The 72,089-nt window shown below is 40.6% G+C and overlaps 1 protein-coding gene and 2 long non-coding RNA genes across 4 annotated transcripts; all 3 read left to right on the top strand.

Annotated features, from left to right (window-relative positions):
• Positions 1-13,860: 13,860 nt before the first annotated feature.
• LOC120716087 lies at positions 13,861-22,964 on the top strand. Of its 2 annotated transcripts, none has more exons than XM_040003438.1 (6): positions 13,861-13,980; positions 14,193-14,228; positions 14,337-14,624; positions 15,620-15,940; positions 21,697-21,828; positions 21,921-22,964. In XM_040003438.1, the coding sequence occupies exons 1-6, from the start codon at positions 13,905-13,907 to the stop codon at positions 22,793-22,795; spliced, it is 1,728 nt and encodes a 575-aa protein (XP_039859372.1). In that variant the 5' UTR covers positions 13,861-13,904; the 3' UTR covers positions 22,796-22,964. The 2 variants fall into 2 exon arrangements, with proteins under 2 accessions (XP_039859372.1, XP_039859371.1); XM_040003437.1 differs by having other exon boundaries at positions 13,866-13,980; positions 14,337-14,645.
• A 21,861-nt stretch (positions 22,965-44,825) lies between these two features.
• Positions 44,826-45,800, top strand: LOC120716091. Its single transcript, XR_005691802.1, has 4 exons — positions 44,826-44,965; positions 45,095-45,328; positions 45,415-45,521; positions 45,613-45,800. It is a non-coding gene; the product is annotated as an uncharacterized LOC120716091 (long non-coding RNA).
• Positions 45,801-45,879: 79 nt separating this feature from the next.
• On the top strand, positions 45,880-63,644 carry LOC120716090. Its single transcript, XR_005691801.1, has 8 exons — positions 45,880-46,499; positions 47,003-47,326; positions 47,424-47,489; positions 47,796-47,880; positions 55,697-55,802; positions 63,016-63,121; positions 63,274-63,329; positions 63,574-63,644. It is a non-coding gene; the product is annotated as an uncharacterized LOC120716090 (long non-coding RNA).
• Positions 63,645-72,089: the final 8,445 nt, after the last annotated feature.

Raw genomic sequence — 72,089 nt, 5'->3', positions numbered from 1 at the left:
TAATGACACTATAACGTACTTTACCCCAATACTAAGTATTGGACCCACGCAAACACGAGAACGTGCAACTCTACACAGACATGCCAAGATGGTGAAGATGAATTTGGGACCTTCTTGCTGTGAAGCACTAATGCTGACCACAGCACTACTGTGCTTTTCTAAATAATAAGATCTAATTTAAAATTACTGTATTTAAATGCATTAGATTTATTAGATTGCAGCTTTTTATTTTCTTCTTTAACTGAACAAATCCTTCCACCACATTTCATTTGGTTAGCTAGCTAACACCTAAGTCACACCGGCCTTTTCTACTACCTGTGTGTGTGGGATAATGTCAGAGGCTCTTCATAATGTGTATAACTGTAAAGAATAATGCACAACCACGTGTCGAACATAAGGAGCAGATTTTGGCTTGGTTTTGTTTGGCTTTGTCATTATTTAAAGTTTCTGAAGTAAGTGCTTCAAAAAAAAATGGGAATAATATGTTACAGACATACAACCAACACTTGAATCATCAAAATTTTTATAATTTAAGGTGTTTTTTTTCATTAGAAAGTCTCAATCTGAAGAAAAATTAGTAATATTATGCACTTTTTAAAATGGATTATGAGTGAATCATGGAGTTTATGAATGAAAATTTAGTAATATTACACTTTTCAGCCATGCTGATCCCAAAACACTGCAGCTATGTCTCAAATAGCAGTTTAAAAACCGTTTCCTTGTTTTTGCACCTCTTCAGTCTTTCTGCATTTAGTTTCTCTCCTATGTGCCACTTATCTTTCTTCCTTCCTGTCCTTCTGTCCTTCCATCGCTTCTTCTCCTACCATGCTCATCTCTCTCTACCTCTTCTTAATGATTCTTTGTGAGGGACAGTAGCCTTTTAGCAGTGAGAGGAGTTAATGGCTTTGCTGATGGCTGCTGCTAATGTCTTTGGGCTAATGGCCTTGGCCACCGCTGATGATAACCATGAACTAATAGCATGAATGACAGATAGCCTACTGCTTTCAGACTCATGCTCGGTATAAAAAGATAGATAGTCTCAGAGGAACAACTAGGAAGTTAGTACCCCTGAATATAGCAATAATACCCAAAGGAGCTATCTTTTTTGTGATTAGATAGAAAGAAGAAGGTGATATAACTGGGTAAAATGTAGAGCCATGTGCAAGATGCAGTGGGGTATCACAAAAGCATGCACAGTGCATGCTTTTGTGGTTTATATCTGAACATGATAATGCACAGGACACACACAGGAAAACATGGAAATTATATTTTTTACGTCCTACTTTGTGAAACATTATTATCCTCTGAGGAAGTCTGTTGCACTGGATTGCATTTTCTTAATTGGAGAAATTAGAAATGTTTAGATACTTCTACATGTGTGAAACTGTTAAAACATCATTAACTAAATGTGATTACTGTCTTACTGGTGTCAGGGAAATATCAAAAGGGCCGAAAATTCAACTTAAAGATTTCTGAGATAAACTAGAACATAGAGTACTCTCTAAAAGCCACGAGCAAGCCCTCATTTCTTTCTACTTTGCTTCCAAGGAGTCAGATGATGTTTAAAATTGTCTTTTCAGTCCTGTAAAACGAGGTGGAGGCTCTTTCATGGTTTAGGGCTGAGCTTTAACCAGAAGCTTTAACCAAAGAAATGTCAGATGTTCATCCACCATCCAATATTAACTCAAAAGCATCTGATTGGCAGTTCATTTATTTTTCAGCATAACAATAATCCCCAAACACACTGGTAGTGCAGTAAAATCATACCTGGATAGAAAAAAAATTAAGTAGAGCTCTATCGCTCATGTATTGGCCTCCTCAATATTATTGAAGCAGTGAGGGGTCATCTAAATGGGGAACTGAAAAAAAGGCAGCCACCATATAAAGAAGAGCTTTAAATGTCTTTTAAGCAGCCTGGAGAACCACTGAAGCCTATTTAGACAAATTACAAGGAAGCTTGTCTGAGAGAGTTGAAGCTGTTAATAAAACGATCCTCCCAAATATTGACTGTCAAGCTTGTTAGAAAAATGAAAACTATATTCCTATATATTAACTATATTACACCGTTTGATCTTTGAATTGGTGGTCCTACCATACCACCAATGCAAAATGTTGGTTTTATTTCTTCCCTCCTATAATTTCAACAATTAATTCTAAGTGGTATTATTGCAAAGTCGAAGTATTTAGGAACCACAGCAACGCAGCCATAAAGTAGCTACAGATCCCAATTTTACTTTGAAAGTCAGATAAAACTGAGGTTATTTTACTTGGCCTTAAAATCTTAGAAATATGGTATCTAACCAGATTCTTACTCTGGATGGCATTACCTTGGCCTCCAGTAACACTGTGAGGAACCTTGGAGTCATTTTTGACCAGGATATGTCCTTCAATTCACATATTAAACAAATATGTAAGACTGCGTTCTTCCATTTGCGCAACATCTCTAAAATTAGAAATATCCTGTCTCAGAGTGACGCTGAAAAACTAGTTCATGCATTTATTACTTCCAGGCTTGACTACTGCAATTCATTATTATCAGGATGTCCAAAAAACTCGCTGAAAAGCCTTCAGCTAATCCAAAATGCTGCAGCAAGAGTCCTGACAGGGACTAGAAAGAGAGAGCATATTTCTCCTGTTTTGGCTTCCCTTCATTGACTTCCTGTTAAATCCAGAATTGAATTCAAAATCCTGCTCCTCACATACAAGGTTTTAAATAATCAGGCCCCATCTTATCTTAATGACCTTGTAGTACCATATCACACTATTAGAGCACTTCGCTCTCGCTCTGCAGGCCTACTTGTTGTTCCTAGAGTATTTAAAAGTAGAATGGGAGGCAGAGCCTTCAGTTTTCAGGCCCCTCTTCTGTGGAACCAGCTTCCAGTTTGGATTCAGGAGACAGACTCTATCTCTACTTTTAAGATTAGGCTTCAAACTTTCCTTTTTGCTAAAGCATATAGTTAGGGCTGGACCAGGTGACCCTGAATCCTCCCTTAGTTATGCTGCAATAGACGTAGGCTGCCAGGGATTCCCATGATGCATTGAGTTTTTCCTTTCCAGTCACCTTTCTCACTCACTATGTGTTAATAGACCTCTCTGCATTGAATCACAGTTGTTATTAATCTCTGGCTCTCTCTGGCCACCCCTCCCTGAGCCTGGTTCTGCCAGAGGTTTCTTCCTGTTAAAAGGGAGTTTTTCCTTCCCACTGTCGCCAAAGTGCTTGCTCATAGGAGGTCATATGACTGCTGGGTTTTTCTCTGTATGTATTGTTGTAGGATCTACCTTACATTTTAAAGTGCTTCGAGGTGTTGTTGTGATTTGGCCCTGTATAAATAAAATTGAATAGAATAGAATTGAAATTATTGCAGACCAGCATGTAAAGCGTACAACTGAACCACTGACCCTACAATTAATTAGCGACCTGGCTTACCATGGGCAAACTCCATCCTTTCATGTGTGTTGACTTTATTAAAACTTGTCTTAAACACAATTGTGAACTGCATAACATTAAAATATTTATTCAAGTAGGTCACAAATTAATGGCTCAGCTGACAGATCCAAAAGATATCAGGAGCAATATTTAAGCGGGTTTAGCATGTTCACACTTGAAGCCATTTTATAAACCTTTTATCATATATTTGACTTAATCAGTATCATATTTGTTGTTATGGATGGCTACTCTGTTCTGTACTGTGTCCCAAAATGGAGCCATGGCATTAGAAGATTGTTATTCTTTACAGAAATGACAGCTGACAGGACAGTCCTGTAAAGAATATCCAGGGAGATCTGCCTTCTAAATGTGTATCTTCTGCAAATTGTTCCAGAATCTTCGTTCACTTATGGAGAGACTGTTTAAAGAAATCTGTCCCATCTGCCCACGAGCCAGCAAGCCTAAATGCAGAGGATGATTTATGAAATGGATATGCCGAATGTCTGATGTGAGAAACCTCGCGCAGGGATGACTTTTTCATCTTAATCTCCATTTGGAAGGTCGTCTGGCATCACGGAAAAGAAGAGTTGGGGGTAGGGTGGAGCCATGAAGATCTAAGCGTCCCACAGAGGCAGGGCCACTTGATAGAGCCACACCATTACAGTGACATACAGTCATTAGCCAGCTCAGCTCTTTGCTGCCAGCCCAATATGTTCAGTAGCAGTTAGCATTCAACTTGCGTTAATTGGGTAATTCCCATTCAGCAGGGATAGCAACCTTATGAGCGATGTGTCACATCTATAGTCAACTAGTGTAGCAGCCATGCAATAATTTCTCCACTCACTCCCGCATTAAATGACACTCAGTCTTTGCCAAGATCATACCCCCTCTCTTCCATTTTCCACTCGGCTCTAAATCACACCTCACTGTCCCTATTACATACCTCAGCTGCTTTAAATCACTTTGGCCTGCACATTCCTTTTCTCCTCCATTTAATCAAACCCCACTTTTCTCTTGTGTATCAGAACATCTAACTTTTACACTGCTGCTTAAAATGGACTCTGTGTCTGACATTGACAACACTGTTAGAAAGGGTGATATTTACCTATATTTAGGTTTGGCTTCAGGAGTAGCGCAAGCATATGAAGAGTTTTAGAAGTTTTTTTTAAAGAAGCTAGCATAAATAAATACACATGCACTGTACCATAACTAAATGGGTTATTATACCTTAAACTGCCTTACACTATTGATAGTACATAAAACAACAGCAATTCAAATTGCTGCCTTACAATTCAGTTATGCAAAAATGGCTCCGTTTTTTCAGATGGAAAAAATTCAGAAAAGATCATCGGATGATGTAACTGGGACTGATATCTGTGGAAATAACTAAGGTGGAAGACATCTACCTTTTTTTAAGACTTATCTCTAGTGGGTAAGAAGGTCATTACAAGGAAATGGTTGAAAAGTGAGTCCCAAATATTAAACCAATGGATAGACATTGAACTAATGAGGAACTACGGAACAGAAAATGTTGACCTGTCAACTGAAGATTGAGGTCGGTATCTTGGATCAAAATTGGCAGATATGGACTTTATGTGAAGATAAGTAAATATTTAGTTTGTGTGTTTTTCTGTTCTTTTCTTTTTAAAAATTTGTATCTGTAAAAATTCTGTTTAAATAGCGAGTAAATTTAAAAAAAAAAATTCATCCCTAGATGTTGACTTGCACTGTTTTTAACACAATGATTTACATTATTTATTTGTGCACAGAATTGTATAATCTGAAGACTTTTTTAAAAAAGTACATTTGTAAAATATAAATAAATAAAAAAAATAACATTTTAACCAATCCAACTAATTGTGAAGATTGACCACATCTCTCCTTAGTTATGAAAGTGAATAATGACCAGAAAAATGTTTTTTGACTAATGATGTAACGATGGATTTGACCTTTGATCCTTTTGGATATCATTATGTAATCATGTTTTATTTGTCTGTATGACATTTTGTCATTGTAAGTATGTGAATTCTTGGTATTTCTGAGGTAATCCTGAACTATAGCAATCCTGAGGCATCACATGTGTACGGGATCAGAGTAAGCTTGAACTTCATCAAAATTCCCTTTGTTGAGTTACCTTAATTTATGAATGCCAAAATCTAATGAGTAAGTACGCTTTGCTTAGGTCTTTTAAGGCAACGAGTTTGCACAATTTTTTCATGTTTGAAAACCAGTCAGATTTTACAGAGTAGTTTGTCACTGAGTACAAGGAAATATTTGTATCAAAACTAAAGAAATTTGCTCCTGGTGTTCACGATATACTGTGTTTGTGACAAAATGAAAACATAAAGCAAAATGCAGAAATCTTTCTTAAAAAATCAATCATGAAGACACAGACAATCAAGCAGATAAAAAAAAAGGTAAGGTCAAAAATGTGCTGCAACAGTCGATAAATAATAGTTGGAAAGCACGAGCAGGAAAATGTCTGACTGTGGCTGGAGAAGAGAAGACTCCAAACCACCCAAGCAAAAATTGAGTCATTGCTGAAATGACCTATTAACTAACTCTAATAAAAAAAAACTGCTGTCACCGATTTATTTGAATGAGTCATGCAGCTACCTCAAGTCCAAAAATGTCATTCCTAATAAGCCTTATTGAGCTATGAATTTGTGTAAAACACCAGTTTTCCTGATGCTTCAAAATGTCTCGTTTGCCACTTTTGAGACAATCTGTCGGTTTGATTGTACATCTCCCAAACGGATCATCTATTCACCCAACTTCCCCAACCATATAGTCACAGCTCTGCGTTCTTAATGTTTTGGTTTTTCATCTAGACAGAAAGCCCATTTATGCAGTAAGTGTGTGTGTGTGTGTGTGTGTGCACGCGTGCACATGTGTGTGTAAAATGGTCCTTCTGCGTCCATTTTGGGAGGCAAAGTGCGTCAGAGCGTGAAGGCTAGCTGTCGCACCGAATTACATTCAGTGGTTGGGCAGAGCACTGTTGTGTGTGTGTGTGCGTGTGCATAAGAACACAGCTCCAGTGCTGTAAAACAAAATGAAGGAATCTCTGTCTTTTCCTGCTATGTCACCACTGCCTCTTAATCACCTCCAAAACATCGATGTTTATCAGGACCAGTACTGAGTTTATTATGCGTTTTGTAAATTCTTATCCCAATCATCACAATAAATGAATGTCTAACTAAAATCATGCCTAAACCCACAGCTAGCATGCTGAGGGTCTATCCCAAAGTGAAGAGTAGCCAAAAAATGCCATGCCTAAAGTTTGGCTATAGCTGCCAACGCTGATTTTCTAGAAGCAGATATGAAAAGAGGGTAAAGCTAGTGCTAGCACGTTTTTAGTTCATTCCTGAGTCAATGTGGTGAGGTGTATGTCTGCTCCTGAGACATCGTTTTCACATATTTAAGATATGAGGTGGTGATCTTTGACAAAAAACAGGTAAACAATTGTTTATCCTTTAGCCCATGTTAATGTTTGCATTTAATTTCAGTCAAAGCTAGTTATCAAACTGAATCCATAGGCTGTATGTGCATTGCATAGATGTAGCCATCATTGATGCTACATAAAAAATGACTAGAATTAGAAAGGTAAGCTTAAGCGAGACTACAGCTGCCTGTGTCAGTAGAGCTGTCAGTCAGTCAGCATAAACCAGTTAATAAACTCTAAATAGACCAAATTTTACTCTTCACACGTTTGTTGGATAGGAGCTGGATTCTACGTTGGCTCTTTTTTGCCCCCTAAGTCGGTGCTGAGAAAATTACTTATTTACCAACAGATCCATCTTTTGCAGACCTAAAACACGGAGATACTCAACCAGCACTGTGCACACATTCACACCTACAACAAATTTAGATTCAACCAATTAGTTTAACATACATGTCTTTGGACACTGGGATAAAGCTGGAGAGAGAAGCCAGGCAGACACAGAAGAGCGTGCATATTCTACATACAAAGGCCCCAGCCAACCACAGCATTTAACCCTAGGATTTTCTTGCTGTGCAATACATGTTAAAATAGTAATAACACACTCTAGGCCTTACAAGCCAGTATAGCCCTCTTTGCCAGAAATATATTTTTGTGGGCTTGATTTTCAATAAAGTTTGCTGAAATGTTTGATAGCCTTTCTATCCTAAGTTCCTTCAAGTGTAAGATGCCCAGGGGTTTTCTGCACATAGTTGCCTTTTTCGAAATATTTGATCATCTTTGGTAAGCTGTTTTGGTCCTGTGCAAATACTGTTCCTGATGCAGATCAAAACATGCGCTTTCTTTCTGATTGTAGACATGCACTTAGACACCAACAGATCAAAATCATCCACCCTTAAGCTGAATTTGCACATACTGACTGTCTTTCCAGATTTAGAAACACTAGAAGTTTGGTTCCACCTGTCAAAACCTAAGAAAGTCCAGATCAGCTAAATTTGTTTTTAATTTTATGAATTTAAAGGTGTTTGTATGTCATTACTTTTTCTTTGTCAGTGAGCAGCTGTTTTGTTTAATTTATTTAAATCAGCTGCAAAGATTGAAATTTAACATTTATTTTGCTTTGAGTGAATCACTCTCACCTGTATGCATTGTTTCCAAGCAGATCAGATGCTTCCTTAACTAAACAATTTTTTAAACTGAGCAACTATTACCTTGGGATGTACTGGCATTTTCACATCCCACTGCACACAAACATGTAGTGCCCTTAAAAAGTGCAGGCAGGGATAGTGACGGGAGGTGGTTGTAGAGAACCAGCACACTCCTTTTCTAATCACCTGATCGCTTCATCTGAGTGTTCACCAAACGCAAACCAAAACTTTATTTTGAAGCCTTGTTGTGGCCTATGTGCTGATTTTGTGGAAGAAATATTTATCATATTTGGACAAGAGAATGGCACACTATTACATCAGCTGATGTTAACAATCTTAGTTAGCAAGCTGTAGCCATAAACTATACAGTTGTATTTTCAGTTAGAGAAACATTTCATCACTCATTCAAGTGGCGTCTTCAGTTCATCAGTCTAAAGTAGCCTCTTGAGTGAAAACGCTACATCCAGATGAACAAAATCAACTTTTTGGGATTTGCTTCCTTACCTTGCCTTGAGCATGCATCAAGATATGCAGTGGTAGCTGCAGATCAGGAGGTAGAGCAGAGAAGGTTGATGCATTGAATTTGTGTAAATGTCAGATCGAAAGAACTTACGTGCTTGAATGGGTGTACATGGGTGAATAAAGCACTTTGAGTGCTCGAGTAGCAAAATGTTACATAAGAACCAGTCCATTTACAAATGAACACATATGTGTTATTTCGTTCTAAATAATGGAAAAATGAAATGTTGGAATTTGACTGACACACAAATGTCCTGGACATGTTATGTGTGAGTTCATTAAAATGCTTGTAAAAATTAAAAATGTTCCAAATATCAACAGCATGGAGGAGAGAGCAAGTTTCGTTTGAAGGTAAGGCTTAGCAGACAGCGACTCTCTATGGCTCTCTGTAAAACAAACTGTTTTTTAACCACACTGTTAAACCTTTCAGAAAAAGTGGGGAGTGAAACCCATTAGACTCACATTTTACCCTGGGAGTCTAATGGGTGTGAAGCACTTTTGGAAACACTCCTCAAATGGCTATTAGAGGAAGTATTAGGAAATTAATTTTCCATTCCTAGTGGTTGCTGATTGGTCAGTATTGAATAAAGGAGTCAAAGCACTTTTCTTTAAGCACATTTAAACCACATAGCCAAGAGCTACTGGACAGACTGCCCGATATGTTGTTGTTTAACATCTACAGTAACAAATCTTGAGTACCTGTCAAATAATACATGTCTGTCTGTCTCTCTCTCTCTCTCTCTCTCTCTCTCTCTCACACACACACACACACACACACACACACACACACACACACACACACACACACACACTTCAAGATGTAGTCGTAGTCCTTTTATAAACAAAATAAACAACAACAAAAAACCAGCTTGTGAAGGCATGTCCTCAATAAGATAGCTGCAGACTCAAAGATATATAGGCTACACGCCTACACACATGCTCCACACGCATCTCTGTGTCATATGTTCTCGGTGCTGAGCAAGATATGTGTTCAATACATGTGCCACTTCCTACTGCACTCCCATCCTTACGTCTCAAATCTCATATTCCTTCCTGTTTTTCACTTCTGCTGCTTACACATGAACCCTGGTAACCTTCACAGAATGAGCGAACTGAAAATCAGCTCATCTGTTTTTTCTTGAACGACGTCTTGGAGATTACTCTGTTGGTAAATTGGTACCTGTAGGAACAAAAATGAAAGTCTGCGAGGAGAAACTAAAAGTCATTTAATATAGACTGCAATTATTCTAACAATGGTTAAAGTATGAGCTTAAATGCTGAAATGTATATTTGGTGCAGAAACTAACAAATGATGACGCAGGAAACTCTCTGATGATTCTAAAAACTTAAGCTAACAGCAGTAAAATAAACAAGAACCAGGGTGAATAACAGATACTTCTATGAAATTTACATATATTTGCGTCACTTCTATGGAATTAGAGAAGTTAAAAGCTGAACACGTGCAATAGCACATGTGGCACTGTGAGCAGTGGAAGTTGAAAGCAGGTTGAAGCGGGGTTCAGAGGACGTTAGGTTGAGCTGAGACTACCACAGTGCAAGCTGCCACAGGGCTGCGGTGGCAGCATTCTCACACCAGCCACTTCCTCAACCTTCTCACGCTATGAGGCTCGCTGAGCTGTCAGCATGGCTATATGTGCATATGTCTGTGTCTTCACGAAAGCTTTAACTCAACAGCGTTGTGTAACTGTGGTTTCACAGCAGACTGATCAGTGAGCCTAATTTTCTGTTTTAGGAAGGCATTTGCATTTTCTTTCTTATACTGTTGGTTTTCTTCTCCTCTGGGTCTATTCATAGCTTAGTGCAAAGAAGAAATTAATTTTACTTGTCCTCAAAACAAAACTAAAACAAGATACCTGTACAAAAAATAGAAAACATACTGTATAACATCCAAACTGCATAAAGTATACAAAAAATGTTATGAAACACCTGAATTGTGATCACCCCCTTGTGGTGGCTAGTGGGTAATACACACTGTATGTATTAACAACTAACAAAGCCTTTCATGCGCATTAATTTTTCTTTTTTAATTGTAATATGGAGGTAAAAAGGTTTTAGCATACAAAGATAGCATATTCTCAAAACAGGTGATTAATGGTCACGTTCACATTTTGACCTCAATCCTATATTAATTTGCCATTAGCTTTTAATATAATACTGGTTCTTATGATGTGGGATAGAATCAACAAGTGGTGAGCTTTATTAGCTGACATAAATCCAAAAACAAATTCCAAAAGGTAACAAACAAACAAGAAACACAGTAGATGGCAAAAACTGGAGAGTATGGAGAACAACTCAGGAATCTGTTGATGTGCATTAGACAGCAAGAGACAAGTGAGGAATAAGGCACAGCTAAAAGAACCTAACACAGGTGAACACGATCAGAAAACCAGGATGTAAATCTAAGAACACAAGCAAACACAAACTATCAAAGTAAAACAGGAAATGGCCAAGAAAGAAAGAAAAAAATGACTGAAGATGATAAGAGAACAATTTAGGACAAGCCTGATTTTATTTACATTTTTGGCAAAGATAATTTTAGAGGCCTGAGGTAAATGTCGTGAGATAAATGTAAGTCTTGATAGTGATTTTGTTCCTGCCTTGGTTATAGTGTTTGAGAAACAATGCTTTTATTTTGTGGTGTAATTAAAAACAAAAAATATATAGTACATATCTTAATAGTCAGAAAAATATTATTAATTTTAAATATAGGTCAAAATGTTTTACATGTACAATAGTTGTGTAAATCACTCAAAATCTAACAGGCTCGTTTGTTTGGATGTGGAGGTAATTATTTTATTTAAGTGTATATGACACATCATTCAAGGTTGCTGCTTATTCCATAAATAACTACATAAGTACTTCTTTTTTGTCCACTGCAAAAAAGAAGGAAGTATGTAGCATTTCTGCACAGAACAGTTTCACTTTGTTTTTCTCTCGCTCTTGACTCATCTTGTATCTTGTGTGTCTCAGACATCTTCTTTCTTGTGTTATACTGTGAGATCAGATTAGAGGTCACAAGTCATCTCAGTGTTCAGAAAGACTTAAAAAAAACTTCTGGGGAACAAGTCTTTAAAGACTATTTTTGAACAGATTTATCCTTCCTTGGCTGTAGTCTTGTGTGAATTAGCATAAACTGACAAAACGACCGAGTGAGCTTTAACTATCATACTGTCAGACATGAAAGTTGTTTCAACAGAAAATGCACCTGTAATCTACTTAGACATATGTCTGTCATTCATCATACTGTAAAACTGCCAATATCTTTGTGAGAAAGCTACATGCACACTTGTAGTCAGAGGTTTAGATACACCTATGATGGACACAAGTTACTGTGAGTAATGATGGGCTCATTATATCTGTACTGCTCACTATTATTTCTATTGTGATGTAAGCCCTTGGATCGCCACCTTCCTTCTCTTCTACTTCCTAAGTAGCTTCCTTCTAATGATATTATATCACTAAGCTCTCAGGTACTTTCTGACCAGTGTGGAAGTTTGCTCTGCGTATCTATAATTCCCACACGTGTTGCATGTTTGGTCTATTTTATAAGATAAAATTCTGGGTATTTTTCTCTACTATCAAAGTAAAGCCAAGCAGAGATGTGATATTCTGGTGAGGGCACTGACCTTTATGTATTCTGCAAAGTACTGTGCTCATATGTTTCCCGGAGGTTTGGCTCTTACGCCAAGTTTAAAGTGCATGTTTTTGTGCATTAATGTCTCTTCAAACCACCAGATGGCAGAAGTGAGCAAACATGAACAGACGGAGATGGATTACTGCTGTTCAAGCTGCTCGCCACTAAGCAGGCCAGAAACAAAACCTCCATTTTTATTTTTAACATGTACCATGATCTTATTTGGAGAACGCTGAGAACACTGTGTGACACCGTCATGCACAATGAAACAAATGCCATGAAACAAATAATGAACAAGAGAACTGAAACTCAAACGCTGTGAAGAACAACAAAATTCTTCTAAAACAATGAGAGAGACTGATAAAGTCATACAGAAATGATCAGTTCAACTTATTTTTGGTAAATGTGGTTTTACAAGTTACTGAGTCATGGGTTATACTCAGTTTTTTAACAGATGGCTTCTACATTTTGCCTTAGTTTTTGATAAATAAATAATGATACCATGTGAAATGCTATGTTGTTGCTCAACTGAGGTTGTATTTAAATATTTTAAAGCCAGATGGTTTTCTTATTATGTATTTATACATAAGACCTTAGAATCGACAGAAGTTGTTTTTTCTTCTCACCACGGCCTACAGCCTTTCTGTGATGTATGGATATTAAGAAATGAAGTTCAAATAATAATAACTTCAAAAAAATGTTACACTAAGTTAGGCTTTGTGTAATTTCAGTTCATGGTCAAGGCAACTGCCGGAGTTGAAACCGAGCACCAGAACGGGGCTGAATTTTGTACGGTTGTTGTTATGGTTCAGAAACTGCTTCCTGGGTTTTCTTCCTAATTTTTTATATTTTAAAGATTATCATGCATTGTATTTAATATTTGGAATCATATATGCATACATTTACTTTTAACCAAAATTGTTTAAGGAAAATAATAAAATAATGTATGCTGCCTTTACATTTAAGGGCAGCATTTACAGTTTTGTAGAGACAGGCTGCAGCTTTTCATGGTTTTCCCCCTGTAGTATATATCTCTTAAAGAAATATAAATGTGCATAAAATGTAAATTTTAAATAAAAGTCACTTTCAGTAACAAGTCATCAGCTTTCAGCTAAAAGAAATGGGGCATGTATAAAAGATCATGCGAGGGTGAGTTCCTCTTTTTTTTTTTTTGCCTCATTTGTGTTATCGAAACGTCACAGGTCTGTCACATAATGTAGATTACAAAGGTACAAAGGCATGCTGACCACTGCATCCAGTGCACAGACTGTGCACCTGTGAAATCAGTGTCCTACCTTCCTGCTCCTCTCCACATTTTATTTTATTGCCAACACTACAAATCTGTTTTATTTTTGTTATATCAGCTCTACATTTTTAAATACAAACACCTGCATTTTATGTCCAACAGATGTTATCAGTGATTTTATTTTTTCATGAAAAATCCCAAAACAAAACAAAGATTTTAGAGATATTAGAATGCATTTCTTCATTTCATATATAGGATTCTTGAAGTGAACACAATTTTAAAAACTCCTCTCTCTGTACATTCTGTGCAAGAAAAAGATAATTGAATATAACTGTCAGCTGCTGCAGCCTTTGTCTGTTGCACTCTGTAGACTGCGTTCATTAAAAAGTACAAGGAACAAGGAAGTGTGTGGAGGAACACATTTCGCAAGTGTTAAGCATTTCTTCATCAACTTGGGTTTGGTGTTGCTGATGACTCATTTTGCTCTCAGTATGTTTTCTGTCTCAATCATGTGGACACAGCAGAGAAACTTTTATCTGGCAATAGGTGAGCTGCATTTGACATTTTTAGGTTGATCTGTCTTATTTTTCTATACTTACACAAAGGGTCAGCGTGACAAGCACTGTTAAATTCAAAATGCCTTAAATTTAGAGTTAAATTTCCTTACACCTGATCTTTTCTTTAGTGTGTCTATATCAGAAACAAAACATGTTCATGTCTTGTTTCAGGTGTTTAATGAACCTTTGTTTTTTCTGCAGTCTCTTATCTCTTCTTCTCATCTTCAGCTTCTGCAGGTCAGTCTTCTTTTGCGAAATTTGTTTCAGATTATAAGGTTTTGCATAAATATCACCACATGCAGAAAATGCTGAGCACTCTGTTGTCTTGTCTCTTTCTTTTGCTAGATTTTAACATCAGTTTAGTTGGGCCAGCTCGGTGCTATGGAAGAGTAGAAGTCTATAACAGCACCAGCAGGGGAAAACTCTGTGATGATTCCTGGGTCTTAAATGATGCTATAGTGGTCTGCAGAGAGTTGAAGTGTGGGAAGGCACTGGCAATCTCTCAGTCGGTCAGCTTTAATTCATCAAAAGAAGAAACGTGGCTTGCTGATCTAAACTGTTCGGGGCGAGAAACGTCTCTAATGCAGTGTCCTCATGGAAGATTTGGAGAAAATGGCTGTGAACGCAATAAGGGTGTGGTTGTTGTCTGTTCAGGTGATTTACATCTACATTTTAGAGCTAGGCCCATAGAGCTTTATAAGTCAATACACTTTGATGCAGGCATGCCACTTTGAGGTTAGTCAAAGTCAAAAGTCAAAGTCAACTTTATTGTCAATTCTGCCACATGTACAGGACATACAGAGAATAGAAACTTCGTTACTCTCAATCCCTAGATAAAATAGAAAATGAACATTTAAATATAAGAGTGATTAAAAATGCAAGTAAAATATTTTAAAGTAAAAAAAATTAAATAAAATTAAATAATATAATACAATTTTACATATAACAAGAAAGCTATACAATATACAATTAAATAATATAATACAATTTTACATATAACAAGAAAGCTATACAATATACAATAGGTTAATAGGTGCAGCACAGGGGTGTAACACTTCCTACCTCAGAGCAGTTCCAAGATAAATTAGATTAATGATAAATGGTATTCATATAATTCCTGCAGTACAGTTGGCATTATAATAAGTAGACAAAGGAATGTGAGAATGCAAAATGATAATATGAGGTTAAGCATATTGCCTGTTTTGATCGTCACTGTAAACAAACACAAGAAGAAAAGTAAGAACAGTAAAGCTTCTGAACAGGAATATGAACCATCAACAAGTGACATGATGTGGCTGCAAAAATATCACTTATGCATTAATGCCTGTGAACCTTGTATATAAATATCTATTGTATATATCTGTATTTCTTGACATGCAAAGAGCATCTTATAGAGGAAGTCTTCATGACAGTTAGGATCAGCAGTTGAGTTGCTAAATTTAAAGTAACAAGTTGTGATTATGAATGACACTTCACAGTTGCCAACAGGTCTATTTTGATGATATTTAGTACAGTGTACAGTAATAGATTCCCAGACGACTGAAGTGAATGAATGCAAAATGTCTTACTTTAACACTGTAAAAGTGGTATGGACTGAATGCTACTTTGTTTTCCTATTTTTAATGTAGAGACCCTGCAGCAGCCCAACATCTCCCTGGCATCTCTTGATGAAGTACAGGTCTGGGGTCCTAATGCAGATGCAGAGGTCACCAAGGGCCATAGCTTTGTCTTAACCTGCTTCATTAACTCAAGCATCAATCCAAGCCATTTCAGTCTGATCTTCTCCAACATCCCACACATCAAGCCATCTGTCAACAACTCTGCTTCCTTTAGTTTCCCTGTAGCTGAGTATAAACACCAGGGCAACTATAGCTGTGTGTATTACATAACTCTGGAATCAAAGAACTTAACTTCTACCGAGTCAGCACCGATTCATGTCGTCATCAAATGTAAGTACTGGACATAAATATCACCATTACTGTATGTCATCTTCAGTAATTTACAGGGTCACTTGATCCAGTGCAACAAGTTCAAATGTGTAATGGAAAATGATAACACAACCAGCAATTCAAAGTAATACTTCCAAAAGTCGTCATTCCTGTATTATGTAAACATTAAGCAAACACTTTTTAAGATGGATCGGCTTTTACATCAACATCAACACTGTACTCACCAGCCACTTCATTAGGTGTACTCATTCAACTTCATGTGGCAGCAACTCGATGCAGAAGAATTTTATTTAACCCTTTAAATAAAGGGGCGATCGTGGCTCAAGAGTTGGCAGTTTGTCTTGTAATCAGAAGGTTGCCGGTTCGAACCCCGGCTCCAACAGTCTCGGTCATTGTGTCCTTGGGCAAGACACTTCACCCGTTGCATACTGGTGGTGGTCAGAGTGCCTGGTGGTGCCAGTGTCCGGCAGCCTCGCCTCTGTCAGTGCGCCCCAGGGCAGCTGTGGCTACAATGTAGCTTGCCATCACCAGTGTGTGAATGTGTGGATGACTGAACGTGTAAAGCGCTTTGTAGTCCTTAGGGACCAAGTAAAGCGCTATACAAATACAGGCCATTTACCATAGAACCAAGTCCGCCAGAGCTTATCTTTATATTTTTACATGCCGTAGTGCCATTTTTGGGAGCATTTCAAGTTGCTATACATCAATACAACCATTATAGCCCAAACTTTAATAATATGTATGCATTAAGTGCAAAATAACTACACAAATGGCAAAAAAGTGCCGTAAACTACAAAAAAAATTGAAAATCGTTTTTGTTTTTTTTACATCTAGTTAGAGAAATTTAAGAGGTTTATCCCTCAAAACTGTATATACAAAAACGTTGCACAAAATAGTTTCCAACAACAGGAAATTTATTTTGAGTGTCTTCATGTTTTTGTTTTTGATATACACCAATTTTTATATACTGCAGGAAAAAACAAAAATAAATATTATAATGCAAATTTGCAAAAAAAACAAAAAACAGCATGTGCATCAAAATAAACTATTTCCAGCAGTGCAATTTGAGTTCTAAGCATCCCAGAAACTATACAGAAAAGCATAGAGTCAAACATGACTTTTAAAAACCCCCCACCAGTGTAGGCTTATAAGGCCCCGAAGGTAAAAAAAACAAACATACAAACTACATTTTCTTGTTGCTGCAAGTGCTTTTTATGCAATTTTTGCAAAGCTTTATGTGGAAGGAAACTGTGACCTAGGACAAGCTGATGGCATAAGATGTAAGTACAACTCATCCGGTTTCATATGCAAAAATTTTTATTGCGCTAGCTTACGTGGTTGCAGTTCTACAGTGATTTAAAAAAAGTTACGCAAAACGGAGCGTTCCCGCTCCGACCGGTTTTAAAGGGTTAAGGGATTTTAAATGCTGGTGGTCCGAGTATTTCTGAATCTGTGGATGTACTGGGATTTTCCCTCACAACCATCTTTAGGGTTTACAGAGGATGATCAGAACATTTTTTCTGCTCTTGCTCTTGACGAAGGCGGTCGCACTTTTCTCCTCTCCTCCTCCTCCTCCTCTCCCTTAGCTTCCCTGCTTAGCCTCTTATGTCCTTGTCTAGTCCTGTGTTTTTTGAATTACTTTTCCCTGGAACACTCTCTCACAGTCTGTTCTCTAAAACCTAAAAGAGGAATTATGGATTGGATCAACTGGTCCCTGAATGCAATTGACACCCCTTTCTCAACGAGAAGTTTGGGCTTGGGTGAGCCTGAGTGCTGAGGATATCTACCTATTCGGAACCATGGTAACAGGGTTCTGGCGGATCGGAGCTGGCTTGGCCCTGACTTATCGAAGAATTAAGAAAGCGGAACTGGCTGTTCAAACTCCCACAAGGCTGCCCGCTGGGATTGAAACGATGGGAGAGGAGTGAGTTTCTCAAAATGGGTCATTGAGTCAGCACGGATAAGATCTTGGAGAGGCTACGGCTGCTGTGAATACTCAGAATAAAATCTCTGACTGCAGACTGGATTACATCTCGGAAGGGCTAGCTCGGAATAACATCTCTGGGCGCAAATTGGATGACATCTCGGGGAGGCACACTGCCATGAGTTCTCAGAAATCGGCTCCTTGAGCACAAGAAATGACAACATCACAGAACGCAAGTATGGTGAAGCTCGCGGCTCTCCAACGGGAGATTGAGAGACCAGTGTTGGACTGTAGAACTGCTTTGAAATTCTCATGAGCTGTTCGCACTAAAGTAAAAACCACCATCACTTATGCAGATACCCCTTTGGCGCCAGTTGCGGTCTCAAGGCTGGAGCTGAACAAAAACTCCCTGATAACGACTGTGTTTAGTCTGTTCCTTCCCATTCCATGCAAGGTCACCTGGGTTGGCTGTAAGACTGTTTACTTAGCCTAGCAGGGCGAAGGACGCTGTCTCAGCTGAACTCTGGACACGCACACATACATATACACTGATATGCACACACTCATCCCCCCTCCCTTTCCAAATGCCTTCGACGCTTGTTCCCTTCCGATGCTGATGGGGATCAAGGAGACCAGCGCACGCAGGCCCGGATGTACTGTCTCTCACCCTTTACCCATCCCTGTTGCTTGTCATGTGTTTCTTTGGTGTATTAAGAGTTTTTTCATGTGCTATGTGCAGAGGTGTTTTTTTTCTGTTCTCAAACTGATCTCCCTGTTGGAGCTCAGTCTGGGGGGAGTTATTTTTTTCTCCTTATCTTTCCTCATGTGGTGCATTTTCCATTGTTATACCTCTCTGACCTGTCTTCCCCATGTGATGGTTTGTGTAATGCATGTATGGTCAGAGGGTAAGATGGCGCCGCCATTGCGTGCAATAGGTCGACAGCCTTATGAAATTTCCCCTTATGGGACTAATAAAGGTATATCAATATCAATATCCAAAAGGAGAAAATATCTACAAGCTGATTGGAAGGCAACACTAACTCAAATAAATTGTTCAGCCAAAGTCTGAAGATCAGCTCTGAAAGCACAAAACATCAGACCTTCCAGTAGATGAGCTACACCAGGTAAAGACTACACTAAGTTCCTCTACTGTCAGTTAAGAACAGAAAACTGAGGCTACATTTCACACAGGCTCACCAATATTAGACTACAGAAGACTGGTTGTTGTTCCCTGGTCTAATGAGTACTGATTTGTGCAACATTCAGATAGTAGTATCAGAAATTGGTGTAAACAGCACTCCACATCTAAACTCAGCAACTCAGTGTTACCTTGGGTCCCAGTGTTCCAACATCTGGAAGAACTGGAGATTGACGATGTACAACACAAACTCTACGGCAAGAGGGCGAGAAGTAATAATCATCAGTAATGTCAGGTAAAGGGGGAGATATCATCCTTTTCACTCTCCTAGATTGGGTATTAAGCTCTAGGATCAACTGGTGCGATGAAGGCGTTGAATGCGAGAACAGCTGACCTGAAAGAGAAGATCGTGGTTGAAGGAAATTTCCGTCCCCGGTTTCCTCCAAGGCGTGAGCACCGATAAGCAGAGTTTTGTCCTTTCCTTATAAGATTCCTAATTATTCAAAGTAACACTCAGGTATGCCGTTCAGCAGGTTAGTTACAGCGCCGGGAGTAGCTTGGGAGAACAAGGAAACACAGACTGCTTCAGGTTGCTCTTCCAAAATCAACTCAAAGGTTTATTCATCAGACAACAGTTTATATAGAAGAAAAAAAGGTTCGTGTGTCAGCATGTTCTCAGTTCAAACCGGTACAGACCAAATAAGGAAACGTCTTCCTGCCTTGTGAGCAGAGAAGTATCCTTTGTGTAGTTTATCAGTTCAGCTACAATTTATGATCATCCCAGCAAAATACACTCCTAGACATAGAATACAGAGTTCTTTCATTAGTGAATTCTGAAACAAACCACCTGGCCTTTAACAAGCTCTTTTCTAGGAGATAAAGAAGGGAGGATGGGAGTAAGGAAGTGATCTCTGTGGTGTTTTCAACCTTGAGGTACCATCCTGTGATTCTTACACATTAATTCTTGGGTCACAGAGAAAGAGAAAAACAACTAGTAAATGGGCCTTATTGAGTAACAGTTTTCCTGTATAATATCACTATAAAACAATATCCTGTAAATGCTACCATGGTATCAAAATATCACAACAGTGGTTGTGCTGGGAACCTGGTCCATCTGTGCCCAACTACCAAAACTACAGAAAGTTTACTAGAAGATGTGAATGCAGCATTACAGACAATCCCTGCTGAGACCGTAACTGAAACCAACCAGCTGATCTACACCATGGCAACAGTAATCCTTTAGATGCTTGGCTACAAGATAAACAAACACAAGGAGCAGTACCCCTTCCTGCAGTTTCTTACATCACTCATGTTGCAAGAGAAAAGTCATCTGTTATGATGTTAGAGCGCTTCAACAGACAGCATGCTAATGCCGCTCTGTTTCCACACTAAGTGCTGCTCGCAACTGATCTTGAAACGGTGAAAGCAGAGCTAGTGGCAACTTGTCTGGTATGCTAATCTTCCATCAGTCTCCCATCAAGAGAAAAAAATGCAAGTTGCTGGCCTCTTAGCTTGACAACCTCCAGCCATTTTTAACAGGACATGGAGATGCCCATGAGAATATCTACCCCATACATACTGTCACAGACAACAGATAACTCCATATACAAGATAACAGTAAAGTAAGGGATGGATGGATCAAGCCAAATTAAATGAAACAAAAACAAAACTTAGAGCAATAAAATCTAAAAGTCTCCTATATAAGAGTCCAAGTCTCCTGGATTCAGTTATTGTGGATTATAACTGATTATAGCTATAGTCTGTTTGTATTACAGAATTTTATTGGAGGTAATTGAAAACACAGTTTAGTTTTTTGAGGAATGTAAATATTACTACAGTTTGTTATTCTCAAAAGTGAACAAATCAGGTATTGTGAAGTTATGATGGGAAAATTGTAACTGCAGGTCTGTACAGCAAACAGGAAATCCAGATTCCTGCTTCCTGTATCACTGTCTGCACGCACATGTACACTTTTACTTTCTTCCAAACTGTATAAAACATTCGTGCAGCAGTTGCATCATGTGAAAAAGAAAGAAAACCTGACCACAGCCTTACTGCTTCCATAAGAATTATGAAGATAAGTTACAGGATAAGCTGTTCATCAAATGCACTTTATTAACTGATCATCAGCTAGTCAGGTCTGTTTTAATACAATTCCACAATGTGTCTGGGAGTGTGGACTTTCCATCAACTGTCTCAACTGCAAAGAAACCCAAGTGTGAAATCAGGACCCACACACCATTTGATTGTCAGTCGTAGCACTTTTATTCAGATCCACAATGTTTTCCACTGCTACAGCACCTTGTGTTCAACTGGGAAGCCAGCTTTCCAGCTCCCTCCCACACCACACACACCTCTCCTTCCCAACTCCAGACACTAAAAGGGGGGAGAGCTTATCAGTTAAAATCCCTCACACCTGTACTCTTCGACCTCCCGGTACTACCCCTCCACTGCAGCAGAGTCAGAGACCGAACCTCTGCCACACTAAGAGCAACATCTCAGACTCTTCAGCTATATTGAACAGTATCATGTATGGCAAAAACTAAACACACCATATCAGCACAAACACTTTGCACTAACTTTTAAGCACAGATGTAAATGAGTTTGGTTTTGTTGTACTGTACCTGGGCACTCAGCAGTCATTGAGGCCACCATGAACTAATTGCTTCCATATTGTAATCCTTTATTTCTTAGTTCCTTGGCTGCTGCTGGTCTATTTAGTAGTTCCTGCTGCGATCCTGCTGCTACTGCTGGTCTTGATGGTGGTGTGTCTGGTAATCAGGAGACGACGAGCAAAACAACGTGAAGGCCATGTCCAGATGCAAAGTCTGTCATTACCTGTGCAATGTATCAAATGAACAAATATGTCGGTGATATAGATGTGCATCAGTCAATCTTTTCTACTACTTATGTTTCAGTTACTGCCACAAACCGTTATGAAGATGAGGAGGAGGAGGAGGAAGAGGAGAGGGACTATGTGAATGTTCAACCAGTGGACAGAAACGACACACAAGAAGTGGATGAAGACAAAACTGATGATCATGATTATGAGAACATGGAGAATGAAGATAATTACATAGGATGCACACTGCTGTCTGTGAGTATAGAGGACAGAGCAGAGGAAGACACAGATGAAACCCGTGATGATGATAATTATGAGAACATGAAGGATGAAGATAATTACAAAAGAAGCACACCTCTGTCAGTGAGTATAGAGGACAGAACAGAGGAAGACACAGATGAAACCAGTGATGATGATGATAATTATGAGAACATGAAGGATGAAGATAATTACAAAAGAAGCACACCTCTGTCTGTGAGTATAGAGGACAGAACAGAGGAAGACACAGATGAAACCAGTGATGATGATAATTATGAGAACATGAAGGATGAAGATAATTACAAAAGAAGCACACCTCTGTCAGTGAGTATAGAGGACAGAACAGAGGAAGACACAGATGAAACCCGTGATGATGATAATTATGAGAACATGAAGGATGAAGATAATTACAAAAGAAGCACACCTCTGTCTGTGAGTATAGAGGACAGAACAAAGGAAGACACAGATGAAACCAGTGATGATGATAATTATGAGAACATGAAGGATGAAGATAATTACAAAAGAAGCACACCTCTGTCTGTGAGTATAGAGGACAGAGCAGAGGAAGACACAGACAAACCCAGTGATGATGATGATGATAATGACAACGACTATGAAAATGTAACGGAGGAATATGCCGAACAAACTGTAGACATTTATGGAGAGGAGCAGAAATTTTATCAAATCTTTTAGGTTTCCAATGATTGGTATCAACCTGGGGAGCCAACATATGAGAACTACACAAGAAGAATACACACATCAACACTTTGAAGTCCTTTGATCTTCTCGGTGTGAACTTCTATTTCATAGTGTGACATGAATCTAATATCTAATAAAATCTAATGCAGTGTTTGTTAACTCAGCCAAGGCAGTTATGTTTATGTACGTGAGTCATTCTGTCTATATGTACAAAAAACTGTACAATAGCTTTTAACAATTTTTGATTAAACCTTGTAGGGGTGTAGGACAGGGCCATGTTAACAATCCGTTAACATGACCCTTACATCCACCAAAGTCACCAAAGTCAACTCAGTGAGTTAAAACTGATATAAACCCATATACTACAACAAAGAAACTAGGATTTTTACACATGCGGTGTGAGCTGTCAACATATAGAAAATACCTAAAGTCCTACTTTAACTGCAACCTCTCCTTCAAGGTCAATAGATTGAGCTGAAGGTACCACATATGATATATATGGATATATAAGTTCAGGATCTGTGCTAACAAAACCACTAAGGCAAGGCACCGAGGAGGTATCCTGATTAGATTACTCAGCCTCTTCACTTGGCTCCTTTCAATGTGAATGAGCAGAAGCTCTACTTTGAGCTTCCTCCGGATGTCTACTGTATTTAGACTACCTGCAACACTGAACCCAACCACTACCCAGAGGAAACTCATTTCAACAGCTTACATCCACAACCTCATTTATTTGGACACTATGCTGAGCTTAGTCCTGCTGACATCCCACAAGTCTACCAGGACAGCTCATGCTTTACTTTCCCACCACTGTGAACCGGATCCCACCAGGCATTCTGTTTCTAGCACAGAATCAAGGCCTTGGATTTGGAGCTGATGACTCATCTTCACTGCCAGCCAAAAAATCAAATGTAGGTTGAATGTTGTAATTTTTATCGATGCCTATACATGCCATTTGCAAAAAGAAGTTGCCAGGATTGCCCCATGTCTCTGACCCTATTTGTTATATTCAGTGTTGGGAAGGTTATTTTAAAATGTATTCCACTACAGATTACAGAATACATGCCCCAAAATGTATTTTGTAACATATTCCGTTACGTTACTCAATGAGAGTAACGTATTCTGAATACTTTGGAATACTTAATATATTATCATGCTTTTTACAACTACATGGATGCACTATTGCCATGTGATTTATTACTATTACTGAAGGTTACTCGCCATACCAATACCTTATTATAAAATGACTAACGTAGGGTGGACATTAGGTAAGATTGCACTTTTTGCAGCCATCTCGTATAGAAAACTATTCCGCGTGTATATAAAACAGGTCCATGGCTCCGAATGGTAGTAAAGGGACCTCTGGCTAATACGTCGGGTTCCGTGTCGGGCCCGTAACTAGTTTTACTGTCTCTCGCTAGCAAAGAGAGGTGTTGAAAGGCTGCTTCAACCGAACTTATTGTTTCAGAGGAAAACATGAACACTGTGTACAGTCGAGTCTTAATAGCTTACTTACAACTGGGCTCGTCAGGCACTGTTTTTGGCTGCAGTGGTTATTATTATATTTACTTGCTTCATACATGCTATGCATGTAACACACTGCCTATTGCCTTCATATTAAATAATTTTTTGAATAATACTTTTTAAATATATTTCTTCACATAATTATGCAAGTAGGGTTGGACATGGGCCACGAGATTGAGACACAGGCATTAGAGCCTCTTAATGCGTGTTTTGTTTGAGTTTCCACCGGCGTGGAATTACCAAAAATAGAGAGGGCACAGCCTAACATATGAGACTGGAAAAGACCGCTGTGTAATCCATTTATTTCAACAAAGTAACTGTATTCTGAATATCACCTTTTTAAACGGTAACTGTAATGGACTATATTACAATATCATTTGATATTGGAAAGCATCAGTAATTAATTAGAGATTATGTATCGGAATTTCAGGAGCAGGACCACGCCTCCAAACACGTTCCTTCCGGTTGTCATCTATATAGGTTCCCCCAGTTCTGCAAGCTGTTCATTCTCGTTTACGTGCCCCACCTTCCCTTCCTCCTTGTTCTCAATTCTTTAACTTCTTCATTTCTTTTTAGTGCATGGGTATCTGCCAGGCCCGGGAGCCATCAACAGTACCCTTCAAGGCCTTCCCCAAACCACAGCTCAATTCATGTCAAAGCATTCACATTTACCTACGAAAACGCTGTCAAACCTAAAATACGGACGTGGGCCCAGCTAGTGAATGTATTCTTAATGTAGCAGTGATGGCCTGGCTTCTAATGGGTTTTGCCCCATAGATAATAGACCCTAGCTGCCATGGCTAGCCAGCCCCATGACCAACCTAACCTAGCTCCTTAAACTAGCCCCTAACTAAGAAGAACTGTTTCATAAATTTCAAAGATGAACTAAGTAAATAAAACACATACATACATATATAAGAGCATCTGAGAAGGCTGTATTGTAGCCAGGCTGACAAAGAGTCACAGCTCTGTTGAACCTTTATCTATTATTAATCTTAACTTGACAAACTTCCTTACAAATAAAATTTCAACCATTCAAGATGGAAAAAGAGGAATTTATACTGCTTTCATCTCTCTGAGGTAACATTAATAATTAGTTAGTCCATTCCATCAGCATATCTATTGGCCCCCAACTCTATAAGATTATTCAGTATTGCCTATATGGCTCATATTTGATCCAAGTGTTTTACCCAATTATAGCTTTTCTTCAAAAGTCTCTGTGCTTGTCTTGCTTGGCCTCGCAGTAGGTACCATACTGGATATAAAGATGCTACCTAGTTCTATTTATATACATGCTAGTTATATTTATGTATTACACCAGACACACACACCATCTTGATTAAACTACGGCCATGTCTTAAAGACAAAGACCTTGAGCACCTGTGATTTTCTACTTTAATGACATGAAATATGGTGTCTAAACACATTTCACAGACCAGATGCTGATTCAGAGTAGCAATACCATGAATAATGTGACAAAACCTTGGGTTGAGTTTTGACCAGGATGTAGACCTGCATTCTTTCATCTACATTGTATTGCCATCAATAGCCCTGTAACACCAAGTGTGTCATATTTGATAAATGATATTTGAGGCATCATCAGTGTGATGCTATTTTTCCTGACAAAGTTGATGCATATATCAGTCACATGTAGTTCTTTCTGGAATTTTTGGTTTTTAGTCAGTTGTTCATTAGTTAGACTGTAATGTTAGTCACACTTTGCTTCGTGATATTTTTGTCCTGTGACAGCTGTAGTTTCAAAATATATGCAACACTAACACTGCGACCTTTGATCAAAGTAGTTTCATATATTTTTGTTTTCATCTTGCTGTCTCTTGTCAGAAAACATAAAAGCGGTGAGAAACTAAGTGTGAAATGCTTAGTTCCTCTTTAGTTCATCTGCAGTACGCCCAACAATGGAAATTCTTCTGAGCTTGGTGTGAACTTCTACTTCTCTGTGAAACTGATAAGCTGTGTTGAAGGTCATAACTGATGAGAGCTGTGACCCAGATATCAAACAGCATCTTTTTGCATCAGGTCAGCTACATTATCACAGTTTTAAAAATGTTTTATTACATTATGTGTATGTGTGTATATGTATATATATATATATATATATATATATATATATTATTAGGGGTGCAACGATACACAAAATTCACGGTTCGGTTCGGTTCGATACTTTGGTGTCACGGTTCGATATTTTTTCGATACAAAAAAATGTTCATGCCTTTTTAATTTGTCATTTATTAAAATTATAAATATATATTTTAACTCAAAAGTACAGTTTTTAAATTTAACCCTAACCCTTGTGCATGTTTTTTATTTTGACAGCGAATGCGCACCTGTGGACCACTTATGTGCAGCCCTGGTTATTTAGCTCATCATATTGCAGCCACAGAAATTCTTTTGTCCATGAAACCATAAAGCTGCACTTTCTTTTTGCCTTATAGTCTGATTTGTCATAACTTCTCCGTTTTGTGGTAAGCTTTTCTTTGGCTGTCACTTCTTCACCCTGACCTGTCTTATTTGGCTCAGCAGAACTGAAATGCTTTTACACGCTCACTCACATAAGCTCAGCGATTCTCTGCGCGATCAACCTCTCACATGTTTAAGCTTGCTGCGGGAGATTTCACTTGTCATGTTTGCATAGTAAGCTAACGATTAATAAGACGATGTCAGAGGAATTGGTGCACAAATTATCATCACTCACAGATCAGTGCTGTCGCTCTCTATACACAGTTCGCACGATTGCAAAGTGAAAGCAAAAAAACAAGCGCAAATTCAAACGCGACTTCAATATGTCACATATTGACAGTGGCTCACCGATGCCAATGACATAATTACCCAGCTACATTTCTGAAAGAATGCAAAAGCATTGACATATATTTTTCCTACAATAGCCCGACGGGCAGGGAAGAGATAGATTTTGGTAGCCCGACTGAAAAAATCGCTAGCTCCGGGACGTCGGGCTAGCGATATTGCAAGCCCTGTATCTGATTGAGGAATCACTCATCTTTGGAAAAGAGAGTTTATTACAGAGAAATGGCTCTTTCCAAAATAAAAGCTATACTATCCGCTTCTTCTGGGCTATATTCTCAGCAGCATAAGGAGAATCATGTGCTAACAGCTGTCTAAATGACTCGGCTAAAGTTAGTAGCATGCTTGTTGTTTTTGTCTTTGCACTAGGATGATGTCGGCGTAAATGTGCAGTCATATTCGTTGTGTTCCCACTAGTGCTTTCAGGTTAATCTCGTTGAAATGACCTTAACGCCACAACACGGCAAATCTCCGTTAACGAGCTACCGCCGATCGCTCCGTGCATGGGGCTACACGGCAAACACGTTAACGAGCTAACTGCGCTAACACACTAGTTCACACCAATGTAATTGAGCATTGCATGGCACATCCAACATACTGTTTTACTTTAGTCCATGACTCGCTTACCTTCACGGTCATACGTCACATGAAAACCAAAATAATTCCAAACGCCAGATCTGAATGTTGCAAGTAGAGCTTAACTTCTGTCTCGCTAGCTTGCCCTGCGCTCTTCCTTCTGACTATGCTGTCTGTGTTGAGCGCTCAGTGGATCTGCGCTCGACAGTGCAGCCTAGGCGGAGTAGTCGAACACAGATTCACTGAGCGCTCAACACAGACAGCATCGTCAGAAGGAAAATTGATAAAATAAATTACAAATGTTGTATTGTTCGATACATATGCGTACCGAACCGAAAGCACTGTATCGAACGGTTCAATATCGATACGAATATCGTTGCACCCCTAATATATATATATATATATATATATATATATATATATTATATAGGGCCATCAACACCTACGCCCTGCCCGTGATCAGGTACCCTGCTGGGGTAATAGGCTGGCCAAAGGAGGAGATAGAAGCCACTGACATAAAGACAAGAAAGCTCCTTACCATGCATGGAGGGTTTCACCCCAAGTCCAGCACCCTGAGGCTGTACGCTAAGCGGAAGGAAGGGGGCCGGGGACTGGTGAGTGTCAGCACCACAGTCCAGGATGAGACAACGAACATCCAAGAATACATTGGGAAGATGGCCCCAACTGACCGAGTGCTCAGTGAATACCTCAGGCAGCAGAAACCCAAGAAAGAGGAGGGAGACGAGGAACCATCATGGAAGGACAGGCCCCTGCACGGTATGTACCACCGGCAGATAGAGGAGGTGGCTGATATCCAGAAATCCTACCAGTGGCTGGACAAAGCTGGACTGAAAGACAGCACAGAGGCACTAATCATGGCAGCACAAGAACAAGCTCTGAGTACAAGATCCATAGAGGCTGGGGTCTATCAGACCAGGCAAGACCCCAGGTGCAGGCTGTGTAAAGATGCCCCAGAGACAATCCAGCACATAACAGCAGGGTGCAAGATGCTAGCAGGCAAGGCATACATGGAACGCCATAACCAAGTGGCCGGCATAGTGTACAGGAACATCTGTGCCGAGTATAACCTGGAAGTCCCGAGGTCAAAATGGGAGATGCCCCCAAGGGTGGTGGAGAATGACCGAGCTAAGATCCTGTGGGACTTCCAGATACAGACGGACAAAATGGTGGTGGCTAACCAACCGGACATAGTGGTGGTAGACAAACAGAAGAAGACGGCCGTAGTGATCGATGTAGCGGTTCCGAATGACAGCAATATCAGGAAGAAGGAACACGAGAAGCTGGAGAAATACCAAGGGCTCAGAGAAGAGCTCGAGAGGATGTGGAGGGTGAAGGTAATGGTGGTCCCCGTGGTAATCGGAGCACTAGGTGCGGTGACTCCCAAGCTAGGCGAGTGGCTCCAGCAGATCCCGGGAATAACATCGGAGATCTCTGTCCAGAAGAGCGCAGTCCTGGGAACAGCTAAGATACTGCGCAGGACCCTCAAGCTCCCAGGCCTCTGGTAGAGGACCCGAGCTTGAAGGATAAACCGCCCGCAGGGGCGTGCTGGGTGTTTTTTTTTTTTTTTTATTATATATATACATACATACAGGGAGTGCAGAATTATTAGGCAAATGAGTATTTTGTCCACATCATCCTCTTCATGCATGTTGTCTTACTCCAAGCTGTATAGGCTCGAAAGCCTACTACCAATTAAGCATATTAGGTGATGTGCATCTCTGTAATGAGAAGGGGTGTGGTCTAATGACATCAACACCCTATATCAGGTGTGCATAATTATTAGGCAACTTCCTTTCCTGTGGCAAAATGGGTCAAAAGAAGGACTTGACAGGCTCAGAAAAGTCAAAAATAGTGAGATATCTTGCAGAGGGATGCAGCAGTCTCAAAATTGCAAAGCTTCTGAAGCGTGATCATTGAACAATCAAGCGTTTCATTCAAAATAGTCAACAGGGTCACAAGAAGCGTGTGGAAAAACCAAGGCGCAAAATAACTGCCCATGAACTGAGAAAAGTCAAGCGTGCAGCTGCCAAGATGCCACTTGCCACCAGTTTGGCCATATTTCAGAGCTGCAACATCACTGGAGTGCCCAAAAGCACAAGGTGTGCAATACTCAGAGACATGGCCAAGGTAAGAAAGGCTGAAAGACGACCACCACTGAACAAGACACACAGGCTGAAACGTCAAGACTGGGCCAAGAAATATCTCAAGACTGGTTTTTCTAAGGTTTTATGGACTGATGAAATGAGAGTGAGTCTTGATGGGCCAGATGGATGGGCCCGTGGCTGGATTGGTAAAGGGCAGAGAGCTCCAGTCCGACTCAGACGCCAGCAAGGTGGAGGTGGAGTACTGGTTTGGGCTGGTATCATCAAAGATGAGCTTGTGGGGCCTTTTCGGGTTGAGGATGGAGTCAAGCTCAACTCCCAGTCCTACTGCTAGTTTCTGGAAGACACCTTCTTCAAGCAGTGGTACAGGAAGAAGTCTGCATCCTTCAAGAAAAACATGATTTTCATGCAGGACAATGCTCCATCACACGCGTCCAAGTACTCCACAGCGTGGCTGGCAAGAAAGGGTATAAAAGAAGAAAAACTAATGACATGGCCTCCTTGTTCACCTGATCTGAACCCCATTGAGAACCTGTGGTCCATCATCAAATGTGAGATTTACAAGGAGGGAAAACAGTACACCTCTCTGAACAGTGTCTGGGAGGCTGTGGTTGCTGCTGCACGCAAGGTTGATGGTGAACAGATCAAAACACTGACAGGATCCATGGATGGCAGGCTTTTGAGTGTCCTTGCAAAGAAAGGTGGCTATATTGGTCGCTGATTTGTTTTTGTTTTGTTTTTGAATGTCAGAAATGTATATTTGTGAATGTGGAGATGTTATATTGGTTTCACTGGTAAAAATAAATAATTGAAATGGGTATATATTTGTTTTTTGTTAAGTTGCCTAATAATTATGCACAGTAATAGTCACCTGCACACACAGATATCCCCCTAAAATAGCTAAAACTAAAAACAAACTAAAAACTACTTCCAAAAACATTCAGCTTTGATATTAATGAGTTTTTTGGGTTCATTGAGAACATGGTTGTTGTTCAATAATAAAATTATTCCTCAAAAATACAACAGAATCAACTTTTGGAGATTGATGAATGGCAACTCTTTTCATGTCTTGCAGTGAGACGGGGTGGGCGTGAGAGTGACAGTTGCATGACTAAGAAGCTTAGGTTTGCACAGAGTGAGCAGTTTATCTGGGTGGGTGCAGTAACCATAGTGTGCTAATTTGCAATCACCAGTCTTTGGACTGAGTGTGATAAAGTGCCGAGATCAACCCACACAGGCTCAGAGAGAACATGCAAATTTCACTTGTGGGATTATTTTGTAATTAGATTAGATTATTATGAACTCGTACACACAGCAAAACAGTTTCACATATGTCTTACATAAAAGATACAAATGTAGTAAATTACATGTTTGACAAAGTTTGTTCAGCTACAGCATGACTGAACAGAAAAGAGAGTATTTTTTAAAAGGAGTACACTATGGCTATTCAGCCTCTGTGTCACCACCTAAAGCTACCTTTCAGTTACGTTGCTTCATGACAGTTTAACACAGCTGAGCAGGAAGGGGGCGGTGCACTACAGTGTGCACTACAGACATGTCCCCTTTCTGATGAACGGTTGGTATCGATGCTATTGATATTTGGATTAATACACACACACACACACACACACACACACACACACACACACACACACACACACACACACCTTCTACTGCATAATAATACAATTTGGATCAACATTAAAACACACATTGAATCTCATTGGATCACATTAGCTGAAAGTGGGAACTGGTTGAAGATTTTAGATGTTAGAACCACTCATTGAGCAAGAATAAAGCACTATGTAAACAATTCACTACACATGGAGACAATACAGTTTTCGCTCATATCCCAAACAAGCGTGCTTCCGGCGTCAGTAGTAAAGAAGAATACGTTTGAGCATGTGAGCACAGCTATGCTGAAGCAGTTAAATACATTTGTAAATACATAACAATTAAATGGGACCGTATCTTCCACCAATCCAGATGCATCATTTCACAGTGTTTAACATTTTTGAATTTCCCAAAAATATACATGCAATCAGGAGGTGCTACTTTAATTAGTTAAAAACTCAAAACAGCAACTAAATACCTTTACTTTGCCATATTTAGCTCTTGAAACCAGTTTTCATAACACACCTTTTAGGAATTATAAAGTATATTGTAAATTTCATTTGATGACAACAGACATATGAAAAAATGATTAAACCAAATTTTTTTATAAACAAAAAAAATCATTATTTCAGTGAGCATTGTGTCTTCTATCATTTCATTTTCCTATGCCTCAATTGTATTTCCTTTTATCTTCTGATTTTTTTTGTGCATCATTTCCAAATCAAGTTTACATTCTCAGCACTCAACTTCCACCAGATGTCACCATTATACAGAACAATTCTATAATGAACTTAACAAAGCCTTTCATGTTCATTTTATTCATGTAAAATATGCACTTATTTCACTCTGGCAGTCTGAATCTCCATTATGTTGCAAATCATATTTGATTATTATCTTGACTAACCAGAATAAACAACTTTATTATGATAGATTGCAGTCTTGTCAGTACTACATTTCCAACTAAATCTCACAATTACCCAGGCAAGGACATGCATATCATTTACATCAGTTAAGTAAGAGCAAAGCACGGTGTTACTGACATGAAACTCAACAGATGACAGTACAAACCCATCTGATCCACACATGCAAAGAAATCAAACCATAGATGCCCATAAATTAGGGCTGAAGCACCCCCAAAATAAATCAAAGCACCCCCAAAGATTTCTTACTTTTTTTGACAATATTTGCCGTTTGTGTGTCACACTACTAAAAATATAAAAAGCATACAGTACTTGGTTGAGACGTAACATTTTAACAACAAAAGTATAGATACCCCCCCCTATAATGGTTTGTTCTAGCTCGCCTCTCCCCTACTCTGGCGCCATTGCTGCTAGAGCGATGGTGGCTCACCGGAGCGGAGGTTTAAGTGCCTGGCTTAAAACGGGACATATTAGCTACATTTAACCTTCAGTTACTCTTTATATGGTTAGGTAGGAGTCAGACAATGAAAACATTACACCCAGGTAACCTGCAGTGTTGAAAACGTGTTTTCCGACGATGTTTGCTACCCGTCCTGTTCTGTAGTAAAATCAGCGACATTTGACCGCCCTGTTGCTCCCATTGACATTTATACAGCCTATTTAAAATCTAAAACTTAAAATTGTCCATAGCCTATTGTTGTTACCACTGTCCTGTTTTAAATACTAATAGCTTAGATACTTACTAGCTAACTGACTGGATGCCCATTAACCTTATAACTCCTGCTGTTTGTGTGTGTGTGTTTGTGTACAGAGAGACAGCCAGGTTCATAATGGATATAAGGACGTTTTTTTTTTTTTTTTTAAAAAGGAGCCACATTCAGGTAAAAGTGTAAAATCAAATGATCCGTCAATCAAGAATAATGTTGGATCAGTGTTTCAATATTTAACTTCTATTAGATGTTCATGTGGTTTGGTTATTTGCCTTTTGGTTGAAAGTACACTGAGAGAGGACTTTTTGTTAGTGATCTTAATAGTATTTTTTCATATTAATGTAATTTTTCATCTAATTGAATACAATCTATTTGTGTATGATTATCAGTCCAAAGAGGTAGAGAGGAAAGAAGGGGACGTGAGGAGAAAGTACAAAGTCAGGAAGAACCAGGTAAGAAAACAGACAGGGAGCAGTGACAGGCACAACAGAAACTATTAAACTGACAAAGAAAAAAAAACTGATTTTACTCATACAATCTGGAAGTTGTGTCCTCCCTATATTAAAGCTGCTATACAGAATCTGCAAAACAAACTGGGTTGAAACATTTTTGACCCTCTTTAACAACATTCCAACATAACATTATAATTGATTGGGGAGATTAAAATTAATGATATATTTTTATGTGGTTCAGCCACAACTCTACTAAAACCTCAGCCAGTAATAGGTAGGCCAACTTTTGGACCGTCCAGTTGTCTGTATGACTGCCGCAGTACGTGCATCACATTTGCACACTATCAGAAAGAGCCAAACAGCCCTGGTGGAGTGAGGAGCTGTAAAAAGAAGCAGATGCTCTGTTTATATTCTAAAAATGTTTTAAGCTTGTTTCAAAGATTCTGTACTGCAGCTTTAAATGTTTTCCAAAAGCACACATACACTTAACTTATCAGTGTTTCTCAAACTTTATACAGTGTGGATCACCTGATAAAAAATGTTAAGTTCTCCTAATTACCACTATGAAAGCATGAAACTCATAAATCTTACAACACAAAATTAGTATTATTAAATTAATAAAATTAGTATCTGCAGTAAAGATTTTTTCATGCATGGTATACATTCTACCACAGGCAAAGTTGAAAAAGAAAAGTTATATATTTTTTTTAATATTTTGTAATAATTTATTTGTAATAATTCTGTTTTGGGAGTGTTTTTTATGCATCTGTATTATATTATACATACACATTAAAAGTGAATCTCTGTCCAAAAAATGCACTTAGTTTACTTTTCACTCACTATGAGCATCATTCATTATTTTCCCCCAGTAATTAAGGAACTATATGTATTTTTTTTTATTCCAATCCATTCTTCTTAAATAACCTTTATCAGATTTGATGGTTTTGTTACAGACTTTTAAAAAAAGTGTTTTGCTTTTCTTTCACAAATGTGGGATTAAATTGTGTTAAAATGCACAAGACAGTGATGTCATATTTTGTGACGAGGACCCAGGCACAGAGAGATTTGATGAATTTAAGAATCTTATGATTTAATAAAGAAATTTGCAGACTTGCACAGAGATGGTAAAATTATGATGACTGATAATGGAGACGAAGACAACAGACAACGAGGACAGGGAGGATGCAGGGACTGACAGAGACAGGGAAGAAGTCTCATTGTGATGAGTAAAGTGTATCTTGGCTGACTGGGCAGCTCTCTGGGTGCTCAGCACCCCCAAAGCTCTGATCCTAGAATCGCCCCTGGTTATGTGTAATAATGACAAATAACACAGGAAAAAGTGCTGAACTTACTGAAATGTATTAAATACTTCGTACAGCAGCCTGTGTTTTGAGTTAAGTCCCATCTTTGGGTCTTTTCCTGCCTGCTGCACACAGCCTATCATGACAGAATGATGAGACCACCACATGGACCGAGCGGGCTTATTCCGGGAGCACGAACTGTCTCACATCCAAGGCCTGATGATGCCAATTTCGACCACCTCGGATATCAAGGCAAGGGTGGTAGGAATACATGCCAACGAGGCAATTTTAGAGGGAAATTCTAATTTTCACCAGCTCCCGGAAGTGACGGGCCTGGTTAAGGAGCTGCAATGGGCCTGGGACACACTATTGTATTTAAGTGCATGAAAGCTGGTGCAACAACGGGACAATTATAAACAGACACTGCTCCCTGAACCTTGAGTACATGTCAGTAAGATGCCGGCCTTTTTTGCTACCGAGAGAGCTAACAGTAGTGATCATCACGACTGTGTACATTCCACCCAATGCTAACGTAAACATGGTGCTGTCTATCCTGCTGAACACCATTAACGAACAGCAGCGGACCCACCCTGACGGTGTTCACATAATTGCACTTTAATAAGACCAACATAAAGACTGTACTCCCAAAGTTCTATCAGCATGTCAAATGTCCCACCAGAGGAGAGAACACTCTAGACCATGTTCACTCCAACATCAAGCATGCATATAGAGCCATACCCCTCCCCCACCTCGGTCAGTCCGACCACCTCTCCCTCCTGCTCTCCGCAGGCTACACCCCCCTCACATGCAGTGCCAGGCCCACCACAAAGACTGTTACAACCTGGCCTGAAAATGCTCTCTCCAAACTACAGGACTGTTTCACACAGACAGACTGGGACATATTTGAACACCAGGACCTAGAAACTTTCACAGGATCAGTACTGGACTATATCAAGTTCTGTATTGTAAATGTGACTGTGGACAAAAGCATTCGGGTTTTTCCAAACCAAAAACCCTGGATGACCAGCGAGGTCCACTCACTCCTCAAAGCCTGTGATGCTGCCTTCAGGTCAGGTGACAGAGCTCTGTACAGGGCTGCTCGAGCTGACCTGAAAAGGGGAATCAAAAAAGCCAAGTCAGATGGTCAGCAGAGTCTCACTGAGCTTAGCATGGCTCTCAGTTAAATACCTTCTCCAGGAACAAAAGGCAGTACACAGCTGTTTCACACCTTAAGGTTCACACTCCCTTGCTACCTCCCAGAGTCCTCGAAGAGACAAAAGACTCTTCCCGTGGAGTTGTCTGCTTCCCCCAACTTCCTTACTAGACCCCCACCATTTGTCTTATAGTATGAGTGTGAAACATGCTTAAAAATCCAGTGGCACCAAGGCATCATACAATAAAATAGTGTGATTAATACATAAGTAAAAGAAATTCCTATACAATCCCACCCTTTGATTCTTAAATCAAGAATCACATTAATACCAGAATTTCTTTCCTGACATTCTGTATATCACATCAACATTATTGTACACTTAAAGGAGTTTCACACTGTGTATCCTCACTTCACTGTCCTCCCACCACCCTTTGTGGGGAAGATTAAAGATGAACAATCTAAGTTCTCACATGCAAATGGCAACAACAATGATACAGAGAGAAGGCCTTCTCCAGAGTGTCAAAGTACTTTGCATGGCAGAGTGAAACAGCATTAGGTGGACATTCTCAGTCACGGTCATGGCTCCTGGTGTCTGTGCCATTTACAGAGTCATAATTCCAACGCTGGTCTCCCTCTGCGCTGTCACCTTTGGAGCTCTCACCATCCCTCCATTTCTGTTCCAACGCGGCATCAACGTAGAAACTTTTCACTTCATTTTAAGATTTTGCTGTTCAAAATCTCCTCATGAGAATCTTTTGGAAGCCCAGTGGTGCAGCCCACTGTCGTTTGTCAGTTGTGCATTGTCTCTTAAAAATTCCAGGGATTCTCCCCTGGAGTAGCTTCACTCCAGGCCCTGTCGTAAGAAAAAAAACATTAGCCAGTGGTGTGTCCTGCTGTAAATCATGTGATTAGATCCCACGATTAACCCTCTGCTGTGGAAAAAGTGATGTAGATGTTAGCGCAGCGCATCTGTATGCACACTTTCTCACAGTGACCTCTGCACTGTAAACAATACAAGGTCATGAATAACACACTGCTGGTAAATTCACAAAGACACAGAAAGTGGCAATTATAAAAGGTTAAGCCAGCACGGCCCAAAAGCTCATGCAACCTGTTGCTGTGATCTTTCTGCTCCTGTAAAAAGAAACATACATACATACATCCACCCTTTTGTCACTCTGGGTGGAGGTGCAATCTTGCATACGGGTGTCAAGTCAGTCAAGCTTTTGTCAGTCCAGTCAGTCCCCATTTTTTTTTATTTGCTGACAGTAGAACCTCTCGTGACGCAATAAGTTTCTACTGCCAGCAATGACGTCATTTAAAAAAAGAGAAAAAAAAGAATTTAGACTTGATTACCTTGCTGAATCCTTTTTGACAGGGACTTGTTTTCTGATTGTCCCAAATAAGTGGCTTTCTCCCGAGCCCATTTTAATTTTGGAGAAGCTCACTTGCGATTCTTCAACATGTTGTGTAGCGCTTTCGATTCCGATCTTGCAGGCCTGCTCAAAGAAGAGAAAATTGCCAAACAAAAAATCTCAGTGCACTGTTAAAAATAAAAAAAATATGAAGGCCTCATTTTAGAAGTTGCCTAAGCATACTCTCTTAGAATGATATGTGTTTTGATATGTGATCAAAACACAACTAATTGGCAGGTTCAAAGTGGTACCAAAAGAAAATGCTCCGCTATTGGAGTTAAACTCTGTTCCCTCGATTATTTTTGCTGTGGTGTACCGACCTCAATAAGGATTTTAATGTCGAATTCGCTGACTTACTAGGGAGCCTTTTCTTACGAGGTGGCCGTATTTTAATTGTTGGTGATTTTAACATCCATGTATGCTGTGAGACTGGACCACTAGTAAAGGATTTCCTTGCCCTTATTGACACTTTTATTGTCACTCAGTGGGTTAATGAACCAACCCATGTAAAAGGACATATGCTTGATCTGGTACTGTCTTTTGGGTTGGATATTTCCATTACGGATATCAAGGACTCTGGAATTTCAGATCATTTTCCGGCCATGTTTAATGTTTCAGTGTGTAATGTGGAGCTGAACAGTGAGGGTCCACTGCGCCAACTGCACATGATTAATTCCCAGACGACCGCTTGTTTCTCCGCTGCTTTTACCAGCTCTGTCCTTTATGATGTTAACAGTAACAAGGATCTTTTAGTTGATGAGCTCACTAATCTGTTTAACTCAACATGCTTCTCTATTCTCGATATTGTGGCTCCTCTAAAGATTAAGCGCGCTAAACTTTTACGTCAACCCTGGGTGAACAAAACTACCCGCACTCTCAGACGTGAATGCCATTGCACTGAGAGAAAATGGAAAAAGGGCAAACTTCAGGTATACTTTGACATCCTTCACAATTGTCTCTCAAATTTTCAAAAGACTGTTAAAGCTGCAGAGTCTGCCTTCCTGTCAGGTATAGTTATGAATAACAGTCACAAGCCTCGAGTCCTTTTTAAAATCTTTAACTCTATGATTAACCCTGATGTCACTACTCATAGAGTGGCTTCTCCAGCACTGTGTGAACACTTCCTAAAGTATTTCACTGATAAAATCTCAGCCCTAAGGGCTCCATATTTGCCAACATTGGCTGGCCAAGTTCCTGCTTCTAAAGTTTTTTCAGCAGTTTGAGCCGCTGTCTTTCTCCACCTTAAAGAAGATCATTGATCACTTTAGAATTTCTAACCCCCCGCATGATATTCTTCCCTCCTGCGTCTTCAAGGAAGCTTTGAACACCATTGGGCCTTATATTCTACTACTACTTAATGCATCACTGTCATCAGGTTGTGTGCCAATTGCCTTCAAACATGCTGTTGTTATTAAGAAGAAAAATCTTGACCCCAGTGCTCTCTCACTTACTGGCCAATTTCCAAACTTCCTTTTATGCCTAAAATTTTGGAAAAAGTAGTTCTTAAGCAACTTCAGTCCTTCTTAGATGCTAACAATATTGGTGAAAAGTTACAGTCTGGTTTCAAACCTCGCCACAGTACAGAAACACCCTTAGAGTTTTTAATGATTTACTTTTAACCGTTGACTCTGGCTGCTCTGTGGTTTTAGTTCTACTTGATTTGACCTCTGCTTTCGATACGGTTGATCACCACATTTTATTATCGAGGCTACAACATGTTATTGGTCTTAAAGGTATAGTACTATCTTGGTTTAAATCATATCTCTCAGAGAGGACTTTCTCCGTTGCTATGGGACAATACTTTTCCTCTTGCAGCTCACTCCGCCCTTGCATTGACTATCGACCCCTCAATGACATTACCATTAAAAATAAATATCCATTACCACTTATAAGTTCTGCATTCGAGCCTCTTCACAGTGCCACCATTTTCACCAAATTGGAACTCCGGAATGCCTATCACCTCGTCCGAATCAGAGAGGGGGATGAGTGGAAAACTGCATTTAACACTCACTTAGGTCATTTTGAGTATTTGGTTATTCGGTCTTACAAATGCACCTGCAGTTTTCCAAAACCTGGTTAATGATGTGCTTCGGGATTTTTTGGACCGTTTTGTCTTTGTATACCTCGATGACATCCTGATATTCTCTAAGAATCTCGAGGAACACAGGGTGCATGTCCAGGCTGTGCTCCAGCGGCTGCTGGAGAACAAATTATTCGTCAAAGCTGAGAAATGTGAGTTCCACTCTCCTTCGGTGTCGTTCCTGGGTTACATCCTTGCAGGGGGGCAGGTGAAGACTGACCCAGCTAAGGTTAAAGCAGTCGTTGAGTGGCCCGTTCCAACATCGCGAAAACTCTTACAACGTTTTCTGGGCTTTGCTAATTTCTATCGCCGCTTCATAAGAAATTACAGTCAAAAAGCCGCTCCCCTTACCCGCCTTACATCTTCTAAACTTCCCTTCATCTGGAGTCAGGAGGCTGATGCTGCCTTTTCTAAGTTGAAAGAACTATTCACGTCTGCACCGGTGTTGATCCATCCTGATCTCAGTAAACAGTTTATAGTTGAGGTGGATGCATCTGATCTTGGGGTGGGGACGGTGTTGTCCCAGTGCTCTGGCCCGGCCGAAAAGCTTCAACCCTGTGCCTTTTTTTCGCGCCGCCTCTCACCAGCGGAGAGAAATTATGATGTTGGGGATAGGGAGTTGCTCGCGGTCAAACTGGCGCTAGAGGTGTGGCAGCATTTTCTCGAGGGCGCTGAGCATCCCTTTATTGTTTGGACTGATCACAAGAACCTAACTTACAGTGGGGCAAAAAAGTATTTAGTCAGCCACCGATTGTGCAAGTTCCCCCACCTAAAATGATGACAGAGGTCAGTAATTTGCACCAGAGGTACACTTCAACTGTGAGAGACAGAATGTGAAAAAAAAATCCATGAATCCACATGGTAGGATTTGTAAAGAATTTATTTGTAAATCAGGGTGGAAAATAAGTATTTGGTCAATAACAAAAATACAACTCAATACTTTGTAACATAACCTTTGTTGGCAATAACAGAGGTCAAACGTTTACTATAGGTCTTTACCAGGTTTGCACACACAGTAGCTGGTATTTTGGCCCATTCCTCCATGCAGATCTTCTCGAGAGCAGTGATGTTTTGGGGCTGTCGCCGAGCAACACGGACTTTCAACTCCCGCCACAGATTTTCTATGGGGTTGAGGTCTGGAGACTGGCTAGGCCACTCCAGGACTTTCAAATGCTTCTTACGGAGCCACTCCTTTGTTGCCCGGGCGGTGTGTTTTGGATCATTGTCATGTTGGAAGACCCAGCCTCGTTTCATCTTCAAAGTTCTCACTGATGGAAGGAGGTTTTGGCTCAAAATCTCACGATACATGGCCCCATTCATTCTGTCCTTAACACGGATCAGTCGTCCTGTCCCCTTGGCAGAAAAACAGCCCCATAGCATGATGTTTCCACCCCCATGCTTCACAGTAGGTATGGTGTTCTTGGGATGCAACTCAGTATTCTTCGTCCTCCAAACACGACGAGTTGAGTTTATACCAAAAAGTTCTACTTTGGTTTCATCTGACCACATGACATTCTCCCAATCCTCTGCTGTATCATCCATGTGCTCTCTGGCAAACTTCAGACGGGCCTGGACATGCACTGGCTTCAGCAGCGGAACACGTCTGGCACTGCGGGATTTGATTCCCTGCCGTTGTAGTGTGTTACTGATGGTGACCTTTGTTACTTTGGTCCCAGCTCTCTGCAGGTCATTCACCAGGTCCCCCCGTGTGGTTCTGGGATCTTTGCTCACCGTTCTCATGATCATTTTGACCCCACGGGATGAGATCTTGCGTGGAGCCCCAGATCGAGGGAGATTATCAGTGGTCTTGTATGTCTTCCATTTTCTGATGATTGCTCCCACAGTTGATTTTTTCACACCAAGCTGCTTGCCTATTGTAGATTCACTCTTCCCAGTCTGGTGCAGGTCTACAATACTTTTCCTGGTGTCCTTCGAAAGCTCTTTGGTCTTGGCCATGGCGGAGTTTGGAGTCTGACTGTTTGAGGCTGTGGACAGGTGTCTTTTATACAGATGAGTTCAAACAGGTGCCATTCATACAGGTAACGAGTGGGGGACAGAAAAGCTTCTTACAGAAGACGTTACAGGTCTGTGAGAGCCAGAGATTTTCCTTGTTAGAGGTGACCAAATACTTATTTTCCACCCTAATTTACAAATAAATTCTTTACAAATCCTACCATGTGAATTCATGGATTTTTTTTTCACATTCTGTCTCTCACAGTTGAAGTGTACCTCTGGTGCAAATTACTGACCTCTGTCATCATTTTAAGTGGGGGAACTTGCACAATCGGTGGCTGACTAAATACTTTTTTGCCCCACTGTACCTCCGCACTGCTAAATGACTTGACTCACGCCAAGCCCGCTGGTCATTGTTTTTCAATCGGTTTGACTTCTCTATTTCCTATCGCCCAGGATCCCGCAACATCAAACCGGATGCCCTGTCCCGCCAGTTTGACCTGGCAAATGACCCACCCGACGCTCCCACTGTCTTACCGGCAGGTGTCAGAATCGGCGCCGTCTCCTGGGAGGTGGAGGAGGACATCCGCCGCGCACTGGAGACTGAACCGGACCCTGGCACGGGTCCTCCGAACCGGCGTTTCGTTCCAGCAGTGGCGCGACCTAAGGTGATTGATTGGGTTCACAAAGGCAAATTTGCGTGTCATCCAGGTGGCGGGAGGACCAGCTCTCTCATTAGAAGGTATTTCTGGTGGGACTCAATAGATAAAGACGTCAAAGAGTATGTGGCTGCATGCTCCATCTGCGCCCGTAATAAATCAAACCCACGCCGCCTGGCTGGATACTTACAGCCGCTCTCCATTCCTCGTCGCCCCTGGTCTCCCCGTGTCATCAGGTAAAACCACTATACTCACAGTGATAGACAGATTCTCCAAAGCGGCTCACTTCATCGCATTGGACAAACTGCCCACCGCCACTGAGACAGCCAGGGTCTTAACGGACCATGTTTTTAGACTACATGGAATACCTACTGAGATTGTGTCTGACAGGGGCCCCCAGTTCACGTCGCGGGTGTGGAAGACGTTTTGTACAGCTCTCGGAGCAAAACCTTGCCTGAGCTCAGGTTATCACCCGCAAACGAATGGACAAACTGAGAGGCTCAACCAGGAACTGGAAGCCACCCTCCACTGCATTACTGCCTCTAATCCAGCTTCCTGGTCATCTGGGCTGAATATGCCCATAATGCTCTCACCTCTTCTGCTACAGGTTTGTCACCTTTTGAAGCTTCCATTGGCTATCAGCCTCCTCTATTCCCGGAGTTGGAGACGGACCTCGATGTGCCCTCTGTTCAGCACCATCTCCAGCGCTGCCAGCGGAGAATGACCCGCTGGGCCTTGTGTCGCTCGGTGGCATGCCAGCGTCGGTATGCGGCCCGTCGTCGGAGAGCCGCCCCCACATACACCCGTGGGCAGAAGGTGTGGCTATCCGCTAAAGACATTCCGCTCAGGACGGAGTCACGCAAGCTATCGCCACGCTTCATCGGGCCCTTCGAGGTGGAGCAGGTCATCAGTCCGTCGGCAATCAAGTTGAAGTTGCCCCCGTCACTACGGATCCACCCGACCTTTCATTTTTTCCCAGGTCAAGCCGGTGGGCGTCAGTAACTTGTGCCCTCCATCCGTCCCCTCACCTCCCGCCTGACTCATCGACGGTCATCCCGCTTTCACGGTCCGGCGTATCCTGGACGTGCGCCGGCGGGGGCGGGACCGGCAGTACCTGGTGGATTGGGAGGGGTACAGCCCTGAGGAGCATTCCTGGGTGTCACGGTCCCTAATCTTGGATCCTTCTTTGTTGTCTGACTTTTACAGGGCTCATCGCAGGTCAGGGATGGGTCGGTTGCCTGGGGGCAACCCTTGAGGAGGGGGGGAGGTACTGTCATGGTCTGGGTGAGCCTGAGTAACTTTCCACAGCATCAGCTCTCCTCCTCTGTGTGGAGCCCTTCCTGCCCCCCCCGTTCCTCAGCTGCAGGCAATTATTCTGGCAGTATTTAGGAGCAATGCACACAATGAGCTTTTGCACAAAGCTTAATCTTGTTTTTTGTCTTGAATATTTATGTTAGGAACACTTGTAAATAAAAGTTTTTGTTTTCGCAAATCACTTCGAGCTTCCGGTCTTTGGTTCTGCGCCTGAGTCCATTCCACGCCACGGGCCTCTGAGCCCTGACAGCATTGGCTCATAACTGTAATTCATAATGAACTATGGTGTGTTATTCAGGAAATATTTATAATTAACCATTAACTCTATGGTATGGTACATTGATATTGTGGAAATAATTATATTCACATACACGTCATGCGTTTTTGACCATGTTACAGTACTGTAATAATTCCACATTTATGACTATATTATAGCAGATTAAAACTACTCATGTATTTCTTTGATTTCTCACAGATGGCGAGTTGTACTACATAAAGTACAAAGGCACAAATCACTGCATTAAGGCAAAAGTGCTGTGTGGGCCCAACATAGCCAATAAAGTTTTCCTTGACTTTCATGCCAGCAGTGGTGGTTCGCACTGTGGCCAGAAAAAAACAAGAGAAGCAATCTCAAAAAGATTTTATTGGCCTGGAATGTCAGAGGACATAAATTTATGGGTCTATATACAACTTGATTATACATGCATATTGTTTGTCTCGCAAAATGTCCTTTATTGTATTAAATTTCAAGTTAACAAGTGTACTAGTTAGCTGTCGATGTCTTATACGTTTTGTATCAGAAAAAAATTAAAAGTCTTTTTATTGAAATTTATATGATTTAAATTATTATACTGATTATATTATAATAATATTATTTTATTTATTTTGCCCTCCTTTCAGGTGACTCAGGCTACGTCCACACGTACACGGGTATTTTTGAAAACGGAGATTTTCCGTTTTAAAAAATAATCCCGTCCACAAGTAAACGCAGAAATGAAGGAAAACGCTGCTAGGAACATGCAAAAGCAACAGGTGACAATACATTCCTAACCGTGTAGAAATGTCGGCCAATCAGAAGTCTAGAAACCTCGGTGGGAAATAGTAAACAAGGATGGGGCATAGAAGCAGAACCGAGTCGTCTGTGTGGAGGGACAGTAACTGTGTGTGTATATGTAAGCATTTAAACACTGCAGAGAGTACAATTAACAGTAACAGTATTGTAGAAATTCATTTCACCAAAACAATAACGTGGTGCACAGTGTGACGTCAAAAAAGGCGCACACCTTTGACGCTGCGTTTTCTCAGTTTTTCTCGTCCACACGTAAATGCAAAAACGGAGTTTTCAAAAATAACCGCCCTGGCCGGAGTTTTTAAAAATCTCCATTTTCAGTGACCAAAAACACAGTTTACGTGTGGACGAAAGGTGCAAACGCATAGAAAAATCTGCGTTTTCAAAAATACCTGGGTAGGTGTGGACGTAGCCTCAGTGTGTGGCATGCCAGGCCAGCAGTGTCATCATTAAAAAGGAGGTGGAGTACACACCGATACAGGTAAACATTTTAGGTGTATTTTTTCCTGTAAATGGTTCGTGACATAATACATAAGATAAAAAACGTTGATTAAAATTCAAATTATTATATTGAAAATAAGGAATTGATAATGATTTCTGTGTTCAATAGGTCAACCAGCCTTTTGAGCTTATTGGAATGGATTTAATTGGTCCACTAAAAATGACTTCAAATAACAACCAGTACATATGTGTACTTATTGACTACTTGACAAAATGGCCCCAGGCATATCAGTTGAAGTCCAAAAGCGCTGTAGAGGTAGCAAAATGCATTCTGAAGTTCTTTTACCAGTTTGAAGCACCGAAGCGCATTCTAACGGACCAGGGGAAGGAGTTTGTGAATGAAGTAAGAAAGAAACACCTAAAATCCATTACTCAGTTAGAAATTAACTGTTTTACTAGAGTAATGTGGTTATTTCTTTCTGAATTCAGATCAACCGAAACGTTTGCAAAATCCTAAACATTCAAAGGAGTCTCTGTGCCCAATACCACCCACAGACAAATGGGTTGGTAGAAAGGATGAATGGGACCATACAGAGGTATAATGTTATTTACGCATTTCATATGTTTATATTTTTAATGTGGTTTTCCTTCATATCCCAATAACTGCTTTGTTATTTAATTTTGTAGAGCACTTTCCAAGTTGGTAAATAAAAAGCCAGAGGAATGGGACAAACATTTGGATCCTGTCATGTTTGGCCTGAGAACCAAGCGCCATATGACCACTAAGTACTCACCCTTTTTTTAATGTTTGGTAGAGAGGCGAGGTACCCTACTCAAATCCCAGATGAATACAGAATAAGTTATTTTAAAACATTGTTGGATAAATAAGACTTTAAATGTCTTTTCTTGAATTTTTTTTTTTTTGATTTTCATATAATAACACATCCCTTTTCTACATCTTACAGGTGGACAGCAGTGTGGAGGACATTTTGTCTGTTGAAGAGGCAACAGAAGAAATTCTTAAGCTGGATGAAGTCCTTCAGACTGCTATTTCCAATAGCAAAAAAACACAGTCAAAATATCAAAACAAAAATAAAGGCAGACCTAGTCCGAGTTTTACAGTCGGCATGAAAGTGTGGAGGATGAACACAAGGAGCCAGCAGAGGAAAGGGGGCAAGTTAGATCGCAATTACCTCAGCCCCTACACAATTGCTGCTATAGCAGGAAAAAGTGTGGATCTTTTGGACAGCAAAGGTGTGACAATACCAAAAATTAACATTGATCATTTAATGGTGTTCACAGAGGAACAGCCAAGAATTCCACATAAGTTGTCTAATGCTTCTTCTTCTGAGCCATCCACCACTACCACATCCACAGTCGGGCCCCCAACCACCACCACATCAGCCTGTGAACCATCCACCACCACGTCCGCCTCTGAACCATCCACCACCACGTCCGCCTCTGAACCATCCACCACCACGTCTACACCAATGCATTGTCCAGTGCCGCTCTCGGCATGATGCATGCCTCCACTGCCTCTGTAAAATCTACAGTAGACCCCTCGATCATCAAGAGTATGTTTACTCATTTTAAGAAGTGCTAAAATTATTGGCATTTTTGGAATAGCATTTACTGACTACGTAGTCTTTAACTGTTGATGCAGAATGTTTACGAGTTGTGGGCTCATGTATTCAAAAGTTCTGTCTATCTTTTAGTCGTAAAACAAGGTTGATGAACAGTAACATACAGCTGAATAGCCTTGAGGAGGTGTTCCTTAAACCTGGAACACTAATGTGCAGTTAGGTAATACTGTCACTGTAACTTTTGCATTAGTCTAAATCACAAAGCATTCTGAAATATTCATAAAATATTTAACTTAATGTGCAAACTGACATGTAATAACCTAAGGAACACTAAAACTGATCTAATATTATCTTCTTATCATGTCTAAAAATATTCAGCTAAATTATTTTCCAACAATTTAGAGTTGTTGTTGTTGTTTTTTTTTGGGGGGGGGGGGGGGGGTTGTTCTAAGGTCCATCCAAATACAACATTATTTTTTGTAAACATTTCATAGATGTGACAGATGCTTGGGAGGGAAATAAGACGTATGTCCTCCTGTCAAAAATCGGACCATACAAGATATTCTTTGATGACATTAACAATACAGCTCCCCAAAGGGAATTAGAAAGTGAGGTAAAGTGACATTTCTTTCTTTTTGTTTTTATGCTTACTGTTTCCAACAAAAAAAGTTGGTTGCATAACTAACTTTATTTAATGTATTTAAATCAATTATTGTGAATCTCTTGTTGTAATTCCAGGTTATTAATGCTTATCTGACTGTCGTGGTAAACAAATTCAACCAACCACGGTATGGAAGCGGAATAAGCCAAAAATTAAGGTATTAAACAATATTCTGTCATTAAGTTGTCCTTAAAAGCTTTGCAATACGTATTATCAGTGAGGTGGGTCTAACTTGTTTTTTTAATGTGTTACAGATTGACCCAGTCTTCTACAAGTATATTTTGCGAGTTGTCAATGAAGGTCATCACTGGATGCTGGTGGTAATAATTTTTTCATACTTCATGGTCATTTGCGTATAGACTACTGGGTGACCAATTAAAGGAACAATATAAATACATTTTAAAACATTCTCCAAATTGGACAATTGGAGAATCATTTGCAATTAAGACAAGACACAATGTAGAAGAGCATATTACTAAGACATTGTGTGTCTTTTTAAAATTAATTTCTCACCCATCTTGATCTTATGTTCAAGCATAGATTAAGTAGTGCATTCAGTGTGCCTTGCAAGACACAAGTACATCGTCAATTTTATTTATTTGTAACTCTAGTGCTTCAACATTTAGGTGATCAAACCTGGAGAAAGGAGAAGGGCCCCCTTTCACTTGGTGAAAGCAAAAGGAGAGTCAAACAATGCCGGGACATTTCAAGGTAAATTTGTCTCTGCATATATGTTAACACAATGTAAATCCAGTAGAAGAAAAACATTTAAAACTCAGAAAGTGACATTATAAGTTACCTTAAAATTGTAGTAGTTGTAATGATCTTTAAAATAATCTGTCTAATGCAGGGGTGTCGAACTCCAGGCCTCGAGGGCCGGTGTCCTGTAGGTTTTAGATAATACCCTGGGTCAACACACCAGAATCAAATGATTAGTTCATTACCAGGCTTCTGGAGAACTTCAAGACATGTTGAGGAGGTCATTTAGCCATTTAAATCAGCTGTGTTGGATCAAGGACACATCTAAAACCTGCAGGACACCAGCAATTGGGGCGTGGAGTTCGACACCTGTGGTCTAATGCATCCTCATCTCACATTTCGGAGCTGCTGGATGTTGCCAAATATACACAAGCTGACACATTCCGTTTATTTTTAAGTCTTTGATGTAGAAGTTATACGCTCAAAGACAATCATGTTTTAAAATATATTTTAAAAAGTATGAATTCCAAGCATATTACTTTATTGTATTCAACAGTCTTGTTGAAATATCACAAATCTCTTAATTAGAAAACTCAACTTTTTATTTTTCGGAGCACTGCACCTTCTGTGTATACAGTATTTTAAAATGACTCATGTAATTACATTTGTAGGTTATGCCTCATTTAATCAAAAAGGCAAGGCAAATTTATTTGTATAGCACAATTCAACAACAAGGTGATTCAAAGTGCTTTACAGAGACATTAGAAACAAAAACAAATAAAAAGCATGATTTAAAATTGATTAAAACAAGCAAACAAACAAACTAACTAAACACACACATTTCACACCTGTTCGCGCGATCTGAACCCTTATCGTAAGGGGAGCTACCAGTCCTTCTGTGGACGAGCTACTTTCTATTTTAAATTCCCTGAATTTAAAATACTCTCTAGACCCAGTCTAGACCCAGCTGGGGAGCTACCCAGAGCTCTAAACCCACTTAACAAACAAACAAACAAACAAACAAACAAACAAACAAACAAAACAGTATATAAAATCAAAACAGATAAAATCAGAAATAGATAAGATCAGTAGTTAGTGTAAGTTTTGAAATTTAAGCTTAAAAGTGTGGATTTGGTGCTTTATTCAAATGCAGCTGAGAATAGGTGAGTCTTCAACCTGGATTTAAATAAACTGAGTGTTTCAGCTGATCTGAGGCTTTCTGGGAGTTTGTTCCAGATATAAGGAGCATAAAAGCTGAATGCAGCTTCTCCGTGTCTGGTTCTGACTCTGGGAACTGATAAAAGACCGGATCCAGATGACCTGAGGGATCTGGAAGGTACATACTGGGTCAGGAGGTCACTGATGTATTTTGGTCCTAAACCATTCAGAGCTTTATAGGCCAGCATCAGAACTTTAAAGTCTATCCTCTGACGGACAGGCAGCCAGTGTAAAGACCTCAGAGCTGGACTGATGTGGTCCACGTTTTTGGTCTTAGTGAGGACTCGAGCAGCAGAGTTCTGAATGAGCTGTAGTTGTCTGACTGATTTTTTAGGTAGACTTTTAAAGATGCTAGTAATCAAGCCTACTAAAAATGAATGCATGGACTAGTTTTTCCAGGTCCTGTTGAGACATCAGATCTTTTATCCTTGAAATATTCTTGAGGTGATAGTAAGCTGATTTTGTTATTGTCTTAATGTGTTTTTCTAAGTTTAGGTCTGCATCCATCACTACACCCAAATTTCTCGCCTGGTTTGTGGTTTTTAGATGTATAGATTGAAGTTCTCTGGTGACCTGTAATCGTTTTTCTTTGGCGCCAAAGACTATTACTTCAGTTTTGTTTTTGTTTAGTTGGAGAAAATTGTGGCACAACCAGTTATTAATTTCCTCAATGCATTTACCAAGAGCCTGTACAGGGCCTCGGTCTCCTGGTGACATTGTGATATATATTTGTGTGTCATCTGCATAGCTGTGATAGTTTATTTTGTTGTTCTTTATAATCTGTGCCAGTGGGAGCATGTAAATGTTAAACAGAGGGGGTCCCAAGATGGAACCTTGGGGAACTCCACATGTGATACTTGTCTGCTCGGATGTGAAGTTACCTATTGATACAAAGTATTTCCTGTTTTCTAAGTATGTTTTGAACCAGTTTAGTACAGTTCCTGAAAGACCTGCCCAGTTCTCCAGTCGTTTGAGTAATATGTTGTGGTCAACTGTATCAAATGCTGCACTGAGATCCAGTAAAACTAGGACTGACATTTTTCCACTGTCTGTGTTCAGACATATGTCATTAAACACTTTTGTCAGAGCGGTTTCAGTGCTGTGGTTCTGTCTAAAACCTGACTGGAAGGCATCGTAGCAGTTATTCTGTTTTAAGAAGTAATTGAGCTGTTGAGAAACTGCTTTTTCAATGATCTTACTTAAAAATGGGAGATTTGAGATCGGCCTGTAGTTTTTCATTTGTGTCTTGTCAAGATTGTCCTTTTCAGTATAGGTTTGATTACAGCAGTTTTTAGTGGTTCTGGAAACACACCTGACATTAAGGAAAAGTTGACGATCTGTAACAGGTCTGACTCTAAAGTCTTTGAGACCTTTTTGAAAAAACTTGTTGGCAGGACATCTAAACAGCAAGAGGAGGAGTTCAGTTGACCTAAGATGTCCTCCAGGTCTTTGCTGTTAATCGGGTGAAACTGTTTGATGGTGTTTAAACTGTTTTTCGGTGGACACAGTACATATCCTGGATCTGCTGTTGATGTACCAACTGCTTGTCTAATCTTTTGGATTTTGTCTGTGAAGAATTTGGCAAAGTCATTGCAGGCCATGGTTGAATGAAGTTCAGCTGCCACTGGCACAGGAGGGTTTGTTAGCCTGTCAACTGTAGAAAATAAGACCCGAGCATTATGGCTGTTTTTAGTGATGATGTCAGAGAAGTAGGACCTTCTTGCACTCCTCAGTTGTAAATTATAATTGTGAAGTTTGTCTTTATAGATGTCATAATGAACCTGGAGGTTTGTTTTTCTCCATCTGCGCTCAGCTTTCCTACACTCTCTTTTTTCATTTTTCACTAGTGTGGAGTTTCTCCATGGAGACTTTTTCCTTCCAGAGATAACCTTCACCTTAATGGGGGCAATAGTATCCATTACATTTAACATTTTTGCATTAAAGCTATTGACGAGCTCATTGACTGAACCTTTGGACAGGTCAGGTGTTAATGGGAAGACCTGGTTAAAGATCTCACTACTGTCTTCAGTTATACACTGTTTTGTGATCACTGCTGTTGATATATTTGTGTGGGCTGAGATTTTACTTTCAAAGAAAACACAGTAATGATCAGATAAGCCCACATCAGACACAGTAATGTTTGAAATGCTCAGGCTCTTGGAGATCAGTAGGTCAAGAGTGTGTCCTCTATTACATGCTGAGTCAGCCCAAAGTTGCCCAGAGTGTTACTCAGGTCTTTAGTCCCTTTGTCCTGAGGGTTGTCCACATGGATGTTAAAATCCCCAACAATAATTACACAGTCGAAATCAACACAGATCACAGACAGCAGTTCACTGAGGCCATTAAAAAAGTCTGTGCAGTATTTGGGAGGCCTGTAAACATTAAGAAACACAACTTTGGATGGGGCCTTCAGCTGTAAAGCCACATATTCAAAAGACTGAAAACTTCCAGGAGATAGCTGCTTACATTGAAATGATTCATTAAATAAAACAGCAACCCCTCCTCCTCTCCTGCTCACCCTGGCCTCACTGATAAAACTGTAGTTAGGAGGGGTCGTCTCGATGAGAACAGCTCCACTGTTACTTTGGTCCAACCAAGTTTCAGTTAAAAACATAAAATCAAGGCTGTGCTCAGTGATTAAATCATTAATTAAAAATGTTTTCCCAGCTAAAGATCTAACGTTTAATAAAGCCAACTTAAGTGTTTTAGAGGCATTACTTGTCCCCTCGTGTTTGGGAGCAGTCTGTGGCACACAAGGTATGTTTACTATATTTAAAGATCTTTTAGAGTGCAGCTCTCTGTGTTTTGACCAGGCCACATGTCTCCTTCTGTCACCTAAAAGTACAGAGATTTTAAAACCTTCTAGTAAACAGGGTCCCAGCTTCTCCTGGGAAAAGTCACCACTGCCATAATCCTCGCAGCCCGGACCCTCCACACATCACACAGACTGCGGAGACAAAGCATGAAGGTGGTAAGGAGGAACTAAGGGGGGCGAGGCTGGGCAATGTGACTTCGATTGCTCTGTTGAGGGTGGGGCTCGGTGGCGAACCTTTGGCTGCTTTGGTGGGGGGTTTATGGGGGACAAAGAGGGATTGGGCCGGGGGGTAGATCTGAGCCCAGCATTGACCCGCTCCATCATCTCTTCAGTGAATTTCAGGTGTGGGGAGGAGGGAGAAAGGGAGGGGGAGGAGGGTGATGGCCTGTCAGGGGTTTGGGGGACTGGGGAAGATCCTGGTCGTTGGTGTTGTTGAGAGAGTTGGAGGCAAATAGGGACCCCTCTTCTTGCCTCAGATGTCTCTCCTTTCTGAGGCTCTTCCCGGGTGGGGGCAGATGGAGCTCCTCCTCAAGGTTTCTGCTGGGCTTTGTCTGTTCTTGGAGTACTGTTTGTTCCTCTTTATGATATAACTCCTCGTTTATCTCAGCCTTGGCACCAAGCACAGATGGATGACGTATGGAATAAAACAAGTTGGAGGTGAACAGTTTCACCCCTGACTTTTTAAAATTAAATCCATTTGCTTTAAACAGATGCCTGCGTTCCCAAAAAATATTAAAGTTGTTGATAAAATGCACTGAGTGGTCAGCACATGCTGATATAAGCCATTTATTCAGTGTAAACAACCTGCTGAATCTCTCGTCTCCTCCTCTGACCGGCGGTACAGGTCCACTGATGAATACAGCTGCATTCAGAGAGTTTACAGTGTTTAATAATCCAATAAAGTCCCGTTTCAGAACCTCCGATTGTTGTTTGGACACATCGTTTGACCCTGTATGCAGGACAATGTTTGTCACAGTTGGATATTCATCTGCAATTTGAAGAATTCTCTCCTTCAGGATGTTGACCATATCGTTAGGAAAGCAGAGGACTTTAGTGTTCTTACCGCACATGCTTTGTACATCCTTTACGGCAGAGTCACCCACAATCAGCGTTTCAGGCCTAGCCTTTAGCTTTCCCCGTGGATTTTCAGGCCTTACTTCGCTACTTTTAGATGGATGGTTGTCCGATATAGATCCAGGGTCCTTTGATAGTGGAGCAAATCTGTTCTGCAGTTTCACATTCAGTTGTTTTGAAGGTTTGTTGTTAACCTTCCTATTCACGGTTGTCCAGTCCTGTTTCCTCTCGTATACAGGGGTAGAAGAGCTTCTCTGTCTCGTAGGAAGTGAAGGCCAGTCGGTTTCAGAGATTTCAGCTCGCTGTGCCCTGCCTGTGATACGTCCTCCCCCTTCCAGGAGACATGATTTATGTCTTGGTTTTGCACCAAGACAGTCCAAGGGGGGATTATCGCTTGAGAATTTATAATAGTGCACAAAGTCTACTTTCTTGGTCATGTTATCTGTGCTCCTTAGCTGTGTGCTAGCTTGCTCATCGCCATTGTTTTGAGTCAAAGGCAAGGTTGTTTCATTTCCACACAGTCCATTTACCTCCACGTTTACTTCTAAGTGATGAATTTTTGTCTCCAGTGCTGCAATCTTCTGCAGGAGGCTGTGGTAGTCATCTGTGGAGAGGGAAGGCATCTTGTTGCTAGTTAGCCTAGCGGTTAGCACCTTTCTAGGCTATTGAGGCTGCTCGGTGCCCAGACGCTGTAATCAGGCTTCAGCTGTGTCTAGGCCACAGACACACGGAGCGCTGAGGATAAGGTAACTATAAAAAACACAGTTTGTTGGGATCCTGGGTCTATCGACCACGTGTTTTGAGTTGTCTTGTGTCCCTGTGATTTTGTATTATGGCTTATGTTCAAAGCTCACTTTGTAACCCTGAGTTTATTCTATAGAGAAAAGTGTCATATTTTGGGGTTGTTGGATTATGTTTGGTTCCCAGATTATTTATTAATTTCCTCCTGTGTAGCTGTCCTCTGTGTATCCCGCTGTATGACTGTTTATGTAGGTAGGTAAGTTCTTGTGCCTTGTTTACCCAACTGTAGCACAGTTTCCACCTTCTGGGGTCTGTTCTTCGTACCTCGCTAAGTAAGTTAGCTGGATTTGATTGTTGACGATTTCGCGTGATCTTGGATCGTTCAGTTCTCCGAAGCTCATCCGGGACTTGCTGTCATAGCAACAGATCCGTAAGCGTAAACCTGCTTGGGAGCAGGCTTACTTTATGTAAACAGGATTAGATCGCGGCCACTCAGGTATGTCCGCTTCATGTATACGAAAGCAACAGCGATATTTTACCACTGTGTTTCCATAAATAAATATTATCAATGTAACTAAAGATAATGCAGTACTTGATCCTTTTATTGATTTCATACAGATACATACAGGTCATTTTCTAAAAAAAAAAAAAAAAAAAAAAAAAAAGGGAAATGTACTATCAATCATTCTATTTCATGTATTTGATTATTTCAGATGTAATTCATATTTTAGAGTAGTAATAGTAAATTACTTCGTGTAATCAAGATGAGAGACCACGGCTATAAAAGCGAAGGTGGATTTGGGAAGTCTGTCGCAGCCATGTCCTGTCCGTATACGTGAGCCACCCATTGCCCATTGCGGAAGGTGCAAGATTGATAAGGAGAGTTTCCAGAATTCAGCGTATATTGCGGGATAGACAGGATCCTTTAGCTCAGCGCGACAGTGTGCTCATAGAGTTATCGATTTTCCCGTGAGAGTATTATTTACTTAACCAACTTGTTGACGAGGGGTGCAGGACCACCACCTGTCTTTTTTTTTGCTCTGCCCTTTTCTTGGTTGCTGTTATAAACAAACAAACAGATTATTTCAGGGTCTCTTTTCAAGAGACTAAAAGCAATATAAGTGATAAATATTACCATTCTGTAGAATATTCTTATATTTCACTTTTACTTGTTCCCATGTTCTAGTGGGTCCTGTTGTGGCTCTAATGTGAAAGAGGATATAATGTAATATAATAAATTTACCCTACTGCCTACTGGTGTTGGCCAGAGGGGCCGATGGCGCGATATGGTAGCCTCGCTTCTGTCAGTCTCCCCCAGGGCAGCTGTGGCTACAACTGTAGCTTACCTCCACCAGTGTGTGAATGTGAGAGTGAATGAATAGTGGCATTGTAAAGCGCTTTGGGTGCCTTGGAAAGCGCTATATAAATCCAATCCATTATTATTATTATTATTAAATTACTTACGAGTTTAATTTGTCAGCAACTTTCTGCCAGCCCTCTCTCCTTGCTTTTGCAGCCTTTGCAGTGTTCCCTTGCGTTTTAATTAAACTCTGAAACTCCTGAAATCCCTCACTCAAGAGTTCTTGCTCTGCTGCCGAAAAATACCGAGCGCGCTCCTTCGACATTTTCGCCGATCAATGTTTCTACTATCGATGCGTAGCCCCTGTTAAGCCACCCAGTGATCTCACATTACTTCATCCAGCTATACTAATCGTCAACAACAGGTGTGTTCGGAGAACCGGAATAGCGAGCTCAAAGTTGGCGCGATGATTTGATCTTGGATGTAGTAAGCGAGGTACGAAGAACGGACCCCTGGTCAACAACACTGGTGTTTTGTTTTTCTAATTTGGCCAAGATGTCCGCTGGATGTCCTTCCCCTGGCTTGTACCAGCACCCCACACGCACCTTACATGTCTAGGTTTAGCACGCAAATCGTTTATACAGAACAACTTATTAATCCTTACTACATATGTCTTTCAGGTTTTTCATGAGACACAGAGGGCTTAATGCATCAAGATGGGCATGTGACACACTGCCTCATCCTATTCAACAGTATGCAACTTCATGTGGTGCCTACGTATTGAAGGTATGTGTAAGACCATGACTGAAATAAACATAATGAATAAAAGGCATGCAGAATCTGCAGCAAATTATGATAAATTACATGATCAAATATACATATTTTTCACAATTGCTTACATTAATTTCCTTATGTTAATGGCAATGAGGTTAACTTCATAACTACTTACATGGTGTAAGAGTAAACGTTTATAAGATTTCAGCTTTCAATATTTTATGTTCTGAGTATGTAACAGTCCATGGACTTCAAATTTCCTTTTGAACTTCCTCAATTCTTGGTGCATGATGCTCTATTGCCAGCCCTGGTTGTAAATGGTCAGTTATGTTGGGTTTATGTAGTCCCCCCCTACCAGCTGTAGCAGTCAATGCATTCTCTGGTATGTATCAGCTAGACAATTTGTCCCAGAGAACTGCCACTCACTAAATTAATTGTGTTTTTGCAACCATTCTGTTGTGAGATGTTTGTGTGAAAATCTCAGTAGACCATTAGTTCCACAAATGCTCAGCCCAGCCTATCTGTAAGTAACAACAATCTTACAGATTGTTAACACTATCAAATAATTTTATATTAAATTACTCAACAGATGTTTACTTCATCCCAATTACAAGCCATATGAACAGCAAACATGGTTAATTTTTTCCCTTTACCTTTGTTAGATCACATTTATGAATTAATGTGCTTCTTGTTTTTTGGTTTTTTTTATAAAATGTTATAAAAAAAATCAGTTCTAATCAAGTGGAGTGAGTGGAAAGACACAACACATTTACACGTGAAGCAATATGTTTCCCAACTAAATGGGATCAGCTGCTCATCAATAGTGACATTAGTCCCAGGGTTGTAAAACAGGGGGAGGTGGTGCACACACTTATCCCACACTGTCCTGATGGCAGCTAGCTTGTCTCTCTGCCGTCGAGCTGGTCTGTTGTCTTGGTTATCAAAACAGATAATCCTGGAAATTTTGTGGAAGTTTTCCAGAGACATTGATGCACAGAAAGGTTCTTGCCGGTTTCTGCATCCCACAGGGATTCTGTGGATTCCCCTTTGGACCTGAAAAGTCCTGCAAGGATAAGAACCCCAAAGTAGGCCTTTGGGGTTCTTAGATAAATTTGGTCCATCTCCTTCCACCTCTCTCCAAAAACACACCTTCCTTCTAGATTACTGCAATCCAGAATAATTTTCTGGATGGAATCTGGGATGAAAAGCTCAAATGAAGACTTGATGTCCTGCACATGAGTAACTGTCAGCCGTGTTGGCCCTGGCTTATCACAGTAACAGCTCTGCAGGGTGGCTCATTTCTTGGCAAGAAGACCATTCAATTTCACCAGTTATTGACTGTTGAGCTCGAAGAGTTTTCTTCTTCTTCGGCCATGTTCTCTTAATAATGCACACACTTGGTGGTTGATTACTTTTCCCGTTTCTTTAATTGTTAGCAACACAGGAGGGAAAACCATACATTACTTCAGCAGTTCGCGCTTTGGAACAACAGGAAGTGAAGTAATCTATAATCACCAAAATAAAATCCTTTTCAAAATAAAATGACAATCAGAAAACGTCTTTCACAACATAAAATAAATTAATATATTTACTCATGAGAACACAAATCTAACACCCCCCCTTGTTCTCATGCTGTTAACCCATAGCATCTTATGCATTTCCAAAGAACCATTTTTGAAACTTTCTGAGTCTCACTCTTGTAACTGGTTTTGTTAGTATGTCTGCAGCCATTTCTTCTGATGGACAGTGTTCAATGCAGATTTTCCTTTCATTTACCGCTTCACGAATGAAGTGATATTTCACATCAATATGCTTTGACCTCTGTCTGTTCACTGGGTTTTTACTCAACGCAATGGCCCCTTGGTTGTCCCCAAACAGTTTAGTACATGTGTACCTTTTTCTGTCCATGCCGTTTAACAGTTGGGTTAAGTACATGCTTTCCTGAGTAGTGGTTGCAAGACCAATGTATTCAGCTTCACATGTTGAGAGTGCCACTGTAGGCTGTTTCTTTGTTTTCCAAGATATTACTGGTCCCTCTTTAGTAAGTGCAAAACAGTAGCCTGTTGTACTGCGTCTGTCTTTTACAGAGGATGCCCAGTCAGAGTCACTGTAAGCAATTAGATCTAGATCCTCACTGCTTTTCTTAAAGATCAGTTCAAAGTCGTTTGTGCCTTTTAGGTATCTGAGGACTTGTTTTGCCGTTACTAAGTCCTCTCTCGTGAGTTGAGCTAGTGTTTGAGATAGTCTGCTAACAACCCAGCTTATATCTGGTCTCGTACACGTCATGGCATATATCAAACTGCCCACTATTTCTCTGTACTCTCTTGAGTTAACAGTCTCATTTGCATCACTTCCTCCACATGTAGTAGTGTCTGTTTTTAGTTCACACGGTGTGGATCTGGGTTTGCATTCAGACATCCCAAAGCGTTCCAACATTCTTTGAATGTACCTCTGATTCATCCTGATTTCACTCTCTTTTTGTATAAACTGTATCCCAAGAAAACTGGATATTTTCCCCAGGTCTTTCATGTTAAACTTTGACCTCATTGTTTCTTTGAATGTGTTTAACAAGTTAGTATTGCTAGCTGCAATGATCAAGTCATCTACCCAGATGATAACCAGTAGAGTTTCATGTCCAATGTCCTTTCTGTATACACAGTGATCAGAAAGGTTTCTTTCAAAGTCATTTTGTTCAAGGTAGTCATTCAAGAGTTTGTACCAGTTTCTACCTGATTGTTTTAACCCGTAAAGGGATTTGTTTAATTTGTACACCAAGTTTTCTCCTGACTCTGTTTGCTCAAAACCTTCTGGTTGTTCCATGTATATTTCTTCCTCAATGGGAGCATGCAAATATGCAGTTTTAACATCCATTTGGTGGATAATAAGATCATTCTGGACTGCTATTTGCATTAGGGTTCGCACAGATGTCATGTTTGCTGTTGGTGCAAATGTCTCTTGGTAATCTATTCCTTGTGTTTGGTTGTAACCTTTTGCTACAAACCTGGCTTTGAATATTTGTCCTTGTTCATTTTCTTTGAGGGCGTAGACCCATTTTCCTCCAATGGTATTTCTACCAGTAGGTAAAGTAGTCAGTTCGAATGTGTCATTCTCTTTCAGAGAGTTGATTTCTTCTGTCATTGCCTGTTTCCACCTTGGTGCCTCTGGTGACATCAGCGCCTCTTTATAGGTTTGGGGGATTCCACAGGTTGCTCTGTAACAATAATCAACACTTGCAGAGGTTACATTTGCTAAATCTTTGCAGTTAGATGTGTAATCCTCTAGATATTTAGGAGGTTTCCTTTCTCTGTTAGGATAGCGCTCAGTTTGGTTTTGCTCATCACCCTCATTTCTTTCTATGTCAGGGTTTGGTTCATTTGTGCTGGTTTCCTCTTCTCTAGGAGGTCTGTTCTCTGCTGCATTTTCATTTTGTTGTTCTGTACTTTCTTTTAAAGGCACTACATGTTCATAAGTCTGAATTTCTGTGTCATATTCATCAGTCTGTGTGTTGTTCAACAGTGTTCTTCTTGATAAATCTCACGAGTCTGTGTTTTGACACTTTTCCTGTGTGAGGGTTATAAACCAGGTATGCTGGGCTATTTTTACTATAACCCACAAATATTCCTTTTTCACATCTGGGATCAAGTTTCTTGTGGTTATGTGTGTATGCATAACAGTCTGACCCAAATATCCACAGTTTTGAGAGATCTGGTCTTTTCCCTGTCAACATCTGATATGGTGTACTTTTAGTCCTGTTACTGTAGCATCTGTTGCGGGTGTGTGCTGCATTTTGAATGGCGTAAGGCCATAATTCTTTTGGCAGCTCTTTTTCTAGTAAAAGGCACCTCCCCATTTCAAAGAGAGTTCTCCATTGCCTCTAAGCTGTGCCATTCTGATGGGGAGAATATGGCGCAGATGTCTCATGCTTTATGCCCTTTTTCCGTAAAAGAGACTGGAAGGAACTGCTTGTGAACTCGGTGCCATTGTCCGATCTAATGCACTTAACACTGCCGTATGGTGCACAGTCAGCTAGAAACTTTGCTGTGGCCTCTGTGGTGTCACTTTTCTGTTTTAGAAAGTAAACTGACACTGCCCCTGAAAAATCATCTGTAAATAATATAGCGTATTTATGACCACTTTGGCCACTTGGTTCAATGGGGCCGGCTAGATCAGTGTGCACCAACTGTAATGGCTCACTCGCTTTTGGGTCGCTTTGTCTGTTTCTGTTGTTAGTGAATTTCCCTTCTGTGCACACATTACAATCTAACATGCCACTGCCTGTGATTTTCATGCCATCTACAACATCGGGTAGCTTTAACACATCACTAACATTACAATGTCCTAAAATTTCGTGCCATGTTTTCACATCACAAGCCAGATTAACAGTGTCACAGGACATCATGTCATTGTATGATGTTTCATTGTTTACTGTTTTCAAATAGTAGAGTCTGTTGTATTCTTCAATGGAGAAGACTGTCCCATCTTTGTTCACCAGTTCATTCTGTCCCTTCTTGAAGATCACCTGTGCTCCATAGGTTGTAGCTGCCTTCACTGAAAATATGCTCTGAGGGTAGGATGGGATGAACAGGGCATCTCTCAGTGTGATGGTGGTACAGTGTCCTTGTATGTCCCGTAGAGAGACGTTGGCATCTCCCCTCTTGAGTGCGACGTTGTTTGTCCTGGATCCATCCATCAGCGAGCTCCATGTAGTGTTTCCCAGGATCAAAAGTCTCAAACTTTATGAACTTGTTCTTCTCCGTAATGATGTGTGAAGTAGCACCACAGTCCACCATTAGTCCTTCTCTTATGTCAGTAGGCAGAAGTCTTTGACTGACTTTAAATACAAAAGTCTGCTCTTCTTTCTTGTCCTCTTGTTTTACTACAGTTAGTTTCGCATCATCTCTGTACTTGGTTTAGTGACTGATAATAGTGTCCTTTAGGCCAATGATCCGCATGTGGCCAAGAAACTTTGTCTCCCAAAGTTCGTAACTGTTTTCGTCTCCGTTGAAAACTAACCTCTGCCATCTTCCTCCTGTTGTGTCACGCCTGGGCCCATAACCTGTTGAGCTCGAAGAGTTTTCTTCTTCTTCGGCCATGTTCTCTTAATAATGCACACACTTGGTGGTTGATTACTTTTCCCGTTTCTTTAATTGTTAGCAACACAGGAGGGAAAACCATACATTACTTCAGCAGTTCGCGCTTCGGAACAACAGGAAGTGAAGTAATCTATAATCACCAAAATAAAATCCTTTTCAAAATAAAATGACAATCAGAAAACGTCTTTCACAACATAAAATAAATTAATATATTTACTCATGAGAACACAAATCTAACATTGACATCCATATTTCTTCACTTGCTGTCTGGTGGGCTTGTTCTGGTCCTGGAGCTGTCTGCTGATGGGGTACTCGTCTTTGTTTTGTTACTAATTTGTGCTCAACCTCATCCTCTTCTTCAAAGTCACTGTCAGACTCAGAAATGTGAAATATTCTGAAACCTCTTTGTCAACATCATCATCCGAAGCCCCTCTCTCTTCCAAAATCAATTGGATGGCCCTCGCAGCAGATAATCTTTTGCCATCTTGATCAATTGTGATAAAGAACCACACTGGCAAAGTATTTTTTATAGTATTATGCCCCTAATTTGCAGGTGGGACAGGGTATGAGAAAATAAAATTTGGATCCCTCAAGAAAGAGGGTAAAATGTGCGGCAATGTAAGAGCAGACGGTGTTGATAGTTGAATTTTCAACAATGTTGCAACTTTGTGCGGGAGGGGAAGAAAACACTATCAGCAGCACCAGAAAGGAGGAAGACAGAGTGTGGGAACACAGGACCTGCACTTTCAACACTTTTATTAGACCTGGGTCCAGTGGACCCGAACACCTTGTATGTAATGTAAATGCGTGGGGGGAGGTACAGTATGAGGTCATTGAAAATTAGTTCGGATTTATGTTCTTCACAGAAAATAAGCCAAAGCCAATGAATTTCAGGTTGAAAAAATAATTGTTTAATTTTTCTTTTGAAAAAAACTGAAAACGGGTCTCACAGACCCGAACACCATACAAGGGTTAATGTTATCATCTATAGCCCATAGTGTAAGCCAGTTCTTGTCATGTAGTTAATATGACATGTATTTCTTGTCTGTGTTTGATGTTGTCAAGCCTCCCTTGTTGGTTCGTGTCATGTCGGCATGTTGTTATGCTTGCTGTTTTACTTTGACAGTCCTGTGCTTCTTTCTTCTTAGTGTTTAATTTTACTCTTCTACTGTGATGTCATAATTTTCATTTCATTTAGCTGTGTCCCTATATGTTTCCAATTTCCATGATCACCTCCTGTCTGTATCTCAGACCTTTTTCTTCCTTTGTTTTGCTGTCAAGTCATCTGTGTATTTTACCTCCACGTCTCATCACAATACGCATTGTAGTCATCATAGATAAGATAACATAGGATAGGACAGGATAAGACTTTATTGATTACACAAAGGTGAAATTTTTGCGTTACCTCAGCTCAAGTAGGTAAAGTATGTATCAGAAGGAAAATACAAAAATACCAGTAAATACAAACAAATAGAAAATACACTTTATAGAATGGTAGCATACAAAGTATGTGCTTATGGATGTGCTTGTGGAAATATCCAAGACAAACTATATAGCTTAACATAACTATTCTACCATTACTGTTCCTGTGAAGTAATAGATATCTACATGTACATGAAGACACACGTAGACACTAAATATACATATGCATACATATATACCTGCACACCTCCATAAACAGAGAAGGTGCATTTTGCATTAATTTTGACCATGGATGTCCACAAAGTCCAGTGAATTATGACATCGTCATTGAGGAGTTATAGAGTTTAACTGCTGTTGGGATGAATGATCTGCGAAAGCGCTCCTTCCTGCAGCAAGGATGTTTCAGGAAGGAGCTGTGATAGTTGTCTAAATTGGTTCATATTTAGCATAATTTCATAATTATTTTCCCAATTTAGTTGTTATTCCTGTTCCATCTTTGCTGGCGTTCTGTTCATGTTTACCTGCCTTAATAAAATCACTTGCTTTTGGTTCTAGTCTCTGCTCTGTCTCCTCCAGTGTCTCCATTTGTGTCCTCTTTCTTGTTCAACACAAGCACTTACTATGATATATGAAATAAATATGATTCCAATTTTTTGAATAGCAAATGTTATTTCAAATAATGACAGCATTGTTATACATTTTATTCACAGTTTGCAGAGTGCATCTTAAAAGATGTTCCAGTAGAGTTTGAGAACTCTGCTTCAAGTATTGCAAGTCTGAGACAACAGATTGCAATATGTCTTCTTGAGAATACAGGTATCATTACAAATATAAATTAAATAGTAAAGTACAAACTGTTACATTGAACGTGTTTTTAACATTGTTCTTTTATTGCTATAATCTTATTATGTAGTCATGCAAACAGAGTTCATTATTAAAATTAAAGTATTTGCTTCTTGTTGTTGAAGATGACCTGACTGACCTATGCCACTATTGTGGGAACCATGATGGTGACACGGAATGGGTAAATGCTTATGTTTTACATGTCCATAGCCCATTCAGCTTAAAAAGCTGATTAAAAAAAACAAAACAAAAATATAATTTTAAAAATGTCACAGACCATGTGAATACATCATCTGACTTATTGTAGTTGTAATGAATGGTGGACTGCTTTATGATCTGAGTATTTTGCAAAATTGTTATTTAAATACTTATTCGTACAACACTATTAACATAATACTTGTGTTTCCTTGTTTTGTCTAATTCAGATTGGCTGTGACATTTGCCCACGGTGGTACCACAGGGGCTGTGCAAAGAAGCCCCGCAAGAGCAAAGAAAACAAATTTGTCTGTGAAGCATGCTGGTCAGACAGTTAGGTTCTCTGGTAATTTTTCTGAGGCTTTGAAATGTGTGTGTTTTGTATCGTTGTCTCCAATAATATTAATTAGTTCTTTATGTTTGTGTTGCTGTGTGTGCGCTTCTGTATTGTTAACAACATTAAAATTCAGCTTTGATTTGAATTAGTTTGTAGGATTATTCAATTAGTTTTTGTTTCCTAACATGTTAACATTATAGGTACTGTGGGAAAAGAATCAATATATGTTGTTTCATGGTTTACTGGTGTTCAGCTTCCGCTATACCCCCTGTTTCTGGTATATTTGTTACTTTATTTCAATTGGTGGTTTCTTCTTTAAACACTATTTTGGTATATAAAATAATAATAATAATAATAATACATTTTATTTAAATAGCGCCTTTCAAAGCACCCAAGGACACTGTACAACAGATAAAAAACTGGAAATATACACAATGATAAAAATAGAGATAAAAGTTAAAACATACAGAAATTTAAGAATAGGCAATTTTAAACAGATGAGTTTTAAGGGTGGACTTAAAAAGAGAGAATGAGCTAATATTTCTGAGGTCCGGGGGTAGGGAATTCCAAAGTCGAGGGGCAGTGCAACTAAAGGCCCTCCCTCCCATTGTGATCAGACGAGCAGAGGGAACAGAGAGAGAAAGAGAAGATGAAGATCTGAGGCAGCGGGATGGGAGCTTCATCTGTAATAAGTCAGAGAGGTACGGTGGAGAGAGAGAATGAATAGCCTTGAATGTATACAGAATTATTTTAAAATGGATGCGAAATTTGACCGGGAGCCAGTGAAGTTGCTTCAGGATTGGGGAGATGTGGTGGGTAGAAGAAGTCCTAGTAATAATACGGGCAGCAGAGTTCTGGACACGTTGGAGCTTGTTGATAGATTTTTGTGTGAGGCCAAATAATAATGAGTTGCAGTAGTCAATCCTAGAAATAACAAGATTATGGATGAGAATGGCAGTGGCGTGAGGTGTGAGGAAGGGGCGGAGGCGATTAATGTTACGGAGTTGGAAATATGCTGCACGTGTAATATTATTGATATGCGAGTTAAAGGATAATGTGCTATCGAGAATGACACCCAAGCTTTTCACAGAAGGAGAGGTAGGGACCAGCGAGTTATTGATGGTGAGAGAGAAATTGTTAATTCTGGATAGCAGTCGTTTGGTGCCAACCAGAAGAAGTTCTGATTTATTGCTGTTGAGTTTAAGAAAGTTGGAGGAGAACCAAGAATTAAGTTCAGCTAGACAGAGGATGAGGGAGGGTGGAGGAAGAGTAGAGTCAGGTTTGGTAGAGAGATAGAGCTGGGTGTCATCGGCGTAGCAGTGGAACTGAATATTATATTTACAAAAAATATGTCCGAGTGGAAGAAGGTAAATGATGAAAAGAAGGGGCCCGAGGACAGATCCCTGGGGCACCCCAGTGGATAAAGGAGAAAGCTGAGAAGTGAAGGATTTTAATTGAATGAACTGAGTGCGGTCAGATAGGTATGATTTAAACCAGGCTAGTGGAGCGTGAGAGAGACCAATAGAAGCTAATCTGCTAAGGAGAATGGGATGAGAGATGGTGTCAAAAGCTGCACTCAGATCAAGAAGGATAAGGATGGAGAGGAGACCAGAATCAGCTGCTATAAGAAGGTCGTTTGTTATTTTTATAAGAGCAGTTTCAGTGCTATGTAAAGGACGAAAACCGGACTGGAACTGTTCGTAAAGGTTATTATCAGTTAGGTGAAGATGGACTTGTGAAGCAACTATTTTTTCAAGGATAAAACCGCCGCAAAGGTTTAAAGTAGGTTAGGATTCGCCGAAAGGAACCGAATTAGACATTTGTGCGCTTTTACAATTTGTTACGAAGTAATTATGGCTACCTCTAAAACCTGAGTCTATGTGTGTATGTGTCTGGAAGTAAGTTGATTTTACAGCACAATACGCTGCTGAACTACTTACCTTTTGTTTTCTTTGCTTGAGGCTCACGTACTGGTGACAAAGGAGAACAGTTGAGTTTCATCTCAAAACTGATACCGTTTCACCTCTAGGGTGAAGTCAAAGGCCGTATCAGCAACCACTCTGAAGTCACGTGTGACAGGGACGGCCCAGTATAATCTTTGAAAATGGGGAATAAACAAGCAAAATTAACACCTGATGAGGAATGGTTAGAAAAACAACAAACCGGAGCAGGTAAAATAATTGTAAATAGGTGGAGAAATCCACGAAAAGCTAAAAACCGCAGCTGGGAAGGGAAATGCAGTCCCTCAGCTGTTACCCAGCTGAGAGCTGTCCTGAAGCAAGAAATTACATTAACAAAAGACCCAAAGAAAAAATTAAAACAAGAGTATAGGCTTTTCGGGGCAGGGATAGCTCAGTAGGTAGAGTGGTGGCCCCATGATCGGAAGGTCGGGGGTTAGACTCCACTGAACGGCTACTCTGAGGTACCCCTGAGCAAGGTACCGTCCCTACACACTGCTCCCCGGGCGCTGCATTGGTGGCTGCCCACTGCTTCACTGGGTGAATGGGTTAAATGCAGAGGAACTATTTCCCTATGGGGACTAACACGCACACTTTACACACTTTATACTTTACTTTTACACTTTACAAGCATGGGAAAATGAAACTGAAAAGAAAAAACAATTAGCAGCAGCTTTAATAACCCCTGATGATGAAACTACAAAGCAGGCACGTGCTGAACAAAGACCTCCACTGACAGACCCACATAACTCTTTTAAATCCCTACGTTAAACCTTCCACACTAGCTGCAGAAAAGACAACCAGCATTAAACAAAAATCTAGTTTCAAACGATCTCCCATGACGACAAGAGCAATGAAAATTAAATTTGCCAATGCATATGAGGTTGCACAAACAATGTTAGCCAAGCATGAAACAGATTTTCATCCAGGAAGATCTGATTATGGCTCTGAAGAAGAGTGCGACGATCGTGGTTCACACCCAGACCCACCACCATCCACACTGACATGTCCATTAGTTGAAGTAGCAAACCCCAGATATGGCACACTCCTAGGTGATGAGTCAGGGAGGAGGCAGGGATAACAGACCCACAATTTTTGTGTACTGCCCATGGACACATAAAGACAGACAAAATGTAATAAAAGGCATTCCATCAATACAAGAAGGGTACGAATCATGGCAAGCTGCCGTGTGTGAAGTAATTACCCAGTGGCATCTAAACAGTCACGAGGTAATGCAGCTATTCCGGGGCTGCCAAGGGCTCTCCTGGGGAAGAATTAGGGGAGACTTTACCGGCTCCCAACCAGATGGTAGAGCATTTCCCCCAGGTCATGTTGACCTCCAAGCAGCGTTAATACCTGTGTTTGATAGGGCCCGTCAACAACTAGCGCCAAGAGCCAACTATGGTAAGATAGGGCAAGTTAAACAGAGTGACACAGAAAACCCACATGAACTCAGGTCTAAATTATGCTGATGACCCACAATCACCATATCAGCAACAATTTAAAAGTGCTTTTATTAAAGGATTGCTACCACGCATTAGGCCTCATGTAGAAAAATATTGGGTAACACAAGATACAGGCACAGTAGATGAGGCGCTCCAATATGCTAATCACGCACAAACAGTAGTGAAAAACAAAGAGAAGGCCTCAGTTTTTGCCCTAGACACTGACACTACTTTTACAGCTTTTAGTGGGAGTGGAGGCTACAGGGGAGGTTTCAGAGTTCAAAGGAGAGGAAGAGAAGAGGAATGTATAGAGGAGGAGCAAGAGGCAGAGGGAGACAGAGAGGCACATACACCGCAGATGGTGACTCTAGTACTGCATGCTGGAGGTGTGGGAAAGAAGGTCACTTTGCACGCCATTGTAGGACACAGAATGCCCGACACAGAATGACTAGCTGCAACCACTGTGACTGCAACCACCCAGACAGCTGACAGGGAGAGCCACATAGATGAAAAAGTAAAAGCATTAACAAACAAAGAAAACAATTTAGAACAGGATGAAGCTGAAGTATACAACGTTCATCAGCTAATAAGTTTACTGGACGGAAAGCCAACACTTACAGTCTATGTAAATGGCAAAAAGCTGGAGGTGTTGTGTGACACAGGACCTTGTAAAACAGTACTTAAGGCAGAGCCCCCACGCACAACCTTTTCTAGAGAAGTAGTAATGGTGAAAACAGCGTCAGGGCACGTAAAAACCCAGCCACTAACAAAGCCACTGACATTTTTGCACAAACCTAGTCAACGCTCCTGTTACATGCCATGTATAATAGACCCAACCTGCCCAGTAAACTCACTAGGAAGAGATGCAATGACAAAACTAGGGATAGGAGTCATCCCCACAGAAACAGGTATGACAGCGGAAATAATGTTAGTAGAGGGAGACCCCTATCAGAGGGAAGGAAAAGGAGAGCCAAACTACTACTGGTCATTAGATTTGCCACCGCTTACACAGCTCAAAGAAGCATCTGAAAAACATCTCCCCGCAAGTGCCGAAAAAATGAAGCCAACTGAGTATCACAACACCCTGCGCTATAAACAAACCCCAGGCCCAGACCCTCTGTATGATAAACTGGTACACAGCCTAAAAAGCCCATATCTGACTCTGCAACACTTATGTCACAAAATGCGGAAATGCAGTATGCTCAGTGAACCAGACAGAGTAAAAAAAATAAATAAATAAATAAAAAGGATCACAAAACCCCATGTGTCAGTTGCAAAAACAGCAGGTACTCAATGGTATCAATTAGGTAACATCCTGCAAAAGGTAGAAAATGCTAAATATATACCTACAGAAGAAGAGGGTTGGGCACAGGGTAAAAGAATAGGGTGCATGAGATACACACTTGGCTGGGTGATAAGAACTACACCCAACACTCATCTGCACCACAGCACACAAGAATGAGAAATTTTCTCGCTGGAAGAGGAACCAGCACTTAAAAGTTTACCTTCTACACTGTGGTCGAATGTGGGATTAATAAAAAACGCAGACTCGGTAACAGTACAGACTGTTTCATCCCACAGGCCCATTAAACCACAATACCCCTTATCTAAGGAAGTAACAGAAGGGATTTAAGCCAGTGATATGAAAGGATATGGAAAAAGCAGGAATTCTAATAAAAACTAATTCTCTTCTCTCTGGCTCTCAGCGAAGGCGGTCGCACTTTTCTCCTCTCCTCCTTCCCCTTATCTTCCCTGCTTAGCCTCTATGTCCTTGTCTTGTCTCGTGTGCATTACTTTCCCTGGAATAGACTCACACGGTCATTCTCTAAAACCTAAAAGAGAATTATGGATTTGATCAACTGGTCTCTGAATGCTATTGACACCCTTTTCTCAACGACAAGTCTGGGCTCGGGAGAGCCTGAGTGCCCTGGAGGGACTTTCCCTGCACGATGGACGGGTGGCAGAACTGGAGGGTCATGTGTCTGGCGGGACTGTCGATCGAGGACGCTGAAGATATCCATCTATTCGGAACCGTAATAACAGGGTTCGTGCATATCGGAGTTGGCTTGGCCCTGGTTTATCGGAGAAATAAGAGAGCGGAACCGGCTGTTCAAACCCCCCCCAAGGCTGCCCGCTGGAATTGAAGCGATGGGACGAGGCGCGACCTCTCACAACGAACGTAATATGGTCAACACCTTGGAGACGCTTACAGCTGCTGTGAAGGCTCAAAGTAACAACATTGAGCGTATGAGGGGAAACATCAGAGAGAGGCCTGCTCAAAATGGGACCCTTGAGCGACAGTTGGAAGACATTACGGAACGGATCACTGCAGCTGTGAGGTCTCAGAATCAAAAGAATGACAACACCATGGAACAGAAGTTTGATACCATCATGGGGAGGCTCGCGGCTCTCCAACGGGAGATCGAGAGGCCAGTGTCGGAGTGTTAAAGAGCAGCCTGAAAATTCTCCTGGGCTGCTCGCATGAAAATTAACAAAACATTGAGATTGCGGACCCCCATAACGGCGCTAGCTGCAGGCCCAAGGCTGGAGCCGAACAATCACTCCCTGATAACGACTGTGTTACAGCTATTCTTCCCGTCCCATGCAAGGACACCTGGATTGGCTGGAGGACTGTTTACTTAGCCTGATAGGCCGAAGGACACTGTCTCAGCTAAACTATGGACACGCACACACACACACACACACACACACACACACACACACACTTACACTGATAAGCACTCACTATGTCTGTGAAGGTTCTCAGTCATCCAGGTCATCGTAGTCAAAGGAGCTTGCAAAGAAAAGAGTCTGGACTTCTTTAAGTTACTTGAAGACGTTTCACCTCTCATCCGAGAAGCTTCTTCAGTTCTAAGGTCAAATGGTGGAGAGTCCCAGATATAAGCCTAGTGGGAGTGACCACCCACAGAGGGACAAAAGGACCCCCTGATGATCCTCTAATCGCCTGAGCCAAGGTGTGAAACTGGGTGTGGGCCCCAATCAGCCAGAGTTTCGGGTGAGTTCATTGTGAAACCTGGCCCCACCTTATCATGCGAATTCCTGAGATCAGATGGCCCAGGATGTGAGTGGGTGTTAAGGTGTCTGGGAAGGGATCTCAAAACTGGATTATAGATGGCAGAGAGTTGGTGTCGTAAACCCCCGCCTCTGTTCAAAGATGGTCGCTCACAGTGGACATAGATGGCTTCTTTCACTCCTCTTTCAAACCATCTGTCCTCTCTGTCCAAAATGTGAACATTGGCATCCTCGAAAGAGTGTCCTTTATCCTTAAGATGCAGACTCACTCACTCATCCCCCCTCCCTTTCCAACGCCAAAAAACTCTCGCGATCCCCGCAGCCCCCTTAACCTAATCCTTAGAAACATAAGCAGGGAAAATTCCATAAAAAACCCTCCGCGTTTTCTCTAAAACCCTAGAATAACTTGTTAGGTACCCCCTCTATTCCCAAAACCTTATATTCGATAACAGGGGAAATCCTGAAAAAATCCTTAGTCTTTTCTCAAATTAAGCGCCCCGCGGCTCCCGCCCACCGAACAAAGTCAAAACTCCTTTAAAAAAATCCTCCACAATTTCTCCAAAACCCTAGAATAACTTGTTAGCTACCCTCTATTCCCAAAAGCCTTATAATCCAAAACAGGGGGAAAAGTCCTTAGTCTTTTTTCTTCAAAAGCTTCCCTCTTACTAGCAACCTCTAAAATTCAACGCACAGTCTAAGTTCTACCTCGCTCTTAATTGCCGACCTGCAACTGCTTCCAGAGCAGAGCACAATTTTTTCCTGCTTGTTCGCTCCCCGCTCTGCTCCCGAATGCACTGCTTACCCCGTTTGAAAATTTCCGCCGGAGACCAACTCCGCCTTACTTCGCCCCGCTGCCAATCACATAACAATGGCACGGCTCCCTTCGCACCCCGGTTAGCCAATCGGCTCCAGGTCTGATTTTATGATCTCCCGCTGAGGTTAAGACTGCCGTCGAGCTCCCAGAAGACCTCTGACTTCAGACATATCAACAACTGGCACCGCTCGGACTGCTTGCGAGCTCGCTACAGCCACGAAACCAGGGATCAACAACAACTGCCTTCGCGTGCCCTATGTGCATATCACTCGGTAAGTGTTAATCTTCCCCGTCTTACTACATTTTCGCATTTTCCTTTTTACCATTCTGTCAAAAAAAGCTTTTTCATCTTCAAAAGCCATGCAAATAGGCTCTGTAACACTTGGAATACACTTTTCAAAAATATATACAGTGGGGCAAAAAAGTATTTAGTCAGCCACCGGTTGTGCAAGTTCCCCCACTTAAAATGATGACAGAGGTCAGTAATTTGCACCAGAGGTACACTTCAACTGTGAGAGACAGAATGTGAAAAAAAAAAAAAATATCCATGAATCCACATGGTAGGATTTGTAAAGAATTTATTCGTAAATTAGGGTGGAAAATAAGTATTTGGTCACCTCAAACATGGAAAATCTCTGGCTCTCACAGACCTGTAACGTCTTCTGTAAGAAGCTTTTCTGTCCCCCACTCGTTACCTGTATGAATGGCACCTGCTTGAACTCATCATCTGTACAAAAGACACCTGTCCACAGCCTCAAACAGTCAGACTCCAAACTCCGCCATGGCCAAGACCAAAGAGACTAAATACTTTTTTGCCCCACTGTATAACCTCGCCTCTAACGCTCAGAGCTAAAAAGTGCGTTTGTACACTAAACTATAGCAGCGATCATGTCCTCATCAGGTACCTCATTTTTCTCACTCTTGTTCATATAATGTTTATATTTTACTGTTTTTCCCGTTTGTAAATACTCGTTATTTCTTTTCAGACTCTGAGATAAGCGTGCTCAACTCGTCTCTTTTTGGTTCTCTCGATCGAATTGGTAGGTTTGGTTCATTCTTGTTCTCCCTCTTAACAGCTAATTGTACAAGAAAAACAAAACATTTACCCTCTTTTTCATTTTTATCAAACTTTCTGGATATCTCAGACTTGGACACCTTT

This window comes from Simochromis diagramma, unplaced genomic scaffold, assembly GCF_900408965.1.
Source record: "Simochromis diagramma unplaced genomic scaffold, fSimDia1.1 OVJJ01000583.1, whole genome shotgun sequence".
NCBI classification, from domain to species: domain Eukaryota; kingdom Metazoa; phylum Chordata; class Actinopteri; order Cichliformes; family Cichlidae; genus Simochromis; species Simochromis diagramma.
Note: the sequence above shows the minus strand (reverse complement) of the source record. Positions and strands in the feature narration are given on the sequence as shown.

Bases quoted from the DNA above. Each gene is read 5' to 3' on its own strand.
- LOC120716087 (XM_040003437.1), top strand. From the start codon at position 13,905: ATGACTCATTTTGCTCTCAGTATGTTTTCTGTCTCAATCATGTGGACA. The intron at 14,646-15,619 runs GTGATTTACATC...TTTTTAATGTAG, and splicing joins TGTGGTTGTTGTCTGTTCAG to AGACCCTGCAGCAGCCCAAC. The intron at 15,941-21,696 runs GTAAGTACTGGA...TTTATTTCTTAG, and splicing joins GATTCATGTCGTCATCAAAT to TTCCTTGGCTGCTGCTGGTC.